Below are 72,089 nucleotides of genomic sequence, written 5' to 3' on the forward strand. Positions count from 1 at the left end.
TTTCACCACATCCCTCTTCATTCCGGGCCACCAATAATTTTTTTTCAGATCATTATACATCTTGGTTGCACCCGGATGAATGGAATATAGGGATTTATGGGCTTCATTAAGTAGTAGCGCCTTCACGCCACAAGTATTTGGAACCCATATTCTTCCGGATCGAGTCTTCAACCCGTTCTTTCCATCTAACAAGTCTTTCATTAAGTAGTAGCGCCTTCACCCCACAAGTATCGGGACATAGTCCGCTTTTCTACTCAGAGCATCCGCCACCACATTTGCCTTTTCGGGGTGGTAGTGTATTTCGCAGTCAAAATCTTTCACTGTTTCCAACCATCGTCTCTGGCGCATATTTAACTCCTTCTGATCGAAGAAGTGTTTAAAGCTTTTGTGATCGGTGAATATTGTGCACTTTACCCCATATAAATAGTGCCTCCATATTTTTAATGCAAATACCACCGCAGCCAATTCAAGATCATGCGTGGGATATTTCTTTTCATGTATTTTCAATTGTCTCGAGGCATAAGCTATAACTTTGCCCCGCTGCATCAAAACACACCGAGCCCCGACAACGAGGCATCTGAATAGACCACTAAGTCCTCGACTCCATCCGACAACGTTAATACCGGAGCTTGTGTTAACTTCTCTTTTAGCGTCTGAAACGCCCTCTCTTGTTCTACACCCCAAATGAACTTCTCCTCCTTCCGGGTTAACTTTGTTAGTGGCGACGCAATCCTGGAGAAATCTTGAATGAATCTCCTATAGTACCCCACAGGGCCTAAGAAGCTTCTAATTTCCGAGGGGTTCTTCGGGGGATTCCATTTTGACACGGCCTCGATCTTTGACGGATCCACCAACACTCCATCGGAACTTATGATGTGGCCGAGAAATTGCACCTCTCGTAACCACAAGGTGCACTTAGAAAATTTCGCATACAACCTTTCTCGTCTAAGTGTCTCTAACACTTCTTGTAAATGGTGTGCATGCTCGGCTTCACTTTTCGAATACACCAAAATATCATCTATAAACACGATGACCAATTTGTCTAACATTGGCTTGCAAACCCGGTTCATGAGATCCATGAAAGCCGTGAGTGCATTTGTCAGCCCAAATGACATCACGAGAAACTCGTAATGTCCGTATCGCGTGCGAAAAGCCGTCTTCGGCACATCTTCCTCTTTGACCTTTAGTTGGTGATACCCCGATCTAAGGTCAATCTTTGAAAACCAATTCGCACCCTGTAATTGGTCGAATAGATCGTCTATTCTCGGAAGCGGGTATCGGTTCTTTACCGTGAGTTTGTTTAACTCCCGGTAATCGATGCACATGCGCATGCTTCCGTCTTTCTTTTTCAGGAACAGTACCGGTGTGCCCCAAGGAGACACACTCGGCCTTATGAATCCTTTGTCAAGCAGGTCTTGAATCTGTGACATCAACTCTTGTAATTCCGACGGCGCGAGTCGGTATGGCGCTTTAGCTATGGGTTTCACGCCCGGAATCAATTCGATTCCGAACTCTACCTCCCGTTCGGACGGCATTCCCGGTAAATCGCCCGGAAATACATCTTCAAAGTTACATACCACAGGTACGTCTCCAATCTTCGGTAGTTCTTTCTCGGGCTCATTTGCGTATATCATAAATGCTTTACATCCATGCCTCATGAGCTTGTGAGCTTTCATCATTGAGCATATTATAGGATTGCCTCCCTTTTCGCCATAAATTGTAATGTGCTTTCCGCTAGGAGATGTTAGCTTTATCTCCTTACGAAAACACACGACCTTCGTGTGGTGCTGAGATAGCCAATCCATCCCAATAACTACTTGAAATTCCCCCATTGACATCGGGATTAGGTCTATTAAGTATTCTCCATCATCAATGCTTAATTTGCAACCTCGACAAATATCATAAACTATAAAGCTTTTGTTGTCCCCTATTTCAACTTCTAAGGGCACAGATAATTTCGTCAATACAAATGAAGGATGTCGAATAATCCATGCGAAATGAAGGATTTATTCGCACCCGTATCAAACAATACACGTGCAGGAATTGAGTTAATTGTGAATATACCTAAGACCACATCGGGTTCTGTCTTTACTTCAGTCGTGGTAAGTTAGAAGGACCTAGCCTTTGCCTTTGGAACTTCCGTTGGAGACTCATTTGTATCTCTCTTCCCAACCAATTCGGGGCATTCAAACTTTTTGTGGCCGGGTTGATAACATTTGTAACAAACGGAAACCTTTCCGGGGCATAGCGATGCAGTGTGCCCCGTCTTCCCACATATCGGACATGGCTTGTCTTTGAAGCGGCACTCACCTTTGTGCCCCTTTCCACATACCTTGTAACTTGGCGACCCGCCTTTAGCATCCACTTTCTTCCCTGATTTAGCAGTTCTAGCTTTCTTTGTAGGGCTTGGATTCACATCCTGTGCCCTCCGCTCACCTCTTTCAACTTGTTTCTCTAACTCGATTTCCCGTTCCCGGGCGATGTTGATGATTTCTGTGAGAGTTTCATACTTGAGGGAGTCATAAACTCCCGGTATTCAGCACTCAGCATGTTGTAATAGTAGTATATCTTCTACTCTTCAGTGGTGACTAACTCGTCACAGAATCTCAGCTTATCCATGAAGATACCTGTGATTTTATCAATTGATTCTCCCTTTTGTCTTAACTGGATAAATTCCTCTTTGATCATGTTGATAACTGCTTTGGGACTATGGTGTTTAAGGAACGACACCTTAAACTCATCCCAAGTCATGACCCTCGCCGCTTCGGCTCCTATTTCCTTCTTTTTATTGTCCCACCAATCCTTGGCTTGGCCCCTCAGTTGACCCGTTCCATAAGCAACAAAGTCGCCTACTTCATAATGGGTCCGTTCAAACACCCCTTCGACGTCGCTTAACCATCTTTGGCATATTACCGGGTCGACCTCCCCGTTATAGATTGGCAGTCTACACGCCATGAATTCTTTGTACGAACACCCCTTGCGTTCTCCCGATTTTTCTTTTATAAGGTTGACACTATCTTCCAACCTTTTGACTCATTCCTCGACAAGTGACAACACCGTGCTTTGAATTTTGTCTATGAACCCAGATAGACTACCTTCAATTGCCTTCCCCACTTCTTCGGCAATAATCTCTTTCATTTGTTTGGTGCTTATCTGCACCGGATCATCATCATTTCTTTCCGACATCTTGAAACTGAAATGTTTACATTAAACGTTAAACATTTCATTTGTAGCATAACTTTATTTGTTTCGGTTTAGCCAAGTTCCTAACTTGCTTTAACCGTTCCCTTTTAGTGCACTTTCCGGGTTTGAGTGAACTTGGTGAGTAACGCGTAAGAACCTGCCCTTGGGAGGGGAACAACAGTTGGAAACGGCTGCTAATACCCCGTAGGCTGAGGAGCAAAAAGAGGAATCCGCCCGAGGAGGGGCTCGCGTCTGATTAGCTAGTTGGTGAGGTAATAGCTTACCAAGGCGATGATCAGTAGCTGGTCCGAGAGGATGATCAGCCACACTGGGACTGAGACACGGCCCAGACTCCTACGGGAGGCAGCAGTGGGGAATTTTCCGCAATGGGCGAAAGCCTGACGGAGCAATGCCGCGTGGAGGTAGAAGGCCCACGGGTCGTGAACTTCTTTTCCTGGAGAAGAAGCAATGACGGTATCTGGGGAATAAGCATCGGCTAACTCTGTGCTAGCAGCCGCGGTAATACAGAGGATGCAAGCGTTATCCGGAATGATTGGGCGTAAAGCGTCTGTAGGTGGCTTTTTATGTCCGCCGTCAAATCCCAGGGCTCAACTCTGGACAGGCGGTGGAAACTACCAAGCTGGAGTACGGTAGGGGCAGAGGGAATTTCCGGTGGAGCGGTTTAACACACTCTTCCCATGCACATCAATTCACATCTCGTTTCTTACACAAGGTATAATCTACTAACATAATCAGTTAATTCCTTACCGGACGATCGATCAAGCTTGAACCGAACACTTTGTTGACAACCTTAAGCTCTGATTACCAACTTGTGACACACATCTAAGTATTACGTGAATATAATAATTCATAAGGTTTTATATAATAGACGTGTAAAATTTAAAACATAAGTTCCAAAGTGATTAAACATTAGTCAACTACCGACTAATTGAAACATTCATAAGTTGTTTAACAAGTTGTTTACATTCCAAAAACATAGTTTATCAAAGTTAGATAACGCGGAAGCTTCATAGAGTGTTCGGTTCTTCAAAACTTGCTTGACCGCCATCCGAAAGGTCCCCATTGTCACCTAGGGTCAAAACCACTAAAAATGTTAGTTTTGACATTGATATAGTACAATTAAACAAGTTCCGGCATTCAAACAGGAAAAATAAAATAAATTTCCAAAACCGATCCCGTCGCTTGTCGCGCTAGGATATTCTCGGTTTGTCGCGTGGCGCGGGTGCCCCCGCGTGTTGCGCCAGCTCACTGTGTCTCCCCTGCATGGCGCGGGGGAGTACGATTTCCAGCAGGTCCATTGCTGAATCCTGCACTTGCTGCCAGCTCCGGAAATTCAAATTTTAACTTCTTTTGACCATAACTTTTGACTCGTAAGTCCGTTTTAGGTGATTCCTTTTCCTATACATCTGTAAATTCATTACCGGCGTGCCCGTTACATTTATCATACCGAAAATTCAATTTACGGACCGAACGACTAAATGTCACTATGCATTTATTCGACCCATTCTAACTTTACCCATTTTTCTACCATTTTACTAATAAGTTTATGGCGCCTTATGCCCATCATTCGGGGCTTAGTACCACTCGCATTTCCATACCAATTCCATGGTTCAATGCTTTTGTGATTGATATCGCCATTGTTATCTAACTAAAACGCTAATGCTACGTTTTACACAATTATCCGACCCGTTGGCTCATCTTGTGGAAAACCTCCAATGTGATGACTACCAAACGGTTCCTTATCAATTCTAACCCTATTAATTGAAGTAGCGATCATGGTCACTAAAATCTTCACAACTTCTATTCTACAATGCGACTACGCAGAATTTAATAACAGTTCAATTAATGTAACAAGTCAAGTTACATACCTTCAAAGTAAGCCCTTCAAACGCAAATCGCCACCTGTTTGCCCACTTGACGCTCCGCCGTCCTTTCCTATAGAGTTCAAGCATAACATGTTTAGAACTCTTTTTAAACCATATATCGCATAATACACCGAAACATCATAATTATGCGTTTCAACTTCGAATTTCAGTTTTTAAGCCTTCTTTGAGGCATTTTCACAAACACTTTATGGGCAGAATTTTCACACCTTTTATATGACAAGTTCTTAGCTTGTCATATAGCCCAAATTTCCATTAATCAATTTTCTAACATAAAGTTTCGCCTCTAAAATTCTGAAATTACTAACTAATCATAGATTACACTAGAACAACCACTATAATCCTAGTGTTTATCAAGTTTCACAAAAACCCACTTATCACCTACAAGGGTGTTCATTGATTTCACTAATATTTCACATGATTTCAACTTGTATTTGTCTAGGGTTTGTCCCTAGACACTATATTGTTCCTAATTCATCCATGAAACAAGCATGCAAGTCATAAAATTCAAATTCATAGATTTACCTAGAAATTCAACTAGAGATTCCTCATCAAATTCACATACCTTATGAATCCCCTTTCGATGGAGATCGCGTATTTGTGTTTGAGACTTGATTTAGAACGAATTTGAGCTGTCAATTTGGTGACTTTTTGGATGAGCTAGGGTTTGTGGGAACCCTTGTCTCGCCCCCTATGCTTGAACGACCAGACACACACTCTTGTGTGTTTGGTGTGTTTTTAATTTGTTTTTAATAAATCAAGTTTCAAGTTTAACACTTTTAGTCCCTCATCTTGCATTCTTTATTTACTTTTAACTCTTAACTACTCATAAGTGATCAGCTAACTAGGTTAGTGCCACTCCTAGTTATTTTATTTTACAAGTTTATTAGCAACATAATTAAAATTTAAGAGTTTTGTATTTTTGGGATGTTACAGTTCGTGGCGATTATCCACACCTGTTTTATAGGCCGCACACCCTCATCGGTCGCATATTCCTTGCTGTGTGGGTTGCGAAGGCCCAGCACCTCTCAAGCCCAAACCAAGCCCAACTCAACCGTTGGCAGGAGAGTACAAACGCACACAATCAGGTGCACGATGTCCACATTCTCGAGATCCTCACAAGGCATCAAACCCTAACTCCCTCTACCTTAGACGGCGACATCTCCTTCTCCCTCGAAGCTCTTTCCTCGTCCTAACACCCTCTCTCGCATACGCTCTCTCGCACACGCTCTCTCGCACACGATCCCTCTCGGTTAGTAAAGCTACCCCTGTCTTGATGTATATTCTTAGTTGATTGTTAATTGTCTATGTTCGAACTCATTAACTGAGGATTTAAATTATGAGGTGTTAATTATGATTTAAGATTCGTTAGAAATTCTATAGTTTATGGTTTGATTTCATGGCTGATGTACATAATCAGTGTTGTTAGATGATAGGGGTTTTTAGATGGTTTGTTGATGATTTCGGACATGATATTTGGGTTAGACGATTTGTGGGATATGATGTGCTTGGGTAGATTTCATGATCACTGATGGTGATCCTACATTGAAAGAAAGCTGGTTTTGATCTGATGTGAATATGTAAAGTAATTCTGGTAAAAATGATTCTAATCGTTAGATAATGATTAGGGACCATGTGAATTATGATAAGTAACTTGATCTTGGGTGCGATGACATGGAACTGATGATTGTGACATAATCTAAATATTAGATTAGGATTCATGAATCCCAACCCTTGTAACTGTTTGATCGATGGTGATAGATGTTGATTGTTACGAGTTGTTAGCAATGAATATGGGAGGTTGTTGATTGTGTAACCGATTAATAAAATTGTATAAATGGAATAAAACTCGTAACTGATTAATCAGACTTGGGGCAAATAAGAATTGTGAATCTTGGTTATGGAAATAACTGATTGATGGGAATAAATTATGGGTAGTTATGGTAGATCCGTGTATCACGGCAAGGTCAACATAATCGCACACCTACACTCAGGCCACACATTCATGTTATGTCGCACACTAGAGTTTTGATCGCACACTTTTGTCCGATCGCACACCAATGTGGGCTGTGGGATGATGTGGTCTGGGCCAGTCATGAATCACACAAATACGACACGTCGCACCCTTGCACAATTGAATCCCAGTCGCACACTTAAGGCCTAGTCGCACAACTGAGTCTCACTCGCACACTTCATTGGGCCGTACCCCAACTATTGGGCCTGCATGTTCATGAGTCGCACAAGTTTAACTCAATCGCACACTTCTATGATGAATAATAATAGACTGCTTGGTGTTTATTGAAATATGGATTGTAGTATGAACTTGTATGAGAACCGAATAACTGCTAATGTGATCTTGTGATGATAATTGGTTATTACGTTGCATGATAAACTGATATGACTCGTGTGGTATGTGTGTTATGTGTACGCTATTTGTGTAATGTGGATGTGGAATACGTGATTTATGTGCATACAAACTGATTGTCTTTGGTAACCACCGTAGGGTTTGGTTGACCAACTTGGAATGGGTAATGTAACGTAACATACCGAGCAATCTAAGGTGAGTTCACTGCTCTTTTTCAAGCATGCGTCCCAGGGAGGGACATCTAGTAAGTATTACTGGGAGGAATATTGGGTAACGGGTTTGACTGGAATGTTAAATCGGAATGTTGGATAACACACTCACTCCTATCACCTTAAGTCCCATCTTCTACCGAAATGGTTGCCAGGGAGGCAACGGGGTTATTAGTTGATAGCGCTATTAGGTTTGGCACCCTCACACCGTACCGGGGAGGATGGGCGTGAACTAATTACCTTAAATCATGACCAATGCTTTGATAGGGGCATTGGGGACGGGCGAACAAACTGAAGCCATCTTGTACGGTATCGAGTTATTATCAACATTGTTTTTGGAATTGCTTTTGAACGAAACTAAACTTTTGACAGAAAAACATATAACACGATTTTCGGTAAACAAAACTTTGAACTCGCCAGCGTTATGCTGATACACTTTTCTGTATGCTTGCAGGCCTATAGGTACATATCATTGGAACTTGCTGTATGGGATGCTGGAGTGGTCATGGGTCGAGATACATGGAATCACGAGACAAATCTAATGGCTTTCCTACACTTGGATTATGAAAAACATAACTAATGATTTGTGCTTCCGCTGAACGTGTTGAGTTTAATAAATATTTTGTAACACTTTATTTTAATGAATGAAAGTTTTTATTTGAAATATTATTATGAGTTCAATGTGATTGGTGGCTGGATCCTGGTACGTCACACGCCTAGCGGGGTTTCCGCATGTGGTATTTTTGGGGTGTGACACTATCCCTCATGTTTTCCACCCGTGTACCCAACTGGGTACCCTGCTTATGGGTATCAATATCCACAATCTCAACCCCAGCAACAACCTCAACCTCCACCTCAACAACCACAGCCACAAGAAATCTTACAAAGGTTGGAAGAAGTTGAACATTGGGTGGAAGAACGTAAAAGAAAGACCCATAAGTTCCTTAAGGGTCTTGCAAACTTCATAAAGGGGAAAAAGAAAGATCATTGAAGACCCCTACTTTTGTTTTATAATTTGTATTTCAATTAATTCCTTGCGTGGACATTTATTTTAAGTATCAGTCCCTGCAAGGACTTGTCTTTCATTTAGTCCCTGCGTGGACAGTTTATTTATTTAAAGACCCGTTTTGGGCAGTTTGTGTAATTCTTAGCACTTTTAATGAGAAAATTTCTTTAGAACTATATTTGTTGTTATACATGTATATGCATTATATCACTTATCACACTATCATTTCAATTTATAATTGACCTGCCAATAAATTTCAAAAGACCGTCTTAATGGTATAACCTAGCCTATATGTTAATATAGATATGGCAGTGATGGTAAAACCCTCTTAACATGCTAAATCCTTGTTAACATCTAAGAACATGTTAACACTCCTGACAAATGTGGTTCAAGAAAATCACACTAGTCATCTTAATACTTGGATTCTTCCAAATTTCCTTATATAGCCTAAATGATCAAATGAATCATGGGGGATATCATCAAATAAGATGATCATATCAAAGCATCCTCTTGTGATGTTATTGTTTCTCCTTCGGGCCAAACTTTACCAAATTCATAATAGCGACAGTTGTAGTCCATAACTCTCCGTAAAAAAGGTGAAGAACTGTGTTCAAACCTTAATGCCTTTGATCCAATACGATCATGGCCTATAATTTAAAAACCGTCCTTGTGACAAGGCCTTTTGTGCCACTTTAATGCTCTTAATGGTTTATAACCTAAGCTAACTATAACGAAAAGTTCAAAGAAATATTTTCAAAACGGATTAACCAATTAACCAATATGGTCTATTCTTACCATGGTTAATGAATCACCGAATATGATGGTTCAATATAAGACCACTAAATAAGCTGTTGTCATTTGATACATAGCATACAAGCTCCGTCATGGCTGGCTCGGATGAAGCTCATAGTCACCCTACTGAAGGGAATAATAACACTAGATTGAACGTAACGGGTGCTGATTTGCAAGATATGATAGAAACCGCTGTAACTAAAGTTGTTGGCAGAGTATTCAGAGAGTCAAGTGCTACTCGCACCAAGACTCATTCAGTGGCTCATTCCGTCCCCTTCCAAAATGCATGCATCTAAGAAGGACGAATCTCAACATTCGTCAAATCAGAACAGTCAACCATCCAAGAAGATAGTGTTTGACCAGGAACCACATTCCAAAGCTTGTTCTTACAAGTACTTTATCTCTTGCAAACCAAGAGACTTCACTGGTGAAAAAGGAGCCATCAACTATATGAAGTGTCTAGACGAGATGGAGATAGTTGTTGACATTAGTGGGTGTGCCAAGGAGGATGTTGTTAAGTTTGTATCCCAGTCTTTTGAAGGTGATGCCCTAGTTTGGTGGAGGGCACTGATACAGGCATCAGGGAAAATTCCACTTTACAATCTTTCGTGGGATAAATTTGTGGAACTGATGAAAGTAACTTTCTGCCCGCAACACGAAGTAGAGAAAGTTGAAACTGACTTCCTAACTCTAGTTATGAAGAACTTAGATTGTCAAGCTTATGTTACTAGCTTCAACTCCATGTCTAGACTGGTACCTTATTTGGTAACTCCAGAACCCAAGCGTATTGTACGCTCTATTGGTGGTTTGGCTCCCGAGGTAAAAGGGAATGTGAAGGCTTCAAAGCCCGCCACTTATAGGTCAGCAGTGGATCAGTCTCTATCCCTGACACTGGATATTGTCAGGAATAAGTCTGTAAAGATTACAGAAGAAGAAAAGAGAAAGAGGGAGAATGATAGCTCCCAATGTTCTGATAAGAAAAAGAAAGGAAACTCTGGGTTTAAGAAATATACCAATCAATCGGGTGAAAAGCCCATGTGCAAGACCTGCATGAGAAACCATTTCGGGAAATGCACTATTGATCCGCAAGCTAAACCCTATGGAATCTGCAAGAAGAAGGATCATAAAACTGTTGAATCTGCCTATTAAAACTCTAGACATAAAATATGAGGTAGAATTGGCTGATGGTACTTTAGAAACTGCTTCAACAATTCTAGATGGATGTTTCATATCCATTAGGAACCATTCTTTTCCGTTGTCCTTGTTGCCAATGAAATTGGCGGGGTTTGATATAGTTATAGGCATGGATTGGTTGTCGTTTAACCACACTCAAATTGCCTGTGATAAGAAGCAAGTTATGATCAAAACCCCTTCTGGTGAATCAATCACTATCCAAGGTGATACGCACTATGGATTGCCTGATCAAGTGACTATGCTAAAGGCATCCAAGTGTTTGAAGAACGGTTGTGTCATTTACATGGCACAAGTAACAGTAGACATGCCGAAGCCCAAGATAGAAGATATTCCTGTTGTTACAAAATACCCAGATGTTTTTTCTGAAGAACTATCTAGTCTACCTCCCGAGAGGCAAGTAGAGTTCAGAATTGATATTATACCAGGAGCAGCACCAGTTGCACGAGCTCCTTACCACTTAGCGCCAACCGAAATGAAAGAATTAAGAACACAGTTAGATGAACTATTGGAGAAAGGCTATATTTAACCAAGCTCGTCACCTTGGGGAGCACCCATTCTGTTTGTAAAGAAGAAAGATGGGTCAATATGTTTGTGCATTGATTATCGTGAGCTAAACAAAGTAACAATCAAGAATCGTTATCCATTGCCCGGGATCGACGATCTGTTTGATCAACTACAGGGGGCAAGTTTCTTCTCAAAGATCGACTTAAGATCGGGATATCATCAATTAAAGGTCCGAACTGAAGACGTACACAAGACCGCGTTTAGAACAAGGTATGGCCACTATGAGTTCTTGTGATGCCTTTCGGGCTCACTAACGCACCAGCAGCATTCATGGACCTCATGAATCGAGTCTGCAAGCCGTATCTGGATAAGTTTGTCATTGTCTTTATCGATGACATACTTATTTATTCAAAAAGTCAAGCCGATCACGAGAAACATCTCTGATGCATCCTCAAACTTCTACAACAGGAAAAGCTCTACGCGAAATTCTCCAAATGCGAATTCTGGCTTCGCAAAGTCCAATTCTTTGGACATGTGGTAAGTGAGCGTGGCATCTAGGTGGATCCCGCTAAAATAGAAGCAATCATGAATTGGGAAGCACCTAAGACCCCTATTGAAATCCACAGCTTCTTAGGGTTGGCAGGATATTACAGAAGATTCATCGAAAACTTTTCAAGGATAGCTGCACCTCTAACTACTTTAACCTGCAAGAATGTGAAATTTGATTGGGGTGCTAAACAACAAGAGTCTTTCGAGATTCTCAAGAAGAAGTTGAGCAATGCTCCTGTATTGACATTGCCTGAAGGAATAGAAGAGTTCGTTGTCTATTGTGATGCTTCGCATACAGGCATGGGATGTGTGCTTATGCAAAGAGGCAAGGTGATTGCCTATGCATCACAACAACTAAAGGTGCATGAAAAGAATTACACCACATGATTTGGAATTGGGTGCCGTTGTATTTGCACTTAAGTTATGGAGATATTACTTGTATGGAACTAAATGTGTGATATATTCTGATCACAAAAGTCTCCAACACTTGTTTAGCCAAAAAGATCTCAACATGAGACAACGCCATTGGATGGAAACATTGAATGATTACGATTGTGAAATTCGCTACCATCCTGGAAAAGCGAATGTGGTCGCTGATGCTTTAAGCAGGAAAGAAAGAGTCAAACCTATACAGATCAACGCTAAGAGTATTGAACTAAAGAACAGTCTAAACGAGAAGTTGTTGACAACATAGAAAGAAGCTATAATGGAAGATAACTTTCCAGAAGAAAGATTAAGTCCAACTTTTGATCAGTTGTCACCTGGGAATGATGGAATCCTCAGATTAAATGGTCGGATCTGGGTTCCAATTCATGGAGAACTTAGAGATATAATCCTCCAAGAAGCTCATAATTCCAAATATTCAGTTCACCCGGGGAGTAACAAAATGTATCAAGATTTGAAGGTAAACTATTGGTAGATGGTTTTGAAGAAATCCATAGCTGCACACATAGCTAAATGTTTGACGTGCTATCAGGTTAAAGCCGAACATAAAAAGCCGTCAGGTTTACTGCAACAACCAGAACTTCCCACATGGAAGTGGGAGATGGTAACTATGGATTTCATTACCAAGTTACCTAAGAAAAGACATGGAAATGATACAATATGGGTCATAGTTGATAGACTGACTAAGTCGGCTCACTTCTTACCCATAAAGGAGACTCATAGCTCCGATAAACTAGCCCAATTGTATGTGGACGAGATTGTATCTCTCCACGGAGTGCCAGAATCTATTATATCTGACATGGATACTAGATTCACTTCTCATTTTTGGAAAATTTTCCAACAATCCTTAGGCACTCGTTTGAATTTCAGTACTACTTATCATCCTCAGACGGATGGACAAAGCGAGTGTACGATTCAAACACTTGAAGACATGCTTCGGGCATGTGTCATTGATTTAGGTGGAAGTTGGGATGATCATCTTCCCTTGATTAAGTTCTCATACAACAACAGTTACCATACGAGCATTCAGGCTGCCTTTTGAGGCCTTATATGGAAGAAAATGCAGAACGCCTGTTTATTGGGCAGAAGTTGGGGAAACCCAGCTATCAGGACCTGAGATAGTCCTTGAGACGACTGACAAGAGTGTTCAGATCCGTGATCGTCTAAAGGCTGCCAGAGAGAGACAGGATAGTTACGCAGATAAAAGGCGCAAACCTCTAAAGTTCGAGGTAGGAGATAAAATGTTACTCAAAGTGTCACCCTGGAAAGGAGTGATGCGATTTGGTAAAAAGGGCAAGCTAAGCCCAAGATACATCGGACCATTCGAGATCATCGAATGTGTCGGGAGTATGGCCTATAAGCTGAACTTACCTGAAGAGCTGAGTGGAATTCACAATGTGTTCCACATCTGCAACTTAAAGAAATGTATAGCTGATGAATCGCTAGCAATGTCTCATAAAGACGTGCAGATAGATGAAAGCCTGAGGTTTGTCGAGAAACCTATATCGATCGAGGATCGACAGGTTAAAAAGCTTCGAAGGAAGCATGCGCCGATTGTGAAGGTGAAATGGGATGCCCGTAGAGGCCCAGAATATACGTGGGAAGTTGAATCCACTATGCGACAGAAGTACCCTAATTTATTTCAGCAAATCTCGAGGTCGAGATTTCTTTTAAGGGGGTGAGGATGTAACACCTCGCAAAATCAAACCCAATAGTAAGAAGACACGTGTCATAAACCCTAGACGGGTAATAAGTTGACTTTGAAGGGTTAAAGATGTCAAACAATGAAAAGATGTATACAGAGGGACTAAAAGTGTCAACATGCTAATTTATGCCTCTGAGTGACCTTTTATCAAACCTGGGGCTTTATAATGTTAAAACATGCTCTCAAGAATGATTGATATTGAATATAAAAGTTGAGGGGCCAAATATGTAAAGTTTAAAAATTTTAGTTTTCTGATCAATGGCTTACGGACCGTAAAAGGTCTAGGCTTACGGTCCGTAAGGACGGTATCTGGGCGAAACAATTCAAAAGCGGTTACGGACCGTATGGGGCATATGCTTACGGTCCGTAAAGACTAGTACTGGGTATAAAAATTGCTTGCATGCCACACAAAAATCCAAAACAATTCAGAATCGATACCAGGGGCTGTTAGCTGTTTTGGGACATGTCTACAGACACTTGTTAAGCTCTCATAACACTCCCGGACACCAGGTTGCAACACAAGACCTCATCTTGCACTATAAATAGGTTAATTGCCTCATTCTTCCTTGCTCACTTCAAAATCATCTTCTCTACTCTCTAGCTTGGTTTCTCTGAGGTTCGTGGTCAAAAGGAAGCTCTCCATAGTTGAAGTTTCAAGCTAGGACCCTTTGGAAGTGTCCTTAGCCTTCTTAATTCGGTTTTTATGCATTTAAAAGCCGAAAGTCAAAGTTGCCGCAATTCGGCTTTGACTTTCGGTTTAGACCTAAACGATCCAGCCAGTGTTCGAGGCGAATATGGCTACGTGATCGTAATTAGGTAGGTGTTAATCCTCAAAAGGGAAACTCCAAATTACCACGTTTACTTAGTTAATTGTCGCGTCAAAGTAATGAGCATAAAAAGTCAAACGGGTCAGTTTTTAAATAAATTCAAAAATCTGATAATGAAGAGATTATAAAATATGTTTTATCACTTTAATAACTTGGTAAACATTATTAGAACATGTCTAAACATATTCAACCCGACAATTCTAAGATTAGGCTCGGTTCGCAACTGAAAGTCGCAAAAGCTTGACTTTTTCTTTGACTTTCAGTTCTGACCCGAATTAGCTTAGTTTTTTTATGCATTAAGGTTCCTTCGTGACCATATTATGTAGTAGTATAACCCTCTGAGGTTATATTACTTGGACACTTAGTAATCTGAGTTTATTTACTTGATTCCGTTATTATGCTTAATGTTGACTAAAATGCCCTTTTTGTCAAAAAGGAGATTTTTAACATAAACAACCATGCAAATGAATTACATTCTGATTAGTAATGTTATTTAACATATTATGACATTTATCTTCTGGTCACAAACTGAGATTATACAATAAATCGTAAAACATGATTTAAAAAGGACTAAAATACCCTTGTGCATGCAAATAAAGTTTAAACATAAGTTTGATATAAAAATTCATTACTCACTGTTATGATATCATATTTAGGACTAATTGGGATTCCAAGTTAGATTACTTACTGAGTTTATGCATGAGTTTCGTATCTATTATCTATTATATATAATAAATGAAAGTTATTTGGGCCACGTGTCAGTAAATTATGGCATCACTTTTTCATTTTCCCGCCCAAACTTTCCTCTTCTCTTTTTGTGTACGCTTCTTTTTTCAAAACCCTAAGTTTTTCCCTTTTGGCTTCTCTTCTCTGTCTTATCCCTTTTGATACAATCCCGAATCTTCCTCTCCTCCTGGTGCACTCCTTCTCTTATCCCTCCCTTCTGATACAATCCTTCATCGAAAAATACTAGCCGTTCCGTCAGATCGGTGGTGATGGTGTGGTCCTTTTGACAGTTGCAACCTTTCCTATGTATCCATTGTTGTTTCCTCTTCATTTAAAACTGGTCTTTGCAGTTATATATGTAACAAGCCCGATTCATATTTTTCTGAGTATTGATCACAGTGTGGATTGTTTCTTCTTTTTTAGCTTCAATCATTCATTCACCAATGGCGAATCACGATATTATCTTTACTCGTGCTCCAGGTTATTGATCTTTTTTTTGACTGATTGTTTGAATACCTAATTTTTTGTTTGATTGCATTATCATCGATGTAATTTACGTGGATTTAGGTTAGGTTATGGACTTATTTCTGGTTTAACTTCGCTGATTTTGTTCTCTTTTGTGTGCGAATTACGATTCAGATACCTAATTTTGTGTTTAGTTGAATCAAATTGCATAAATATTGATTTAATCAATGTTTAGATGAACTAAGATTAGGTTATTATTTTTTAACTTAACTGATTTGTGTTTGGTTAAAGAGCATTGTGTAATTATCAATGTAATCAGCGTTTTGTTTTTAGACTGTTAGTTTTTTTTACTGATTTGGCTATATTTGGTACAAATGGGTAGGTTTGATCGGTTATGCAAGTTTGTGGTTCTGGTTCTCAGTAAGTTATTACTGCTCTTTTTTCAATGATTTAGCGATATAACTTAGGCATTCTTATGCGTTAGGATAAATTAAGATTTGTTCTACAATTGGATGCGATGCGGAACTCAACGCTTATTAAGATTTTTGAGGCTAACAAGTGCGCAAATAGAATGACTTTTTGCTTAATAAACGACAACACCTTGAATATAATTTTATTATTTAGGGAATTAAGTTTGGAATTTTCATATTTTTATTCTCATCAATTGTTGTAATTTGTGACTATTACTTGGCATTAATTAAATACGTGCCTTTTTTGGTTAGGATTTCAACACTTGGTCCGTTAAGAAACAATCCAGATTTTGTGTGAAAGCTTCTTCTTTGCTGCTTCACTAAGCAGACAATGGTGTGCTAGAATGAGGTTCAAAATGGCCTTTGAAATAGAGGATTCATCACGTTTAAGCTGGTTCATGGGAACTGTATCTTCTGTTGAAGTTGCTGATCCTTTTCAGTGGCCTAATTCTCCATGGCGGCTTCTACAGGTAACTCTCCTATGCATCATTGCATTCTGTTAGCATTTCAATATTATGTGATCGATATATCAATTTAGCTATGTTGATATATAACATGCCAACACATCAATGATTCATAAAATGGAAGATTATTTCTTGATACTTTTGACCATGATGTAGGTTAGTTGGCATGAACCAGCTTTATTACAAAATATAAAGAGAGCAAGCCCATGGCTGGTTGAAGTGGTGTCAAGTATGCCACTCATTCATCTCTCACTCCTCTCTCCACAAAGAAAGAAGCTACGATTCACACACATTTGATGGCGATGGCAATGGCAATGATAATGATGTATCATGCTTGCTTACTAATCAACTCATTCAGGCATTCATAAGTAAAGATGTCGTGATTGTCACCTGTACATTGAATATATGTTCTATTTTCATTTTTTAATTTTCGCTATCCTGATATATATTTTATTTTTTGTTCCAGGGATGGATCACTATTATCTCTCGAATTAGCTCTTTATGATGATTTACAGCGAGTCCTAGCCAAACATGAAGAACTTGCAGGAACTCATGTACTTTCATCTTAAAGGTCGAAGCCTGAAAACTCAAATCCTGAAACGAGACGCACATTTGTGCCTGTTGCTACCCTCTTGGTTCAACCGACACCAAACAAGTCGGTTAATCAAATTACTTAAGTTATTTCAAATATGTAAAGTAACTTCCACTAAAAGATGAAACAGATGAATCTTATCATTCATCATCTTTTTTAGGAAATTTGATTGGTCTGCTCTTAGATAGGTGAACTTTTAGTTTTTTCTTACTCCAATTTTGTGATTTATATGTTTGTTGTGGTGGATGATTTGATGAATAATTTGATTTGATGATTTGATGAATAATTTAATTTGATTTATATGGATGTGCAGGATGACAAGGAAATTGCCATGAAGAAGCTTTCAGAGACTTTAAAATAGGGGAATAGATACTTTACAAATGAAGGTAAATTATTAGCTTGCATATAACATCGTAATTTATTGAGTTTGTTGGGGTATTGCATGTTTCCGGTGAAGGTTTTGGTGTATGAATGTGCTGTTAATGAGAGCCTCGATAAGCTTCTTTTCAGTATGTACTCTTTCATTTTGTTTCTCTAAATATTAGAAAGTATTTTAACTTTAACTTTTTATTGTGCTTAGACACGAATATATTCCATAATCGTTGGTTTCGTTTGCCTCGATAAGCTTCTTTTGGTTTAAAAAACTGCAGTTTTTGATGTTTTGATCGCTAAAAAAACTTGCAAAATTGTAGGGTTTTTTTTGCAGAAAAAACACACAATTTTTTGATGTTTTCATGCTGAAAAAACATGCAGTTTTGGGGGTTTAAGTGCTGGAAAAAGCTGCTAGTTTTTGGGCATTTTTTTGTCAAAATAAACTGCAGTTTTTTGATGTTTTGTGCAAAAAAACCCAGCAGTTTTGGAGGGTTTGTTTGGTGAAAAAAGCTGCTGTTTTTTTTTATGTTTTCGGGCTGAAAAAACGCTCAGTGTTGGGGGTTTGTTTGTTGAAAAAAGCTGGTATTTTTTGGGCATTTTTTCGTCAAAAATAACTGCAGTTTTTTGAGGTTTTTGTGCAGAAAAAACCAGCAGTTTTGTGGGGTTTGTTTGCTGAAAAAAGCTCCTATTTTTTGGGCTTCTTTTCATAAAAAAACACTGTAGTTTTTTGTTCTGTGTTTGAGTCTTCTTTGGATGTGTAGGAAGCTTTTTTTATTTTTCAAACTTAGCAGCTTTAATTGAATACAAAATGTATAGTATTGTGCTTTTTAATTAGTATTAATGTAGTATATTCTATGATGATAATTTGACTTTATATCTGATGCAATTTTAGTTTTTTTTTAAGCTAGAAACTATGGTAGAAGGTGGTGGTGGTTGCCGCAAATCTGCTCTATTCATCACTAAGTCATCATTTATAATCGAAGGTATGTTGTAAAGTTCATTCCTTCTTTGATCTTTATTGTTAATATAATCAAATTGTGTTAACTTTTATTTCTTTTCGACATCGTTGAAGGGTGATTATGACTATGACACAAACTACATGGAAATACACTCTGTTTACTCAAGTGAAAATAGTTAGGTATTGATTTTTTAGCCATTTTTTATGTCTACTCTTCTGTTGTATTTCTAAACAGATACGGAGACACGTGGCAAAACACAAAAACTGTAAGCAGGAAATGTTGGGAAGTTTTGGAGACCCATCGAAGAACCTTTTTCTTATTTGCACAACTGAAGGAATCAAGTGGGATAAAGGCGCCTCTTTTGTAATTAATATTAAACAATATGCAGCCAGTAAACAATGCTAGTCTTTTGCAACAACTCAGGTATGATTTCCAATTTTTGTTTGGGTAAAATAAAGGGTAATTGGTGATTATGGTCTAGGATTTTTGTATTTGATTGACAGTGATGACTGTTAGGTTTTGAATGTTGTTGGACTTGATCTCAAGCAAGTATGAATATAAATATATAATGGGTTAGCTTAACTGTCGATTTGCTGATTGTTGACTTCTTTGAGTTGGGACGTAAGTTCATTGTATGTTGTTTGTAATTGGATCAGTCCTAACCCATTTTCATATTAGGTATTTACGTTACGCATGCTAAATGATTGACTTTGTTCTTATACATTTGTTTATGTTGCAGGTTTTACATCCTGTTTATTCTAGGTAAAGTGCATCTCTTCCTTCTATATATGCTTTTGAAATCACGGGTTGATTTATTGGGTCTGCAAGTATACATAAATGGTTCAGAAAATTTATAAAAATGCAGTTCATTCACATATTTTATAAGTTTTGGTAGCATACCAAATATTATTCTAATGCTAGATATAGGCCTGGCAATAAAAACCCATTTGGGTATTTTGGGTCATTTAAAAATGAGGATGGGTTAGGATGGGTATTACGCTAGGTAAATGATGAATCTATGAAAATAATGAGTACTATTTGATCTGATATTTTGATAGCATGAAAGCTTCATAGATGTTTACTTTAGTTTTTGCTTGATCTTTTGTTGCGTCAGTTTCCTGTTTAGTTCAGTTTGTTTTTTAATAGTCGTTTGATCTGATCCCCCCACTATCGGCTTTTGGAGCTAAATTTTTTTGCTTAGGCCATGAATGATGAATCTATGAAAATAATGAGCACTATTTTCATCAATATTTACGCTACCTCGAATGATTTTGGTACAGAACGTGAGTTTATTTGGTTATTTATATTGGTCAACATTTGTCAACAAACGATGTGTAGCCAAACCAGTTAGATATTGTTAACACTTAGATATTGTTAGTTTGTTATTAAAGATCGTTTTTTCGCTTTTTGTTACAGGTGTATATTATAAGGTGCAGTGGTTATAAAGAGGGCGAAAACAGTGATGCTTCTGATGCTTGAGTTTAAGCGCAAATTGATCGAATTATTAAGATATTTATTAGGTAATCCTCAACGCTTTATATACTTTGTTTTATCTTGGATTTGCATTTCAGTAACCGAATAATAAACCAAATAGCAATATGTTTGACTTTGACCTTTTATATAGAAGCTTACTTCCTCTGCATGTCATGTTTGACTTTGACCTTTTATATAGAAGCTTACTTCCTCTGCATGTCATGTTTGACTTTGACCTTTTATATAGAAGCTTACTTCCTCTGCATGTTATAATCGCACATGTATTTCCATGTTTCATAAACTGGTATTAACGAGAAATAATCATATTCAAATCAATTGACATAGGGTTGAAATCAGTTTTGGTCGGTTAAAACAGGTTGTGTCATAAATCGGTTTCAAGAACAAGATGATCATGCTAGAATCAGTTTGAGCCAAATCAAACTGATATAAAGGTGTTTTTTTTTTGTTTTTTTATTTTTTTTTAATTTTTTGATTTTTTTAATTTATTTATGTTTTTAGCATATTATGCCCAAATCCATATTGACAAAAATCTATCTTGACCTAAACCCATGCTAACCCATCCTAACCCATACCCATCTTAACCCGTACCCAAACTTATCCAACCCACCCATTTGGCCACCCCTATGCCTAGATAACATAGTATAATTGACTCAATAAGAAAATTTTAAAAACCCGCATGTTCTATCAAATTTAAGGGTGGAAAGTTGTAACCTGGTGATGTTTGGTAGAAGAAAGTTGAATCATTTGGACATTATTATTATATTTATAAGCTACTGATAATTCCTTTTTTCATTGTCTCTTCTTCTCTTATGGATTAATCTATTGTGCTCTCTTGTGTTTAATATATATGAAAATATGTGGGGTGATGTCCTTGGCTGTTGTCTGTTGGTGAGATACCATTTACCATCAACTACATTAAACTCGATAAATTAATAAAATACAAACTGTTTTGAAACATAAAAAAAAAAACTATGTATCAAATCTTAATTCGGATAGTATCAGGTAAGAATAGTTAGGTAAATGTGAATAACTGCTGCATATCCTTGCATATTAATGATTTTGTAATATGGTTATTCTAATATTGATTTTTGTTCTACAGGAAAGGGGATTATTGTAGATATATGGCAGAATTTAAGTCTGGTAATGACAAGAAAGAGGTTGCAGATCTTTCAATGAAAGCGTATGAGGTATAGGCATTTACTTTTTACGGGAATTGCAACCCATTTCCCTTTAAAGCGAGATACTTTTATTATACTCATTTGACCAGTTAGAGCTAAAACATAGACGACATCAACCCATTCAAAAGTAAATGTTGGTCATTTCTCAATTATTTGAGGTTATGTCAAGTCTTTACGGGTTAGACAATATTCTAAATTCAGCCGAAAGGTTTGCTCAACTTAAATTGATTCGTAGCAACATTGTTTTTGAATATTAGTTAACATACGCTTAACTGCTTATTGTTCTTAGGGCATGTCACCTAGCCAAACAGGCATTTGATGAAGAGATTTCCGAGCTTGATACTATGAATGAGGAGTCATACAAAGACAGTACATTACTTATGCAACTGCTAAGGGATAATCTCACCTTGTAGCCTCTGATATTTCCGAGGAAGGAGGTAAGCATTCGGTTATGTGATTTGCGTAACCATTAGTTATGCAACTTTGACTCAATTTTTCCGTTTTACAGATGATTCACACAAGCAAGATGGAGCTACTAAAACTGGTGGCGAGATCGAGAATGCAGAGGTAGTGAACGTGTAATTATGTATTAATCATAAGTAGTTTTTAATACAAGTAATTTTCTCGAGCCAGGGAAGCAATCCCGGGTGATAACCTAGTTATATTAATAAATGACGATTATGCCCTTTTCACACATAAATTGGGTTTTAAATAAGAATAACATGCAAGAACCTTTTGGTACTGATATGATATGATAAATAAATTATTTTGACCATACAAAGCTGGTCATAACCTCAGAATTTCCTAAACATCAAAATAATTGTCATTTATCGATTTTTACGACATTAAGGTGCATAGTATGGTTTTAAACCATACTTAGCACCCAAGACTTATTACGTACTCATTTTATAAACCATTTTTAATATTTTATAGTAGGTATAAGTCATGAACTCAGAATCCCAAATAAGTCCTTAAAACTATGTGTGAAATGACCAAAATGCCCATACGGTGCATAGTTTGACCATAAATGGTAAACCACACATATATATAATATGCTACTGTTAGTGTAACATAAATTAAAAATTTTTACATAAGGTTTATGACCAGAACCTTAGTTTGCATGTAAACCTCTTTTATAAATCATAAAATGACCGAAATGCCCTTATGAGGCTTAATTTGATTTTAAAATCTTTTTGGACATATTTGTTGATATCCTACTGATATCATAACATATATTAAGCCTAATAACTTATGGAACTTGTACATGACTCATCCAGTTACCTGTTTATGCTTATACGCGTTCAGTGCAGTTTATGTAACTAGTTTGCATAAATTATCCGAAACAGGTTAAACCTTATCATTTTAACTTCAAAATCCAGAATTTATTCAGTTTACCCATATAATACAAGTCTCCATACTTATCGAGTCTAAATTACATTCCAATCCGGTCATCGCTTAATCTAGCGTTTCGTACCGTAAATCGTCCTTTAAACTAACCGGTCTAAATCTATGACTTAAATAAGACCCGTTAGTAATATAATAGGTTAATAAAACCTTCGTTCCAGATTAGGAAGCCCCGGTAAAAGCTACCTTCACGAGTCTATTTGCATTATACAGTTGAGTAGATAGATCTTGCATTTAGAAGCTCAGGTAAATACTTTTAACTTATTTTCCCTTATACGGGCTTGGGATACGGTAAAATATTCCCGCTTGGTCGGGTATGAAATCCTTTAATCAAATTGTGATTAATAAATACATAACCCGTTTTAATCCGTTTTGTTTGATAACTTAAACATTGGGGGTTAATGCAACCGTGTCTTGGATATCCTCGGCTCATTTAATTGCAAATGACCACAACTTAAGCACGAGGTGTAGGCATACACCTGACAGTTGCGTATGTAAAAAGATATACCCACATTGTTGGGGATAACTCCTTGTGGGTTTATATTAGTGGTGTGTTGGTTAATCATGTCTCGGTTTCTATATCGGGCCCTAAATGTATGACAAACATGTAAATATGTATACAAGATTATTATATAATTGTCCCAAGTTATAAAATATTTTTTGTGTCTTGTGCCTGTGAACCAATGTTCATGAATATTTTCAAAAGATTCGGTTAATTGTATTTACCAGTGAAAACTGACGTATTTTCAAAAGACTAAGTGGTAAGTACTACACATACTAGGCTGGGAACTTTTGGGCATTAAATAAAGGATCTTGCAAGTCCGTAATGCTTTAAGTCTGTTGAACATATTTTGTATTATATTTTTAGATCCGCCTGTGGATCCTTTCTTTCAAACCGTCTGTATATTCTTTTATTTCGTACTTTGAACTTCGGTTTGTAATAGTAATTTCTACCAAGCCTTCCGCTGTGCTATAAAATGTGTATAATTGACTATGATTATATCAACTACGTCACGATACTCCCCACCGGGCCCATCGGTTTGTGGTTAAAATTTCGGGGTGTGACATACAAGTTTTTGTAACTCTTTGAAAACACAGACTTCTTGAAGTACGTTTGATAATAAAAATGCCCGTAAGGCTCACTAATTCATAAAATGTATAAACGCGTGTATGCTAGCCCAAGAAACATGTAAAAGAGGGATTAGAGCTCACCTTATCTTTAGCTATAGTGTTTATCCGTCCAAAGCACTCGTACATCCATAAAGCATCCCAACGGTAACAAACCTGCATCCTACAAATTATCACGATTAATCCTTTCTTCTCATTGTCATCAACCCATCTACTTAAGATCATTGAGCTACAAGCTTAGGCTTAAACCATCCTATTCTATACAACTAACGCGCCCATTCGTGTATAAATACCCCAAAATATAACGCTGCCGAAAAAACATCCCCTAACGTCGTCCATGACAGTTTTGCCATATCCCAAAACATTGCCCAACAATAATTAAAAGGTTCCAAGAAGTCATATTTTGTGTATGCGATGTTCTGAACCTATACGCGCAACATTCTAGAGTGCTAGTGAGAGTAGAAAGTAGATGTGGTCATAACTCGACCGTACGAACTTCGATACAAGTGATCCACATATCCACGTGTTCATCTTGACATATGGTCCTCAAAAATTATCAGCGATGTCTGTCGCCGTTGCTGCTAGAAAATCAAACAACCTCCAAATTCGCTCTTTTTTCACATGCCAACATGCGTGTAGCCTAAAACCGATCCAAATGAACTCAGTTTTAGATGATCAACCTATCCATGTGTTCTTCTCGCGGATCCCCACCAGTGTCGTTCGCAGTCGCGAAAATCGCAAAACAGCTGTCGACTTCCAGTTTTGCGTGCTTGTCTTCGCCTATCTTGAAAGCCTATCAAACGAGCTCTGCTCTGGACCCATAATACATCCACACAACCATGTCGCCATGCTCTTCACCCTGTACCATTGTGTAAGGTCCGCTTTTCCATAATGATAAATTACTTACAAAAATAATTTTTCAGACATCAAAATACCCACTTTGATACATAATAAAAATTTTACAAAAATTGGGCATGACCCGTTCGTAAAACGAACATGCTCCCTGTTTTTAACATAATAGACAACATCCGTCTACGACCCTATTAGCATTAAACTACCCCAAACAAAGACAACAAGTTTTCAAGTGTATGACTTCTAACAAGATTAAACAAAATAACAAGACATTGTTAGGATCTGAGGCTGTCATGATTCGTGTTTGTTTGCATAAAATGATGAAGTGCAGCGGAAATGAGTTGCAAACAAAGTAAACACAAACAAAGGAAAGTATAGATTGATAAACAATTGCTTTTCATTGATTCAAATGATTTACAAAGAAGCAAAAGATTACAGTAAAAGCTTACAATCTAAACTCCCCCTCAGCCTGATACACCAGAGTTGGTTGCACAAGATGAAAGGATGAATTGAAGAGAAGAACTCACTCAAAACGATCAAGTGTAACAGTACAGAGTACTGTCATACTTATAGGCAAACAAAACTACTGATATACTTCAGCTGACGTCACCATGATAGTGACATCTAACGACCTAACAAACTACAAATACTGTCCTATACAAACTACTGTTATGTAACATCTGATATTCACTAACATACAAAACATAAGGAAACTACTGCTTCACGTTCCACTGTTGTAGCCTTAGCACAGATGTTGAGTCTTCAATGCTTTCTTCAAAGGTGATCAGTCTTTGAGAGGGCAGTGCTTGAGTCTTCAGCAACACATAGGAAACAGCAGTAGATAGAGCAACAGAGTTTGTCTTCAACAGTTGTTAGGTAATCATCAGAGTTTGGTTTATCAGTTGTTGTAGTTGAGCAGCACTTAAGATTATCAGTTGTTAGATAACCACTGTCAAGGGGAGAGATTAGAGTAAACTGCTGCTTATTAAGAGTCCATTGATGGGATCCGATTTTGGCTTTACATTATCTGTTCCTCTGTTAGGGTTCAATCCCAACAATCTCCCCCTGGAACAGATAATGCCAAAACCCTTCCTTATTCAGGACCTTTATTTTTCATTAGAAGTTCCTTTGCTTTTCTTTTAAATTCTTCCTCAAAATCCTTGGAACTTATATCATCCTCATCCCTGCACAGTGTAAGCTCAAGGAGATCCTGTAGATCTTCAGCACTTAGGCCTAGTGCCTGATTCCTTGATATATGCTTCACATCACCATTGAATCTGAGCAAAGTCAATACGTGGGTCTTTTGATCAGACATCCACTTTAGTATTTTTGAACTCAATGGGTTTCTTGGGAGAGCTTTATTATCTGATGAACTTGAAGTGATTGGCCTGAAAAAGTGAAGAGCAGCATCATGAGCTTCAGACACTCGTATGAATGCTTGGTCAATAATCTTGTTGGCTTCAGCTATGTCTGCTTCAACTTCTTTGTCAATCAGCTCACTCTTTGTGAGATTTGCTGATGACTTTTGGCTTACTACTTTGACCTTTTTAGCAAGGGTTTGTAGTTTTGCCAATCTTTCTTTATCTGAAGCTATTTTCTTCATAGCTTCTTCAATCTGTTCAGCTTCTTTGTCCTTTTCTACTCCAGCAGATAGCATTTCCTTCTTTTCTTTACTCAGCTTTGTGACAAAATCTTCTGCTGTGCTGATCTGTGTTTCGAAAAGTTTGACTTGCTCTTGAAGCTTTTTGTAGTCAGACCTTTTAGGAGAGTTAGAGGCTTTCATCCTCTGCTTTTCAAGTCTTTCATAAGCTTCATCAGTTTGTTGCCTAGACCATTTTGATATGGCTTCAGCAGTGCCTATCTTAGCATCCACCAACTCCCTTTTCTTCCTTTTATACTCAGCAGTGAGATCAGTAATGAGTCTTTTGTACTTACTCCAGTTTTGGAGTAGTTTTCTTCTTTAAAGGATCATTTTTGATTCTTTGGATCCTTTCAGCCTCATGCTTCAAAGCTACTAAAGGCCATTCTTTAAACTGGGATTCTTCAGCAGAATAGAATTTTTCTTTCATGATGAAGGCTAGAAGTTGTTCTCTCAATCTCTTCTTTTGATCAGCCTTTTCTTTGTCTAGCTCTTATGCATATTCTTCCATCTGCTTAACCTTTGCAAGGTAGAACTCCAGTCTATTCGCAATGCCTTCTTTGCTTAGCCTTTCATTCTCACTGTCAACCTTGGCTTTAACTTTAGCTTGCCTTGCCTTTATTCTGAGATAATCATTTATATCTTCTGGAGCTATATAGCCTATGAGTGAGGAGAATTTTCTTTTTGAGGGATCTGTTTCTGTATAAAACTGTCTCATCTCATTTTTGATGGCATCAAGCTCTAGTGGATATTTTTCAGCATTTGGATCATGTATCCCTTCATCGGCAGTAATTGGCTTTCTTTTTCTTTTTAGGAGCTGTGGTTGTGATATGGGAAGAGATATAGGAAGAATTAGGGCAGTTGTGGATGTCTGACTAACAGTGGTTGAACCAACTGGTGTCTCAACTGCTGTTGTCATTACAATTACTGATGTATCAGTAGTTGTCTTCTGCTTTTGAGCAGGGGATGGAGAATGGGAAATGATATTTGAAGGTGGTGATGGTGGTGGTGACTCATCATCAGGAATGAAAACCCTTCTTCTTTTTGAAGAGGAGACTGATGATGTTTTGGGTGGATCAGTGGTTTGAGATTGGATGGCAGTGGATTGTGATTGACTAACAGTGGTTGAAACAACTGGTGCTTCAATCACTGTTGTCACTACAGCAGATGTTGTAACATCTGCTGTCTTCTGCTTTATGGCAGGAGGCAGTGGTGGTGTGGCTTTAGATGATGGTGGTGGTGGAACAGTAGTTGTGATGGTGTGTGATGAGGTGGTGTGTGTTGAAGGTGTGTGTGTTGATGAGATGGCAGCTGTTTGGCTACTGACAGCAGTTTTTGAAACTACTGTAGTATCAGCTGTTGAAGTTTGTGAGGTTTTGGGTTTCTCTGGTTCAATGTACACCCCATCTTCTATACCTTTCTTTTTCAACCTGGTTTTCTCCCCCTTTTTGGCATTATCTGCCAGGGGTGTGTCCATGAAGAAAATGGCAGAAGGAGCTTTCTCACTTTGAGCATTCTGTTGTATGCTGGCCTTTATAGCCTTGATGTCTGCTTGAGTGTCTTTGAACCGAGATTCCACCATGTTGGTCAGCATTTTACTTGATTTGCGTGCTGTTTAGCAGCCAATTGTTGCTGATGTTCAAGCAGTGGTTGGAGAATATTCCATAGCTCATTTGCAGCAAATGCTTGTGGAGCAGGTGCTTGAGCAGGAGGGGCAGAAGATTGGGCTATTTGAGCTTCTAACAGCTGCTGCACCATATCTTTTATTTCTACAACTAAAGATTCCAGGTTTTCAACTCTGGCCGTCAATTCATTATATCTTGAATCATCACCTGAATTAACAGGATCATCTGAATCCCCACCAGCAGTGGTTGTATCAATGTTTGACTTAGGAAGTGAATCCCAAAAATCATCCAATGATGCCCCTTGTTCTTGGTACTGGGGACTTCTTTCTTCAGCAACCGATAAACCTTTGATGGTACCAGTGGTTATATTTAACTCGGTGGTGGTTACCGATGTTGCCATGGAAGAAATTGCCTTCAAGGGAGTCTTAGTTATGAAACAACTGTCCAACTGAAGATCTGTTGATCCATCAGTTGTAGTTGCTGCTCCACTTGAACTACCACCAAGAGTTACTCGTAACTCAAGGGGTGTAACCTCCTCAACTGTTGCTGGGATAGCAGAGGTATGCACATCAGACCCAGTCACTTGTGGAGGTATACTCTCAGTAATAGGTGATTGAGAGGAACTGGTTTGTGTCTGTGCCATATCAACTGCATGCAACAGGGGCATTATTGATTGTGGTAATATTATTGGTGAGGGTGTGGGGGTAGAAAGAGACATGTCCTTGGGATCAGGACTGTGGAAGATAGATCCGAGTGGACCTAGAGCTTCATATTGTGGTGTCCCTGTGCTTACAACTTGATCCTTTTGTGAGGATGCAAGAGGAGTTTGAGGCTGGGGTTGAGATCTTTCTACCAACTGCTGTGAGGAAGTAGCAGCAGTGGTTTCCGGTGACTTTTGTGTTGTCACTGGCAGTTGCTCTGGGATCTCATCTTCCAGAGTTGCCTTTGTTTTGGGTTTGGTGGGTTTTCTGGATGGTTTTCTTTTGGTCTTTTTGGTGGCAGGTGTTGGTTTCAAAGCAGTGGGTGTGCTACTTTGATCACCTGGAGCAGTGGGCTCAGCAGTGGTTGCTACAGGGTCAGTGGCAGTTTCTAAAACCTGCTCTGCCTCTTTTGTTTTTAATTTTATTGGTGCCATCATTCTTGAAAAAGTTTCTTTTGTTAAAAAGTTTATTTTGAATGAGACACCTTGTTTGGGCAGTTCTGCATCTTTCTCTACAAATGTTTGTTCAAAATAATAGCTTAGAAATCTCGGAAAGAGCAGAAAAGCCTTATTATCAACGTTCTTTACCAAATCATCAAATATTACCTGGGAGTAGTTAAAGTTTTTATCGTTTAAAATTGCATACCCCAAGCATTGAATTTTTGTTGGTATCTCATTGAAGGACGTTGTTTTATTTGAAACACACATGAGCAGTGTGTGAAATAAAAATCTGGGTGTAGAAGGGAAGTAACCCTTTGGTAGGGTATCTACCTTTGGTTGTTCTGCATAACCCCTGTTCATGAAATCCTTTACCAACTCGTCTTTTGTAAAAGAGGTTTTTCCATTTAAATCATCGAGTTTAAAGGTTTCAGAGATGGATTTCGGAGAAATTTTTACCTCCTTACCCTGTATCGAGGAGTTAATGGCGGCGATGATGTCTCCTTGTTTTTCAAGGGTGGCATTTTTCCAGAACTCTCTCTGGGTATCAAGGTAAATATGAGCGTCTGCTGTTATCAAAGTTTTGTACTGTGATGCAGAAAGGATGTCAAGGATGGAATCGAAGGTGTGGTTATCGGTGGGTTTTGTGAGTATACCCACATAATTGTGTGGAGCTTTGTAGCGTGTATCCATGGTTTCAGCGGCCATTTCAGTGGCTTCTGCTGTTTTGGATGAAGATGATGAAGATTTTGTTTTTGATTTCGATTTTGGCTTCGTCATTTTTGATGATGAATATCGAAGAAGATTTTTGGAGTTATGAAAGGGAAACTTTTTTGTGAAGAGAAATTTTGGAATTCAATTCGACAGTAAAACCCTGTTTGGATTTAATCAGGGTTTTATTTAGGGAAAAAGTGATTGCTGATGTGGCAGCGGTTATTTTGATCTGAAGGCTAAAAACTGACCACGTGTCAAACATCTGATGGAATGGTAAATGATGGAGGACAGTTGTTTTGACAACTACTGATGGAGCAAGTATCAGTAGTTACAACGGTAATAAAATGAAACAGTGGATGCATCAGTGGATGAAACAATGATTTTAACATCAGTGTTTTTGAAGAACAGAGGTTGACACTTTAGCAATGGACAGACTTTAGAAAGCAGATGTTAAAACACAACAGCATTTTAGAAACAACAGTGGATAAAACAAATGAAGATCATATGTTTAACAACTGTTTGTGCAGCAGTGTTTTAACTTTTGACAAATATTTTAGCATCTGTTTGTTTAGATGTAGATATTGATTTTTGACTATGTGAGAACACAATATCTTATCTATCATCTGTTGTTTACAGAAATGCTATTCTTAACAGGATACATTTTAGATGTATCATATCAAGATTAAATTGTCAGCAGTGATTCTCAGAAATTTTGTTCAAGGTTTTGCCAACTGTCTATTATTTTAGACAGTGGTTTAGCATCCCAGATGATGAAATCTTGCTCTACTTAGAACAACTCATTTTATGTCTAATTACTAGAACATGAGTGTATAGAAGATGGGGTGTACATTGAACCAGAGAAACCCAAAACCTCACAAACTTCAACAGCTGATACTACAGTAGTTTCAAAAACTGCTGTCAGTAGCCAAACAGCTGCCATCTCATCAACACACACACCTTCAACACACACCACCTCATCACACACCATCATAACTACTGTTCCACCACCACTATCATCTAAAGCCACACCACCACTGCCTCCTGCCATAAAGCAGAAGACAGCAGATGTTACAACATCTGCTGTAGTGACAACAGTGATTGAAGCACCAGTTGTTTCAACCACTGTTAGTCAATCACAATCCACTGCCATCCAATCTCAAACCACTGATCCACCCAAAACATCATCAGTCTCCTCTTCAAAAAGAAGAAGGGTTTTCATTCCTGATGATGAGTCACCACCACCATCACCACCTTCAAATATCATTTCCCATTCTCCATCCCCTGCTCAAAAGCAGAAGACAATTACTGATACATCAGTAATTGTAATGACAACAGCAGTTGAGACACCAGTTGTTTCAACCACTGTTAGTCAGACATCCACAACTGCCCTAATTCTTCCTATATCTCTTCCCATATCACAACCACAGCTCCTAAAAAGAAAAAGAAAGCCAATTACTGCCGATGAAGGGATACATGATCCAAATGCTGAAAAATATCCACTAGAGCTTGATGCCATCAAAAATGAGATGAGACAGTTTTATACAGAAACAGATCCCTCAAAAAGAAAATTCTCCTCACTCATAGGCTATATAGCTCCAGAAGATATAAATGATTATCTCAGAATAAAGGCAAGGCAAGCAAAAGTTAAAGCCAAGGTTGACAGTGAGAAAGAAAGGCTAAGCGAAGAAGGCATTGCGAATAGACTGGAGTTCTACCTTGCAAAGGTTAAGCAGATGGAAGGATATGCACAAGAGCTAGACAAAGAAAAGGCTGATCAAAAGAAGAGATTGAGAGAACAACTTCTAGCCTTCATCATGAAAGAAAAATTCTATTCTGCTGAAGAATCCCAGTTTAAAGAATGGCCTTTAGTAGCTTTGAAGCATGAGGCTGAAAGGATCCAAAGAATCAAAAATGATCCTTCAAAGAAGAAAACTGCTCCAAAACTGGAGTAAGTACAAAAGACTCATTACTGATCTCACTGCTGAGTATAAAAGGAAGAAAAGGGAGTTGGTGGATGCTAAGATAGGCACTGCTGAAGCCATATCAAAATGGTCTAGGCAACAAACTGATGAAGCTTATGAAAGACTTGAAAAGCAGAGGATGAAAGCCTCTAACTCTCCTAAAAGGTCTGACTACAAAAAGCTTCAAGAGCAAGTCAAACTTTTCGAAACACAGATCAGCACAGCAGAAGATTTTGTCACAAAGCTGAGTAAAGAAAAGAAGGAAATGCTATCTGCTGGAGTAGAAAAGGACAAAGAAGCTGAACAGATTGAAGAAGCTATGAAGAAAATAGCTTCAGATAAAGAAAGATTGGCAAAACTACAAACCCTTGCTAAAAAGGTCAAAGTAGTAAGCCAAAAGTCATCAGCAAATCTCACAAAGAGTGAGCTGATTGACAAAGAAGTTGAAGCAGACATAGCTGAAGCCAACAAGATTATTGACCAAGCATTCATACGAGTGTCTGAAGCTCATGATGCTGCTCTTCACTTTTTCAGGCCAATCACTTCAAGTTCATCAGATAATAAAGCTCTCCCAAGAAACCCATTGAGTTCAAAAAAACTAAAGTGGATGTCTGATCAAAAGACCCACGTATTGACTTTGCTCAGATTCAATGGTGATGTGAAGCATATATCAAGGAATCAGGCACTAGGCCTAAGTGCTGAAGATCTACAGGATCTCCTTGAGCTTACACTGTGCAGGGATGAGGATGATACAAGTTCCAAGGATTTTGAGGAAGAATTTAAAAGAAAAGCAAAGGAACTTCTGATGAAAAATAAAGGTCCTGAATAAGGAAGGGTTTTGGCATTATCTGTTCCAGGGGGAGATTGTTGGGATTGAACCCTAACAGAGGAACAGATAATGTAAAGCCAAAACCGGATCCCATCAATGGACTCTTAATAAGCAGCAGTTTACTCTAATCTCTCCCCTTGACAGTGGTTATTTAACAACTGATAATCTTAAGTGCTGCTCAACTACAACAACTGATAAACCAAACTCTGATGATTACCTAACAACTGCTGAAGACAAACTCTGTTGCTCTATCTACTGCTGTTTCCTAAGTGCTGCTGAAGACTCAAGCACTGCCCTCTCAAAGACTGATCACCTTTGAAGAAAGCATTGAAGACTCAACATCTGTGCTAAGGCTACAACAGTGGAATGTGAAGCAGTAGTTTCCTTATGTTTTGTATGTTAGTGAATATCAGATGTTACATAACAGTAGTTTGTATAGGACAGTATTTGTAGTTTGTTAGGTCGTTAGATGTCACTATCATGGTGACGTCAGCTGAAGTATATCAGTAGTTTGGTTTGCCTATAAGTATGACAGTACTCTGTACTGTTACACTTGATCGTTTTGAGTGAGTTCTTCTCCTCAATTCATCCTTTCATCTTGTGCAACCAACTCTGGTGTATCAGGCTGAGGGGGAGTTTAGATTGTAAGCTTTTACTGTAATCTTTTGCTTCTTTGTAAATCATTTGACTCAATGAAAAGCAATTGTTTATCAATCTATACTTTCCTTTGTTTGTGTTTACTTTGTTTGCAACTCATTTCCGCTGCACTTCATCATTTTATGCAAACAAACACGAATCATGACAGCCTCAGATCCTAACAGACATGGACCCAAAAAGTAAGCATATAAACTAGCGGAAGCGCTTGGTAAAATAAGGCATGGACACGTGCTCGCTCCAAATCTCCAGATCGCCTAAAGTGGAGTTTTACCTACATTAACAACCAAATTTTTAAAGATTAGTTATCACACTTGTTAAATCATAATTCTTTCCTTTTAGTTCCACCCATACAAGAACTTTCATCCTTTTTACGCATTCGACTACCCAAGTAATTGGGTTTTGGCATAAACACTCTCATTGAGAGTTAAGCATACACGTTCGACCCGCTTTATTGGGTTATTTGCTTTCAACGTAACTCTTCATTCTATCCGCATAACGGATTCAGCTTTCAACATTCATTATAGCATTCGAAACCACCCGTTCAAACGGATGGCATTCATCTCTACTTGACACGATTCAATTTAAATCGGTCAAAATGTATAGCTTAACACAACTTTCGTTAGCATAACCAAATCCACAAAGGATTTGCTATTAACTTGCTATTTACCATGATTGTCTTACAAGAATGGTTTTACGTCAAATTAAGTAAAAAGAAAATTTAACAAAGATTTGTATGCAACGGAACATACCTCGGTCTTGTGATCCTTCCGATTTCTTAGAATTTGAACTTTCTTCCTTCACGCCTATAACAACACATTCAATCCTTCGTTTAGAACCCACATTCCATTCCATTATGTTCCAATTTACACACAATTATCCTATCAAGCATTTCATCGAACATCTAGTGTGCGTCACATTAATAAAGCATAATGTACAACATTTAAAGCATAACTCCCTACTTCATCCTATGTGCCATCAATAATCACTCTAGTTCTAACAATTCCTTTAGCCTACATAAATTTAACTAGCATTCAGATATTGCAATTAAAATTACATATCAAAACCACACATAATCATAATCTCTATAATCCTCCTACTCATAGCATAACTTCACAAGATGGGTTTTGTAAGATTCCTTTCAATTATACTAGAATCAAGCATGATTTCTATTCTAGGGAGTAACCCTAACATCTAATTAACACAAATCATTCCACGAATTTAAGATTGGGTCGAAACCCTTTCTCTAAAATTCGCCAAATTCAGAAATTCGACTTACCACTCCACTAGAAATGATTGGATGATTAAAACTTTAGAACATGCAGTGAGTAATCTTTGATTTCTCCTTGTCAATTGGTGAATTTTTTCAAGAACAAGGGTAAACCCTTGTTCCCTGCTCCTGATCGAACCCAAAACACGCACAGGGTGTGGGTTTTGTGATTTGAACATAATTAAACCCTTCTTAATTATAATTTACATATTACCCCCTTAAGACTTGTTAAATTTTGATTTGAAAACCTCCCATGATTTAATTTATCCATTTTTCATTTATTCTAGTATTAAAATAAATTTTGGGGTGTTATAAGTCTACCCCCCTTAAAAGAGGTTTCGTCCCCGAAACCTGGACATACAACAATTTAAAACGTGTAGATACCAAAAAGAAATGGATAGTGCTCCCTCATCTCGTCTTCCGCTTCCCACGTGAGTTCTGACCCTTTTCGGTGCCGCCATTGTACCAACACTTGCCGAACAGCTTTGTTGCGGAGATTCTTCACCTTGAAGTCTTTAATGGCTATGGGTCTTTCGACATAGTTCAACCCCTCGTCCAGCTCGATGTCATCGAGAGGTACTAATGCTGTGTCATCCGCAAGACACTTTCTCAATTGCGACACGTGGAAGGTATTGTGAATCCCGTCTAGAGCAGGCGGTAGTTCTAATCGATATGCAACCCTTCCGTCCCGAGCCAAGACTTTAAACGGTCCGATGTAACGAGGACCTAACTTACCCCGTTTGCGAAAACGGATTATACCTTTCCATGGGGACACTTTCAGTAGAACAAAATCTCCGACTTGGAATTCAATAGGACGCCTTCTCTTGTCCGCATAAGCTTTTTGCCGATCTTGGGCTGCTTTCAATCTAGATCTAACCAATTCAATATTTTCATTTGTTACTGCTATTAAATCACTTGGCGCAATCTCTCTTTGCGCTACTTCACCCCAACATACGAGGGTTCTACATTTTCTCCCGTATAGTAGTTCGTAAGGTGCCATTGAATACCACTATGGTAACTATTATTATAAGAAAATTCAACTAATGGTAAATGGTCATCCCAACTTCCCCCGAAATCTAAGGCACATACCCTCAGCATATCAACAAGTGTTTGAATGGTTCTTTCTGACTGGCCGTCAGTTTGAGGGTGGTAGGCGGTACTTATGTGTAACTTCGTACCCACACTCTCGTGAAACTTTTGCCAGTAACGAGAAGTAAATCTAGTGTCCCGATCCAAGACAATTGACACGGGCACCCCGTGACGAGATATGATCTCATTCATATAAATTTCTGTTAATCTCTCGGAAGAGTAAGCTTCTTTTATGGGCAGGAAGTAGGCGCTTTTTGTAAGTCGGTCTACGATTACCCATATTGTATCATGCCCTTTCTTTGTTTTAGGAAGCTTGGTTATCAAATTCATCGTTAGTTCCTCCCACTTCCATACCGGTATCTCCAAGGGTTGTAATTTCCCGTATGGCTTTTGATGTTCTGCTTTCACTTGGGAGCATGTTAAGCATTTCGCGACGTATTTGACTATATCACGCTTCATGCCCGGCCACCAATAATCGGTTTTCAAGTCCCGATACATCTTTGTAGCCCCGGGGTGGACCGAATATCGTGATTTATGTGCCTCGTCGAGTAGAGCGGCCTTGACTTCGCAGAATCGTGGTATCCAAATTCGGCCGAATCGCGTCTTATGTCCGGTCGAATTTTCTTCTAGTTTATCGATTACACCTTTTAATCGTTCTCTCTTCAGGTCTTCCGCTCCGAGCGACTTTACTTGAGATTCACGTATCGTCTCGAGTAATCGTGGCGTAACTATCATCTTCATGGATTTTACCCGAAGGGGAGACGGATACTCTTTTCGGCTTAACGCATCGGCTACCACATTTGCTTTTCCTGGGTGATATAGAATATCACAATCATAATCTTTGATAAGTTCCAACCATCTCCGCTGCCTCATATTTAGGTCTTTCTGTTCAAAGAAGTATTTAGGCTTTTGTGATCCGAATAAATTGTGCATCTCGTGCCATACAAATAATGTCTCCAAATCTTTAAAGCAAATACTACCGCTGCTAATTCTAGATCGTGGGTTGGGTAGTTCACTTCATGCGGCTTCAATTGTCGTGTAGCATAAGCGATAACCCTTCCCCTTTGCATTAAAACGCAGCCTGAGCCCTGATGTGAAGCGTCAGAATAGACCACCAGGTCTTCAGTCCCATCCGGTAATGTCAAGACCGGGGGACGTGATAGTTTCTCCTTTAACAGTTGAAAGGCCTCGTCCTGTTCTTTACCCCACACAAACTTCTCTTTCTTCCTCGTCAGTTTTGTTAATGGTAAGGCTATCTTTGAAAAATCCTGTATGAAACGTCTGTAGTATCCCGCGAGGCCCAGAAAACTTCTTATTTCAGTCGGGTTCTTTGGAGAAACCCACTTCATTACGGCATCAATTTTTGACGGATCTACCAAGACGCTCTCCGAGTTGATTACATGCCCCAGAAACTGCACTTCTCTGAGCCAAAAGGCGCATTTTGAAAATTTCGCGTAGAGTTTCTCCTTGCGGAGAACTTCGAGTACTTCACGCAAGTGCTTTACATGCTCAGCTTTGCTTCGCGAATAGACTAAGATATCATCTATAAACACGATTACTGATTTGTCTAACATGGGTCGGCACACTCGGTTCATAAGATCCATAAACGCAGCCGGCGCATTCGTCAATCCAAACGACATGACCAAGAATTCGTAATGCCCATAACGGGTTCTAAACGCGGTCTTTGGAATATCTCCTTCCCGTACCCTAACTTGATGGTACCCCGAACGTAGGTCTATCTTCGAGAACCAACTCGCCCCTTGTAATTGATCAAAAAGATTATCAATTCTAGGTAAAGGGTAGCGGTTCTTTATGGTTAGCTTATTTAATTCTCTATAGTCAACACACATGCGCATCGGCCCGTCTTTCTTTTTAACAAATAGGACAGGTGCTCCCCAAGGCGACACACTTGGGCGTATGAAGCCCTTATCTAGAAGATCTTGTAATTGTGTCATTAATTCCCGCATCTCAGTGGGAGCCAACCTATAGGGAGCCTTCGCCACCGGTTTCGCACCCGGATTCAATTCGATACGAAATTCTACTTCTCGCTCGGGAGGGAGTCCCGGCAATTCTTCCGGAAATACATCTGGAAATTCGTTCACAATTTCGACGTCTTCAAACTTCAGGGAGCCTTGTTAAGTATCTACCACGTAAGCCAAGTATGCCCTACTCCCATTAAGTACACACTTAATGGCTTGAACGAGAGTACATAACTTCGCCTCCACTTTTCTTTCGCCTTGTATGTTTAATCGCCTTCCACTTGGAGATTGGAGAAGTATAGTTTTGGTTTCACAATTTATCTCCGCGTGGTTTTTAGACATCCAATCCATACCCACTATTACTTTAAATTCCCCCAGGATCATATGTATGAGATCGATAGCAAACTCCTCATCTTCAATGGTTAATTTACAATTCTTACATATTTCGTGCAACAAATAATTTTTACTATCTGCTATTTCTACTTCTAAGGGCATCGACATTCGTTCAATCTTAAAGGAAGGATGTTGTACGATTTCACTAGAGATAAACGACATAGTGGCTCCGGTATCAAACAAGACATAAACCGGTATGGAGTTTATTAGAAAGATACCTGAGACCACATTCGGCTGGGATTTGGCTTCTTCAGATGTGATTTGAAACATTCTCCCCTTCGCCCTAGAACCCTCTTGCTTCTTATCTTCTTTCCTTGACTCTTGCTGAAGCTTCGGGCATTCCGATTTGATATGCCCCCTTTCAAAACAATTGAAACAAGTCTTCGGGTTGTTCGGGCATTGATGAGACGAATGCCCCTCCTTACCGCATTTGTAGCACCCCTTTTTGCCCAACAAACACTCTCCGGTATGGAGCTTCCCACAAGTCTTGCATGGAGTAATTCCACCTTTTGACTTACCCTTCCTTCCTTGATCCTGAAACTTCCCTTTTTTAGATGGACTAGAACTTACACCCCTTTCACTTGGTCTCTTTTCACCTCGCTCTTCTTGCCTTTTAATTTCAATCTCTCTATCCCGTGCTAAATTAATGAGCTCATCGAGGGTTTCACATTTTGAGGGAGTTATGAACTCTCTAATTTCCGCCTTTAACACGCCATAGAAGCGATTTATCTTCATTCTTTCGGTTGTTACCAAATCCCCACAGAACTTCATCTTATCCATGAAAGCATTTGATATTTCGTTTACTGACTCATTTTTCTGCCGGAGGCGTAAGAAATCCTCCTGAATCTTGTCGATAGCCGACTGAGGACAATGATATCTCATGAAGGGCTCTTTGAACTCTTGCCAAGTCATAATTTGAAGTCTATCTTCGCCTATTTCCTTACTGTGCGCATCCCACCAATCTTTCGCTTGATGGGTTAGTTGACCGGTAGCGAACATCACTTGATCTTCCTTGTCGCACCGACTTCGTATAAATACCGCCTCAATATTCGAAATCCATCTTTGACATTCGATTGGATCGATTTTACCGTCATACGTTGTTGGATGGCATGCCACAAAATCTTTATATGTGCATCTTCGTTCCTTGCCTTTACTTTTGGACCCCTCAATTAGTTCTTTCAATTCCTCGATCTTACTGGTCATCATAGCATCCACGACTCCCAAAACTCGGCTTTCTACTTCTTGAGCTAATCGGGGAAGATTAGCTTGCATAACCCCTTCCGCTACTTCTGTGACTCTGCTCTCAAATACTTCTTGTCTAACCATATCATCGTTATCATCCTCATTGACGTTTCTTGCATCAGCCATCTACACATTGTCATACTCATATTCAACACAAATAACAAGCTTTCATTACATCATAGTTCATTAATCCATGTTTACTTCATCCGCATTCCCATATTTTAGACTTTACTCGCTTTTTAAATTTTCATTATTCGTTTATATCATTCGACTCGTCACCTTCGACTCCTCCGAGTCCATCCCTTCATAATTACTATTTGTGGTTCCCCACATCTATGAAGCCTGATATGGACTTCTCGTAACAATTTAATATGCTTTCAAATAATACGGAAACTTAGAATGTGAAAAACAAAACAAATCAGCGAACTGAACCTACGCTAGTCGTCGGCGACGACAGCGAAGCCCGTCGGCGACGACTTTTAAAAACGTGCGTTGGGTGAAAAACCCCGTAGGCAGGAACTTAGGCCGTCGGCCAAGTGAGGGCGTCGGCGACGGACGGGTAGGGCGTCGGCGACGGCTTTCCCTTGATCATTTCGCTGTAATTTCATTTTTTTATGTTTTAATCCATTTCCAGGTCTGTTACCAGCTGCTCGGGTTCCGGAACTTCTTATTTTACTTTCCTTGTCATCCATAATCTACTTGATTCTTTAAACTTATACCATAATACGCTATTCATGCTCATACCAATCAAATACTTAAAAACCTTACCTCATAGGCGATCCTTAAGCGAGCACACTTTTGCACGAGCCTTCGGTTTGAGTTCAAGCACTATTACTCTTGCTCGAATCCCTCAAACCTAGGCTCTGATACCAACTTGTAAGGTCCGCTTTTTCCATAATGATAAATTACTTACAAAAATAATTTTTCAGACATCAAAATACCCACTTTGATACATAATAAAAATTTTACAAAAATTGGGCATGACCCGTTCGTAAAACGAACATGCTCCCTGTTTTTAACATAATAGACAACATCCGTCTACGACCCTATTAGCATTAAACTACCCCAAACAAAGATAACAAGTTTTCAAGTGTATGACTTCTAACAAGATTAAACAAAATAACAAGACATGGACCCAAAAAGTAAGCATATAAACTAGCGGAAGCGCTTGGTAAAATAAGGCATGGACACGTGCTCGCTCTAAATCTCCAGATCGCCTAAAGTGGAGTTTTACCTACATTAACAACCAAATTTTTAAAGATTAGTTATCACACTTGTTAAATCATAATTCTTTCCTTTTAGTTCCATCCATACAAGAACTTTTATCCTTTTTACGCATTCGACTACCCAAGTAATTGGGTTTTGGCATAAACACTCTCATTGAGAGTTAAGCATACACGTTCGACCCGTTTTATTGGGTTATTTGCTTTCAACATAACTCTTCATTCTATCCGCATAACGGATTCAGCTTTCAACATTCATTATAGCATTCGAAACCACCTGTTCAAACGGATGGCATCCATCTCTACTTGACACGATTCAATTTAAATCGGTCAAAATGTATAGCTTAACACAACTTTCGTTAGCATAACCAAATCCACAAAGGATTTGCTATTAACTTGCTATTTACCATGATTGTCTTACAAGAATGGTTTTACGTCAAATTAAGTAAAAAGAAAATTTAACAAAGATTTGTATGCAACGGAACATACCTCGGTCTTGTGATCCTTCCGGTTTCTTAGAATTTGAACTTTCTTCCTTCACGCCTATAACAACACATTCAATCCTTCGTTTAGAACCCACATTCCATTCCATTATGTTCCAAGTTACACACAATTATCCTATCAAGCATTTCATCGAACATCTAGTGTGCGTCACATTAATAAAGCATAATGTACAACATTTAAAGCATAACTCACTACTTCATCCTATGTGCCATCAATAATCACTCTAGTTCTAACAATTCCTTTAGCCTACATAAATTTAACTAGCATTCAGATATTGCAATTAAAATTACATATCAAAACCACACATAATCATAATCTCTATAATCCTCCTACTCATAGCATAACTTCACAAGATGGGTTTTGTAAGATTCCTTTCAATAAACTAGAATCAAGCATGATTTCTATTCTAGGGAGTAACTCTAACATCTAATTAACACAAATCATTCCACGAATTTAAGATTGGGTCGAAACCCTTTCTCTAAAATTCGCCAAATTTAGAAATTTGACTTACCACTCCACTAGAAATGCTTGGATGATTGAAACTTTAGAACATGCAGTGAGTAATCTTTGATTTCTCCTTGTCAATTGGTGAATTTTTGCAAGAACAAGGGTAAACCCTTGTTTCCCTGCTCCTGATCGAACCCAGAACACGCACAGGGTGTGGGTTTGTGATTTGAACATAATTAAACCCTTCTTAATTATAATTTACATATTACCCCCTTAAGACTTGTTAAATTTTGATTTGAAAACCTCCCATGATTTAATTTATCCATTTTCCATTTATTCTAGTATTAAAATAAATTTTGGGGTGTTACACATCGCCGCCACAAGGGAGCTAAACAGCTCGCTAGAATCGGGTGAAACTCGTCGGATTCCTTGTTTTTTGTTGTATCTTATCATCACCATGACCAAACTTTTTATCCATGGGTTGCAACGCGGCTTGTTGCCCGTTTACCTACCGTTTTATTGTAATTCGTTGTTTTTGTCAATGATATTATAAATTATAAATTAGGAAGATTTTGATGTTTCATGAAATGTACTCCATGCATAGGGAGTTTTTCAAAAAAAAATTCTAATCTTTCACTTCTAACCCAATGGTTTCCATTTTTTTCATATTAAGTTTTTTGTTGTTTTTTTTTTTTTTGCTTTTAACACAAAACTTTTTATTTTTTTGCAATTTAACCCCAACACATTTTTATTTTCAACTTTGATCCACGTATTTTTCATCTTTTACAAATTTTTTGTTTTACGTTTCGTTCTAATTTTACGAGTAAACACGTCGTAACGTACGTGTGGGTTTAGAAGTTTTTTTTACTATTTTTTCCCATTTGACAAGACCGTCACAACGCGCTTATGTTCCCTGTTTGACAGGTTCATCGCAACGCGCGTGGTCTTAGATCGACTTAGTTACTCTTTTCTATTTTTACATTTCAGTCTAATTTTTTTTGCATTAACATGTCGCAACTGACATACGTGGTTCAACGATTTTACGTATGCTTTTCGTTCGGTGTTATTTTTTCCTTTTTATTTATTTTGTTTTTACGAGTTTTTTCGGTGTTGTTGGTCGCTTATAGTTGTGTAGCATTAGTGCTACTTGGCACGGTCTATGCCCCCGCCGCAACACGGGGGCCCTTAATACTAGTTAAAAAAGAATAACCAGAAAAAGGGAACGTCAAGTCCTTACCGAAAACACAACGAATGGGAACTCAAGCTCCTCTCCCCCTCTCTTCTTGCGTGCAGCTGGAAAATGACCGGGGGAGTCAGCCATCATAAATCCTATTAGGATTCTCCGTAATCCCCAAGTTTCACCAACTATACACTAGGGCCCATGGACTTTTTATTTCACAACTTTTTACCAAAGCTACTCGTGGACCTGCATTTTATTCTCACTTTATCCGCAAAACTAATATAACAACATACTCTGGATGTTCGTGATGTTACAAAGCTTTTCGTTTTTCTAAGTTGACTTGTGTTAAAAGTTTTTAACACGTGTGTTGGAAAAAGTAACTGGTTAGACCAAATTGTTTCAAGCTTAATTATTTTCTAAATAATTATTTCTAATACACTTGTTAGAAAATTTAAACCTTTTTTAAACTTATTATTTTACAATAATATTCTTTTCTAACATGATCCTTAAAAAAAAGTACATGAAACGTCTAAAGCCTTTGGTTAAAACAATAAACCACATATAACATGTGTGTTAGACTTTTAATTAGTTTTTCTTTTATTTTCACATAATATTCCGATATGCCCATTGGTGGCATGCACCATTACCTTTTCAGGATTATGGTTTCCTTATAGTTCTTAGTATTACTGGTTGCAACTTGTTTCCTTATAGTTCTTAGTATTACTGATTGCAACTTGTGATTGTTTATGTGACACGAACCAGCCCACACCAAAGATGTAAACACAAGTCAAAAGACATTCAAGCGTCGAAGAAAAATCGACCTCGGTAGAATCTCTCTCCGAAATCCCGAGTGACAAAATTTTGCTTAACCAACTTCTAACACACCATTATCCATAAATAGTAAATATGTTTGATTTTAGAATTTGTTATTTTTTATTTATTTATTTATTTATTTATTTTTTTTTGTAAAAAAGGCTAGAGCAACTAGGGTGTAAACAAGCCTAGAGGCTAGAGAGCTACTTGTTATCGGCTCGATTAAAAGTTCGAACGAGCCGAGCTTTAACGAGCTCGAGCTCAAGTCTGTAATAGAGATCATTTAGTTATCGAGCCCGAGCTCGAGCCTGAGATTAAACAAAATTTTACTTTTTTATATATAGGGCATGTTTGGGTAAGCTTTTTGAAAAGTCATAAGCTCTAAAATGATGTTTGGCAAAGAGGGTGTATGTGGGGGGGAAAAGCCAATAAGTCAATAAGTCACAAAATCCTGACTTTTCCAAGAAGCCAATAAGTCAATAAGTTGTTTCAATAAGCTTACCCAAACATGCCCATAGTATAATAATCTATACTATATTATAATGCATGATGGAGGGGTATTTTAAGATACCCAAAAAAATAAGAACTTTCCCTCCTTTATTTATAGAAAGACCCCACGAGGGTAGTTTGGTCTTTTAAATATTATCTATTTTTTAGCATGTAAACTTATTACACTTAAAGTCCTGAGGTTTTAACAAAATTATAGACAATTAGTTATAATTCACCCCTCCACAACAAATAATTTTCTTACTTATTCTTAACATATCTTATAAACTATAATGTTTTAAAAAAAAAAAAAAATCCAAAGGCACCATGACAACCTACTCATTTTTGTCGACGTTTCTATAGTTGTATTATTCAGTATTGACATGCGGATTAAAAGGTACAAGTAGATAATACCTTATTGTACACGTGATTAAAGCCCAACGTACTTGATCATTATCATATAATGTTTAATAGCTAAACCGAACTAAATAATTAATCTATCATATATTGTTTATCTATACTGTATATTGAATGGATACAAATATAATTTCACCAGATTAGTTAAATACAAGTTTTAAACCACAAGTTACAAGCCTTTGAAGCATACATGGATTTTTTGGCGGCCAAATCTGTTCCACTTCTCTAGCATCCATATTTTGAACTCCCACTCCCCATATCAAACCCCTATTATCATGCATTATTCTTTTCATTTGTAGAGAGAGAACGAAATACTAGAGAGGGAGAAAATCGGAGGGTTCCAACCACCGGCGGTTGCAATGGTGGAAGGGTATTTAGAGTGACGAAACGTGGATAGGTCGGTACAATCACAAACCCTGACGGCGGCGCTAGGATTTCGCCATGTTTAATGGGGTTTGTAACTGGTGGAAGGACAAGTACCACAATGCAAAATGTCACCCCCGCCGCATCGCGCAGGCACCATGCTTGTGATGATAACATTAGCGAGCCGAGCTCAAGCCGAGCTTTGACTCGTTTAAGCGATATTGAAGCAAACTCGAGCTGAGCTATTAGATTGTTTGAGGTTGTTCTCAAAATAGCTCGAGCCAAGCTCAAGCTTTGGGTTTAACTCGCGAGCCGAGCTCGAGCTCAAATAAGTAGGCTCAAACTGAGCCGAGCTCAAGCTCGAGCTTCATAAAAACATGACGAGCCGAGCTTGAGCCTAGTGGGGCTCGGGTTCGGCCCGGCTTGTTTACACCCCTAATAGCAGCGACTTGTCGTTTCTATTAAGAAAAAATATTTTAATAAATGTTTTTTAGCAAATATATATTAGTTTTATTTTTCATTTAAATTTTAACACAAACTTGTGTCGTGTCTGCAAACTTTTCAAAAGGGACGAAACACAAAGGGACGATTTTTGTTGTCTATAAGGACAAAGATATAGAAAAAATTTAATAGAGTCGACATGTTGTCTCTATAGAGAAAACAGTCTATAGAGACGCATTTCATCCATGTCATGTACTCTCTAAAAGTTGTTTTTCTTCTAGTGAACATACAAAACAATTATGCACTAAAAGAGCAAATATTATCACGATTGTTACACTTCTCTTGCAAAAAGTTCATCCTTAACTTGTAACAGCCATTAGTTAGCACATTGGATTATTGCGACCCCCCGGACCTCCGTAGAGGAACACGGGTTCAGGGACATGTCTTGTCAATAGATATGCGTCGTAGCAGCTCCACTCATCGGAGCTAACGAACATCGTTTCAGGATCTGGTTGCCTTGGTGGATTCGAATTTGCTTCTATCAGCATCCCTGTGATTGTTCCAGAGCGTCTAAATACGTGGTCAGAAAACTGTCCATTGCCCATGGCGGTTTCTGTGTGTGGATGGGTTCCCACCTTCTGGCTGTAGACTTCACCTCCCCACCGGACTGAGGTGGCTTGATATTTCATTAACTGAAAAATGTCGCCAGGCCAGTACCCAACTTCCTTGTCGTTGAATTTAAACCACCAGTTATTTGTGTTTGGATCCTACATAATGTACAAAGTTATACCAAAATGTAAGCTAGGGTTTAAGTTTTAAGCAAAACAATATGGAGTTTGCTTGCCACACCAAGGAACTCCAAAAAAATATTGTCATAACTTGCATGAGTTCTATGTGTATCTCAGGGGTGCACGGGCTACCCCTTAATTTTCTCAGCGTAGTGCAAGATACCTCTGAGGCTCTGAATGTACGGTAACTATAAAAAAATATTCGTTTTATTAATGTATAGTAAAATAAAATTTTGGGATACCCCTGGATTTTTCTTCTACATCAGTTGTTGTTTGCATAGTGGCAAATTGCTACAAGTACTTCCAAAAAAGTTCAACGGATACACTTTTACTCACCTTGGAGATTTGAATTGAGATTTCAGCTCCATAATATGGATCAAGATCTCCTCCCAAAAGGATCTCGTGAGATGTCTGAACGAACCCAGGACATGTGAGATCAAAGCAGCCTGTATTTCTCATGCCATCAACCTGTAACGTGTGGATTTGTTAAACTCGATAGAAGTCGTCAATACAACATTGTGAAACTTTGATGGATTATACAGAATACCCAACATGAAAAATATATGACTTACACTCCAGTATGCAAATAAGCGGGTTTTAGCATCGTTGTAAACAAACGGGTTTACCTGAGATCATCAAATAATGTATTTCATATGAATATTGTGACACCAAGTACTAATTATAAAATGAGTAAGAAACACTTACTGCCCATCCGGCTTGTGCAGTCTCAAAGGCTGTTAAAGGGCCATTCCTAAGCATAACTTGAGAACTACTATAGTCACCGACCGATTCAACATAGGGTTTCCATACTTTTATGTTGCCTTTAGCTCCCGAGTAACTGTATATTTCGGTTAGAGCCACTGAAAACTATAGATACAAGTTAGAAAAAGACTGAGACATAATCATATGTATGAGATTACTCAAAAATTAAGATGAAAGTGGTGGGATACCGAGTGACTTGGGGTTACAATGACCTTCCTGGGATGGCTATAGCTATTAGTTTGATGATTGTTTGAGGATCTACGAATTGGGATTGTTCCGTTTGGGCAACTTCCATACTGCAACCATACTTGTGATGGCAACTTGGAAGAACTAGAGTTTTGCATAGTCCTTGGTGTATGCTCGGTTGGATCAAGATGGCTGGACTTCATCTGAAACATAGATATCATGTATTCATAGTTGTTAACCCATGCTTTATATTTACTCTTCCAATCAACAGATACATATGTATTCATATGAAGGTTAGAATGGTCAACGTTTTATAGATATAACATCAAATCACATAAAAACACATATATACAATGTTTTGATTACTGCCTCAGTTCATTTGCTGAACTAGCCGTCTTACTCACTGGTTTGTTGGTTGGATCGGTTTAAACACTGGTTGAAATAAATTAATAAGTGAATATCTAAACATAAAAATATATAACAAATATAAAATAAAATATGCTTTATTTTGTGTGAGTTTGTAATATTAACAGTTAATTGCCAAGATTGTCCTTTATCTTTATACCATTTCTCAAGCGTTGTCATTTATGTTTAAAATTGATGAGTTTTATACTTTATATTTTTAAAATCCTGCACGTTATGTCCTTTAGGCCTAACCTAGTTAATTTTTTCAGTTAAAAATCTGATCATGTGCTGGCACATGAGGGTAACTTTGTCCTTTCACCTTTAGGGGACTAATTATATAAATAAATAACTTAAATAAAAAAAATTCATTTATCTCCCTGTATACTTCATCTTTCTCCCTCTACACTTTAACCAGACCACCACCACAATCTCCTTCACCACCACCACCTTTTTCAACCATAAACACCACCACCATAACCTCCTTCCACCACCGTCACCACCACCACTACATCATCCTTCCACCACCGCCGCATGTTTCTACCATAACCACCAACCCACCACGACTTCAACGGCACCATCGCTACCCATCCTCCTCCACTACCACCACCAAAATTTCTTCCAACCACAAACCTCCAAATTTTCAGATTCAAATCACAACAATTTAGGGATTAGTTAAAAAAACCCATCTCGCAAATCCCCTAGAACTAGGTTAAATCTAAAAGTACCGATTAGATATTTAAAGAATCGTTGCTGATGATTAACGAACTGATGTTGATCAGTTCTATTATGTCTCACCGAACAACTATTAATGATTAAAGTACTGATGTTGAACATATTCTAGGGTTTATAGGTTTCGAGTTTCATATGGTGGTGTTTTGTTTCCGAGTAAGGTGATCTGCATTTGCTTTGATGGTGGTTGGTGGGGAAATGGTGGGCGGCTGTTGGTGGTGGTTTTTGATGGTTGATAGAGGCGATTGTTGGTGGTGTTGGATACGGGTAGATAGAGATGTAGAGAAAGAGGGTAGATAGAGAGGGATGTAGGCATTTGTTTATGGGGCAATGGTGGGCGGCAGTTGATGGTTGATGGAGGCGGTTATTGTTAGTGGTGGAGGAGGTGAAGAGGGGTAGAGAGAGAGGTTAGAAACAATATATATATATATATATATATATATATATATATATATATATATATATATATATATATATATATATATATATGGTAGGGTTCTAGAATGAACACTAGGTTAAGAGTGAACCGTGTGAACTAATCTGGGCCATTGGATTACATCATCTGGAGATTTTTAAACAATGGCAAGATTGTAATTATAATGTTGTAACTCCCCTTTAAAATAAATGACAGAAGGGTATTTGTGTCTTTTGTAAATTGCATTTATTAAACAATATAATCAAAATACCTGAAATTTCGCTAATTTCCGTATATACAAGATACATAGTTGTTAGTGTATACACATGTGTACAGTCTCGCTAGTATCAGTTTATACAATATACACAGCTATTAGTTTATACACATGTGTATAGTCTCGCTAACTATCAGTTTATACAAGATACACAGCTATTAGTTCATACACATGTGTACAGTCTTTTATACGTCTGTGTATTATATTCAGAAATTGTTACATATGTGCATATTAACAACATATAGTATATTAGGCATGCACACGAGTAGATTCATATAAAAATTATGAAATAAATGAAAATGAAACATATCACATGTGTGCAAAAATAAATAACTTCATCACATATTCAAACAAAAATATTAATGCCCAAAAATAATTACAATTTCAATCTCAGATAAATTTTTTAATGTTTATTGAAAATTATAAAAAGTTAAAAACAATGTATTATGATGTCTATATATACGGATAATAAAAGAAAAACAATATTCAAGTTAAAACTAAAACAAAATCTACGGATAAAGAAATAATGGAGAAATAATTAAAAATTAGAGAGAGAGAGAGAGAGAGAGAGAGAGAGAGAGAAAGAGAGTTAAGAGATGAGAAAATTAGGAGATTTTAATTAAACATACTTGGGTAATGTCAATCTTACCCTTTTAATCTAAAAAATGATTAAGTGTCAAGATTAGTTCACTCAGTTCACTCTCAAGAAGTTGTTCACTCTTGATCCTAATCCTATATATATATATATATATATATATATATATATATATATATATATATATATATAGAGGAGAGTTCAAATGAGAAGAATTTTTTTTAAGAAAAAGAAAGAAGAATTTTTAACCAATAAGAATGTTTTATTTTGTTTCATTAATATTTATATTTAATATTATTGTAAGGGTATATTGGTAAACTTAAATAGATCATTAATTAGTAGTCTTCATATTTAATTAACTACATTAAATTTGTAACCTATTTTAAATATATATATATATATGTATATATATATATTGAAAAAATAATACTTTAGAATGTAGAATAAGTTACGAGATGTGTAGGATAAATTACGAGTTGTGTATAATAAATTTCGATATGTGAAGGATACATTTCAATATGTATAGGATAAATTTCAAAATGTGTAGAATAAATTTTGATATGTGAAGGCAAATTTTTTTATTGTAGAGAATGATAGTATTTATGACTAATTAATTAGTCAAATATAATAATAAATAAGAATGAAAAAAGTATCCGATATTTTACAATTTTAGCCTTTGTTCTTTTTCTTCTCAATTAATTTTTCTTCTTAAATAAACCTCCCCCTATATATGTGTATATATATATATATATATTAAAACATTTTTATTTTTGTTTTATTTGTTAAAACATTTTTATTAAATGGGTAAAAGACTACAGTACTCTTTTGTAATTTGATTTAACCCAAAAAAATAACTGGATTAGGCCTAAAGGAAATAACGTGCAAAATTTTAAAACATAAAAAATAAAACTCATCAATTTTAAACACAAAGAATATCATCCAAAAAAATATAAACATAAAGGACAATCTTTGCAATTCACTCAATCATTAATAAAGCATCAAATCTTTAATAACAAAGGTGGTGTAAATAGATCATTAAGTGGTATTTAATTTTTTAAGGTAAAAAACAACAAAAAAATAATAATTGAAATCTGATCTGACTACTAGCTGGATGGTTTAAATACACATTACGTAACACACCATTTATGTGTCCGGTTTTTTGTTCGATAAACCAGTCCTTTAAAATACTATGTATATTAGTTTCATTTGAACTTATGTCTTTTGAAAATCAGTGTTTTCTACGAGTTGAATAAACTCATGTATTACACAGGTCAAATAAAATGTAATCAGTTAATATATACAGTCTTTAAGATAATTATTTAAAAATGAACTTTGACGTGACAATTATAAATTATGCTAAGTTATTTTAAAACATTTTGTTTTCAACTGGGTATTTATTTTTTTAATGTAATTGATAAATCTTAATTCAATTTAAGTGTACTTAGTCCTTTAAATATATTTTTACCATTAATTTAAGTTGCAATTATAAATATAAATCCATATAAAATATTAAGAACTAAAACTTGGATTTACCAACTAACTTCTTTATTCTATAACATATTGTTTTGATTTACTACCTAACTTTTTAGGGTGTGGGGTTATGGTTGAGACATGATTTGTCACCTAAGAACATGAATGGAAGGCTACACTCTACCATAGTTTGCATGGATTAAACCATGACAACTATGGTCCTCCTTTCCATTTTTCAACAAATCATTTCATTTTTCTTTAGACAAAGATAAATTAAAATAAATAAGAGGGTAGTGGTTTGGGATATGACCACACCCTTTGGATAGTGGTTTTGGATAGTGGATTAGATGTGGGTTACATGGCACTAACATGAAGAGTCATGAGGGTCATGATCATACCATATAGCCTAACATATTGTATTTTTACCATTTAAACCATCCAACCAATTGTATATTAAATAAATAAATCACTCATAATAAAAACAGTTATTATTATTCTTTCTATATTTAATATTTTAACCAATATAATTCTGAACTTGATGATATTTGAAAACTTAATTGAAGCTTTCAAGTAAAATATAATTAGTTTATTTAGTTATTTGAAGACTTAAAAAATAGTTATTTGAAACTTAAATAACTATCCATAATTAAATAATGTGTAATCTACATTTTAATTAAATTTATATTAAGTAATTAAAAATATTTTCTTTTAATATCATTATTTAATAGATAAGATAGAAGAGGTAGAATTAACTTTTGTGTCGGCCCGGCTTGGGTCGGCGTTTTCTGTGTTAATGAAAGTTACTTTTAAAAAAAAATAAATAAATACTAAAATACTATTTGAATTGTCTAGTGGGTAAAGTGTGAATAACACCTGAATGGTATGATTTTTCAGAAGCGGATGATCGAAAGCCGGTTGTTTGTATATGTCAACGCAGTCGACTATATCTCCATCTTTAACCTATATAAACATTTTATTTGACAATTAACAAAATAATTTAAAGGGTAGATACAAACAAACTGGTATGCTAGAAAACACAAACAAGGTGATAAGAAAACACTAAAAGCATATAATCAGAATAACCCAAAAAACAGAAAAAATAAATAATTAAACAAAATAAAAGAGTACAAGAACCCATACCCGAATTGTTTTTATTACATGTCTTTTGGGGATGTTTGTTTTCTTTGACGTGACAAGTGATGTTAACATCAATAGAAAAACGATTATAAGCTTGAATTGCATGTTTCAAATGGATGTGAATTAACACGAAAAATGGTGCCAATTATTTATATTCAAACAATGTAACTAGATTTTCGTAACATGAATAAGATTATGTAATATACTTTCATAGGGCAATTAACCTTTTCAACCACCATGTTAATTATCGTTATAGTAAACTAGAATTGATTTTAAGATACTTTGAGCATACTAAATTTTATGTACTTGCTTATCGATTAAAACGGAAGCCAGTTGAAAACATCCATAAAATAAAGTATAGAAACATGTTATATTTGACATAACTCATGAAACGCAAAGTAACTCGAATTTATACCGCCTAATGGTAACGTATTATATTTGACATGATTCATTTCCAAACAAACTTTATGTGAAAACATATACCAACTAAAAACGTTCATAAAAATAAGCACGAGAACATACTATATTTGATATGACATTTTCGAAAAAAAAAGTTATGTCAAAACGTAAATTAACTTAAATTTATACCGACTGGTACATAACCATCAAAACGTAAACTAACTGAAAGCGTCCATAAAAATAAACACAAAAGCGTGTTATATTTAACATACCATCTATAAAAACATATTATATTTAACCACACTTGTTTCGAACAAAATATACGTCAAAATGTAGACCAATTGAAAACGTTCATAAAAGTAAGCACGAAAACGTGTTACATTTGATAGGAATCACTTTCGAAAAAATTACGTTAGAAAATAAACCAACATAAATTTATACCGACACGAACATAAAAATAAACATATAAAACTCGAAGGGGTTAAAATTAAATTTTACAAAACTTTAAAAAAGTTGAGAGCATATAACCATCAATGTTGAAAATTGAAGAGGTAAAGTTCACAAAAAGACAAAAATATAAAACAAATAAAGATAAAAAAAAGTATTAAGTTCCTGTAGCTAATCTCATGCTCTATTATATATATCTACTCGGCGCTTTTTTGATTTTTTTTTTTTTGCCCAAAACCCTTAACAACATGCATATAACATGTGTAAATTTTTCAAAACAAAAAAACATCGGGAGCTTTGAGTTTCCCGGGTTTTCTAAATTAAAGTGGGTTTTCTATACATCCTTCCCCTATATATATAATGTAAGTATCTATAGAAAACCCACTTTAATTTAGAAAACCCGGGAAACTCAAAGCTCCCGATGTTTTTTTTTTTCTTGAAAAAAATTACACATGATATATACATGTTTCTAAGGGTTTTGGGAAAAAAAATCAAAAAAAGCGCAGAGTAGATTTTTAAAAAAAAAAATAAACAAGTTTTGGTGTAACACATGTTACAAATATGTCAGATGAATGTAACATGTGTTACACCAAAACTTGTTTATTTTTTTAAAAAATATCTACTCGACGCTTTTTTGATTTTTTTTTTTGCCCAAAACCCTTAAAAACATGTATATAACATGTGTAACTTTTTTCAAAACAAAAAAACATCGGGAACTTTGAGTTTCCCGGGTTTTCTAAATTAAAGTGGGTTTTCTATACATCCTTTCCCTATATATAGATATATATATATATAGGGAGCCGCTAAAATAGAAACCACCTCCAGTTGTAAGAACCGTGAAAACCACTCTCCACCAATCAGATTACAACAACAAAAAGGGTGTTTTGGTCATTTACTCCCAAATGTCTAATCTTTCTCTCCCTTCATTAATGGTACCAGAGATTCTCTCCTCTCTCCTCTTTCTTCTCTTTCATCTTTCTTCTTAAAAATTCAAAATCATATTCATTATTTGAGAGACACAACCTGCAAAACCCCAACACCCCTCGTTCCCTTGTTTCTAGCCACAACCACCACCCACACCCCTCTTCAGTGGCGGTGGACCGACCACCACTTTGGGCGGCTGTGGGCGGTGCACCACCGTTGACCGCTGCCGAGCACCCCATCGGAACCACTACCTTTTAAAATATCAGATCTTTGTATCTCTCCTCACTTTTTGAAAACTCATCCCTGATGAAGAAATTCTTCATCATCTTCATCAAAGTATAGGGAGACGGATAGATCAGAGAGAGAGAGACAGAAGGAGAGAGGTCGAAGATGATGATGCAACGGAGGTGTATCGCCGGCAGTTCAAGGCGGCGCCGCCGCTCACGGCGGCGGTGGTGGAAGAGATGGCGGTGGTGCTCGATTCGAGTGCCAGTTCAGGTAATGGTCAGTCCATCTCAATTTTGGTGCTCAGTTTTGAGTTTGGTTCAGGTTTATACCAAATCTTAAACCCTAAATCAGTTGGATTTGTGGTTTCAACATCTTTATTTTCTATTCAAAATTGTTAGATTGTATTAAAGTTTTTTTTTGAAATGATATTAAAATCTCTTAGGTTGCTAACTGTCAAAACTACTAGCTGAATCGCTCTTTTTGGTTGGTTGGTTTGAATATAACTAAGGGGTGTCAGTGCTCTAATGGTTGTTTGTTTTCCTTTTCCGCTCTTAAATTGTAATCGCTTAGTGAGTAGGTTGTCTGAATCTTGAATTATCTGTGAAAAGGGCATATCAGGGAAAAAAGTTGTAGTTCATGTAGTTTTGGATTAAAGTTGGGCAGGTTTAGGGTCCGTAAGAAATTAATATGTAGTGAAAACAATGTAGGCTGTTTTGAATGTTTATTTTTTGATTGGCAGGCTCTTATTGATGTTCCTGACATGGTGAGAGGTCAAATGAACTTTAAGAGGCTCACTCTCACAGACATCAAAATCGCCATCAAAAGAGTTCCAAACAAGAAAACTCTTATTGCTACTATGGAGGCTGCTGGTATTATTATTAGTGAAATGGTTGGTACTAGTGAAGCTATGCTTGCTGCTGTTTTGATGACCGAGTTTTATTTTGTTTGCAGATGTCAAGAGCAAGTGGGAAAACAGCTCATGGGGAAGAAAACTCATTGTTCAAAAGAAGAGAGCCTCACATAATGATTTTGACCGGTTCGGGTCAGCCGTGGGTCGAGTTTCGGGTCAGTGGGTGCGAGTTTGGTTCAACCTGGTTCGGAAGCTTCAGGTCGGCGGCTCAGTCAAACCGGGTCAGATTCAGAGTTGTTCGGGTCAAGCTTCGGCTCCGTCTCGGTTCGGGTCTTGCGGTTCGGTAGCGAGTTATTATTAGGTTAGTTTAGAATTTATTTAGTTAACGCGCACCGAGCTCGAACCGATACATTAGTTACTTGTTACGTTTGGCATTTTGATAGAAATTTTATATATTGTGTTTATATTGTTGAGTTTTGAAAAGATAATGACAACTTGAGTAGTCGGCTTACTCCAAAAACAGAGGAAACTCTGTCCGTTTTCCGTAAAAAACGTAAAACGTAAATAGTTTAACATAAAACGTAAAACGTAAAAACGTAAAACATAAAAAGTTTAACGTAAAACGTAAAAAGTTTAATGTAAAACGTAAAACGTAAAAAGTTTAACGTAAAACGTAAAAATTTTAACGTAAAACGTAAAAACGTAAAAAGTTTAACGTAAAACGTAAAAACGTAAAAAAGTTTTTGTAAAAAAAAAAAAGTTAAACCGTAAACTTTTTAACGTAAACCGTAAACTTTTTAACGTAAAAAAGTTTTTCGTAAAACGTAAAAAGTTTTTCGTAAAAATGTAAAAACGTAAACCGTAAAAAACGTAAAAAGTTTTTCGTAAAAACGCAAAACGTAAAAACGTAAACCGTAAACTTTTTAACGTAAAAAGTTTTACGTAAAAACGTAAAAAGTTTTACGTAAAAACGTAAAAAAGTTTAACGTAAAACGTAAAAACGTAAAAAAGTTTTTGTAAAAAAAAAAAGTTAAACCGTAAACTTTTTAACTAAACCGTAAACTTTTTAACGTAAAAAAGTTTTTCGTAAAACGTAAAAAGTTTTTCGTAAAACGTAAAAAGTTTTTCGTAAAAACGTAAAAACGTAAACCGAAAAAACGTAAAAAGTTTTTCGTAAAAACGTAAAATGTAAAACGTAAAAACGTAAACCGTAAACTTTTTAACGTAAAACGTAAAAAGTTTTACGTAAAACGTAAGACGTAAAAAGTTTTACGTAAAACGTAAAAAGTTTAACGTAAAACGTAAAAATTTTAACATAAAACATAAAAACTTTTACGTAAAACGTAAAAAGTTTAAATTTTTAACGTAAAATGTAAAAATTTTTACGTAAAACGTAAAAAGTTTTATGTAAAACGTAAAACGTAAAAAGTTTTTCGTAAAACGTAAAAAGTTTTACGTAAAACGTAAAAATTTTACGTAAAACGTAAAAAGTTTAAATTTTTAACGCAAAACGTAAAAAGTGTACAAAAATGGCGCGTTAAAAAAATGAAAAGAACGGCGCGTTTAAAACGGCGTGTAAAAAAACGGCGCGTTTTAAAAAAACGACGCTTGAAAAAACGGCGCGTAAAAACGCGTAAAAAATGGCGCGTTAAAAAACTTCGGAAAAACGGCGCGTTAAAAAACTTCAAAAAAACGGCGCATTAAAAAACTTCGAAAAAACGGCGCGTTAAAACGGCGTGTAAAAAGCGTGTAAAAAATTTGGCGCGTTAAAAAACGTGAAAAAAACGGCGCGTTTAAAAAACGACGCTTGAAAAAAACGGCGCGTAAAAACACGTAAAAAACGGCGCGTTAAAAAACTTCGGAAAAACGGGCGTAAAAAACGTGTTAAAAACAGCGCGTTAAAAAAACGCCGATTGAGAAAAACGACGCCTTAAAAAAACGGCGCGTAAAAAACGGCGCGTAAAAAACGGCGCGTTAAAAAAACGCCGATTGAGAAAAACGACGCCTTAAAAAACGGCGCGTAAAAAACGGCGCGTTAAAAAAACGGCGATTGAGAAAAACGACGCCTTAAAAAACGGCGCGTTAAAACGGCGCGTAAAAACGGCGCGTGAAAAACGGCGCGTAAAAAACGGCGCGTAAAAACAGCGTTAAAAAACGGCGCGTTAAAAAACGGCGCGTGAAAAACGGCGCGTTAAAACGGCGCGTTACGCTTGAAAACGACGCGTAAAAAAACGGCGCGTAAAAAGCGGCGTTAAAAACGGCGCGTCAAAAAACGTAAAACTTAAATTGTAAAAAGTATAAGAATCTTTTAAAAAAAATCTGAATTTAAAAATGTTTTTAATAAAGAAATTATGTTTAAAAAATAAAAGTAATAAAAAGTAATTAATGAATAGGACAAAAAAGTTAATTTAAAATTAATATATATAAAAAGACAAAATAGAGTCATTTTACTTAAATACCCTTTTGAATTATAATATTAAAAACATAATAAGACAAAAAGCTTTTAATATTAATATTAACTACTTTTAATCACATCCATCCATCTAGTTGATCTAAGGGTCATAAAGTGGTTCTCATGGTTCTTACAACTAGAGGTGGTTTTCATTTTAGCGATCCCCTATATATATATATAATGTAAGTATCTATAGAAAACCCACTTTAATTTAGAAAACCCGGGAAACTCAAACCTCCCGACGTTTTTTTTTGTTTTGAAAAATTTTACACATGTTATATACATGTTTTTAAGGGTTTTGGGCAAAAAAAATCAAAAAAGCGCCAAGTAGATATTTAAAAAAAAATAAACAAGTTTTGGTGTAACAAATGTTACAAATATGTCAGATGAATGTAACATGTGTTACACCAAAACTTGTTTATTTTTTTAAAAAATATCTACTCGGCGCTTTTTGATTTTTGATTTTTTTTTTTTGCCCAAAACCCTTAAAAACATGCATATAACATGTGTAAATTTTTTTAAAACAAAAAAACATCGGGAGCTTTGAGTTTCCCGGGTTTTCTAAATTAAATTGGGTTTTCTATACATCCTTCCCCTATAAGTATCTATAGAAAACCCACTTTAATTTAGAAAACCCGGGAAACTCAAAGCTCCCGATGTTTTTTTTTGTTTTGAAAAATTTTACACATGTTATATACATGTTTTTAAGGGTTTTGGGCAAAAAAAAATCAAAAAAGCGCCGAGTAGATATTTTAAAAAAAAAAATAAACAAGTTTTGGTGTAACAAATGTTTCAAATATGTCAGATGAATGTAACATGTGTTACACCAAAACTTGTTTATTTTTTTAAAAAATATCTACTCGGCGCTTTTTTGATTTTTTTTTCCCAAAACCCTTAAAAACATGCATATAACATGTGTAATTTTTTTCAAAACAAAAAAACATCGGGAGCTTTGAGTTTCCCGGGTTTTCTAAATTAAAGTGGGTTTTCTATACATCTTTCCCCTATATATATATATATATATATATATATATATATATATATATATATATATATATATATATATATAGTGGAGGGTTCAAATGAGAAGAATTTTTTTGTAAGAAGAAAAAAGAAGAAGTTCCAACCAATAAGAATGGTTCATTTTACTTCATTTAATATTTGCATTTAATTTTAATATAAGGGTATGTTGGTAAACTTACAAAAATCATTAATTTGTATTCTTCACCTTTAATAACTAACTAAATTAAATTTGTAACTCCTTTTAAAAATATATACTTTTTCCAAATTAAAAAACAACTTAATTTAAAGTGTAGAATAAAATACTAGTTGTGTAGGATAAATTACGAGTTGTGTAGGATATATTTCGAGGTGTGTAGGATAAATTTCGACTGTGTAGGATAAAATTCTATAATGTGTATGGTATATGTAGGAAAATTTTGATAAGTGTAGGTTTTGTAGATTATATGTAGGATAATTAATGATTAGTTGAATAATTAATTAAAGAGAGAAAAATTAATGATATGAGTTATAAATGAAATAGTATTTTACTAATATGCCCTTTCTTCTTTTTCTTCTCATATTAAATTTCTTCTCAAATGAACCTTCTCCTATATATATATATATATGTGTGTATATATATATATACATAAAAACTTCAAACACACCATACTAGAATTATAAATATAAAACACAACAAGATAATCAAAATAAAACACATTAATGTTAGTCATTCGATAATCAAAGCCTTATCATCCAAAACACAACACAAAACCCACAAATATGGCATTTAGTAATCTTCGCTTTGTTATTTGGGGGGTTTTGAGTATATTTTATGACTGACATTATGGTGTTTTACGACTTTTTACACTTTGTAGGAAAAATAGACTTTGTAGCCAACTTCCACCCTATATATATATATATATATACTACTTATATAAGGATATAGGAAGGATAGAAATGGTCATTTGCCATTGTACAACCATTTAAAGCCTAATGTACAACCTTTAAAGCATGGATGTGTTGAAAACTTCTTTTGGGCGGCCAATCCTTTTTTTCGAAAATTTTTGAATCCCCGCTCATCCCCACTTCCCAATACTCTTCCTGTCTTTTCAAAATCAAATCTCAGAGCCATTCTCTCTCAAGAAACCCTACAAACTTCACGGCACCAAGAAGACCACAAGGTGAAAAACAATGATCCAAGTTGATTTGAGATCATGAAACGATTTTAGATCTCTATTAATCCTCTCTTATTTTCATCTCATCTCAGGTCTAGATCTCTCATTTTCATCTCATCTCAAGTCTAGATCTCTCATTGTGATATTAGTGTGTTTTGATTTTTTCTGATGTGGGTTGGAACAGAGAATGATTAAGAACAGAGAATCTGGTGCTAGGTCAAGAGAGCGGAGGCATTAATTATCTTCATCAGCATAATCTTCACCGTGATTTCGAAGTCTTCAAATTTTTGTTTTTTGTAAGTCTGAATCATGTATATATATGCATACATAGTGATACGTATATATGTTGTTGATTTCTTTCATGATTTCAAGATGTGGGTTAGAATGGAGCGATCAGAGCTTCAATTCTTCTCAAAAGATACTAAAAGAATAAAGTAAGAACAAATACATTTGGTTGATAAAGCCCAAATTCGTAGACAGTAGTGACAATGAAGGCAAATGGGAAGTCCGGTGAAGACCAGACCCAACTGGAAGAACAATGTTGGTACTGTTGTGGGTGAAGACCAGTTCCGGTTGTGAAACCAACTTTTCGGCGACCAAGATCCGACAACAATCTTTCTTGTGAGATGAATCAGGTTAAATTTATACCTTCGTTCGATTTTCTCAGCAAATCAATACCTATTAAGACCCGATCCTTATCTTTGTGTTTTATTTTTCTAATTAATGTAGTAGAAAACGTAGGCAATATTGGACACGTGCAATTATAAACTTGATCTAGATGTTTGATTTATGTGAAGGATGTAAAGTTTTGGGATCAAAATAACATGAGTTAAATTATGTAAATGAAGTCTCTGTGTGTCTGTTAATTTTGTTTGCACAAACAGAAATACAACTATAATTGTTACTAATGTACACATCTGTTAACATTACTGGCAGTCAGAAGAATTCCAAGTCAAGACTCCACCTTTTTTTCTAAACATCGTTTTTACACATTTGTACATGTTTTACTCATGTGGTATATATAATCTCAGGTTGTAATGAATACAAATGGTTATAATCTTGCAGTTGGTATTTGACCCTTGGGATGTACAGTTCTTGAAATGGCGACATCAAAACCTCCTTGGGGCCAATACGAAGGGGTATGATGTCTCTTTTAAAAAACAATTCTGATTCTTGTGGTTTATAAGTGCTTAAAACAATTCTTATTGACATCTAATGTATCGTAATACATTATATCTATTAACAGTATTTTGTCACCTTTTCACCCGTTTCGCCCACTTGGCACGTTTCCTTATTGAGTTGTTTTCCCTTTCGCTTATTAGTTTTATGTACTCAACAACTTAACTTGTTTGGTTCTCAGGAACAGTTTAAATTTCATTTTTATATTGGTGTTACTTGTTTCTTGGATTTATGTAATAAATTGTGTTTTCTTTACCGCAGGAAGCCATCGCTTTTGCAGGTAACCCTAGGCGAGTGTAAACCAGGAAGCGGTCGCTTCTGTGATTTTTTGGTTAGGCGACAAAGCTACAAAGCGCACGCTTTGTTAACCATAATATCGAAACATAAGAAGAATATAAAAAAAGTATAAAAAATTGTGCGCCTTGGGTACAAAAAACGGTGAGCTTTTGCGTTCGGCGCTTTGCGCCTCGGTTTAAGACCTTGTCGCTTTTGTGCGCTTCTCACTTTTTAAAACCAAGGTGTATAGGAAAATGATATAATCTTCACCATAAAAGTTTAAATCCTCTATTTATTCATATTGCTGTTGCTTTTTATGTGACATTTTTTTATGAATGTTAATGCAGTGATAGAATATGATGGCCAGATGACTACTTCTCATGACTTAGCAACATTACGCGTCTCATCACTATCGGCGCCGGTAATAATTTATGTAGCATTTCTAATATGTCCTCATTTTTTCGAATTGAACTGCTGGTCCTTGGATGGTGCTCAGAGTTTATTGGAGTGCGTGTGGAGATGCTCGGTTTGTGGTCAAGATTTATAAGCGTTCATCAAGCGGATCAAACTATCTACCCAAACACGAGGGGAGGTATAAACACCCACACCCGGACTATTTAATTAATTGATTTTGTGTATATTATAATAATTAACAATGCAGTTTTTATTATAGTTATGATATTAAAAATAAATAAAAATGTGTCCGTTCACCCATTTCAGTGTTTTGACTCATTGTCGAACAGCCTGACCCGTTCATTGTGTTTCCATGTTTGTATAGGGCGGCTTTCATGTGTGGAATATAATCCAGCTTGGAGCTTTCATGTGTGGAATAGCCTGATCTGATTATTACTGCTTGGAAGATCTTGAGCTTGGTAAGTTGTGTAGTAATAGTTAGAACGGATGGTAAATCATTACTGTTTGGATTAATGTAGGTGTTTTTGCTTACTGTTTGGGATAAACAACACATCCAAACGGGCCACAGTAGGCTAAATTAAAAAAAAAAAAAAACATGTAAGAGTTAACAGGTTAAATTGGTTCAGCTCAGCTGACCTTTTGTTTTTCGTTTTATCTTTTATCAAAAGTGTAGTATTAAAGATGAGACTACAAGAGCTACATTGTTTAATAACAATTTTTACAATTTATGAATATACCAGTGTGTAGTGATTCTTGGGTTATTTAGTTGCATTGCATTTTTTATGAACGTACCGTGTTATTTCAACTTCGTACCATAGAAAATATGAAAGCATGAGTCGGTTGGCATGAGATTTTAATAGATAGTTATAGAAGATTAAGAACGATATTTTGTTGCATTGCTTTTTTTTATGAATGTACCGAGTGTTTCTGTCTGCAACGGTTTTTTTTCATATGCCTGCATTTCACTAATTTTTTTAAGTACCTGAGGTTTAAGTGTTTTCTTTTTCGGATTTGTATATTTAAAATTATTGTGGAGACCTGAGAGTTTCCAATCGTAGAAGACATCAATACAACAGTTGATGATATTATTATTAATTTTGCATAGTACATAATCTCTATAATCTAGGCTGACTCATTTTGCTCTTTTTGATTATTAATTTAATATATATGTAGTGGTTTTCATATTCCTTATGGATAATAATAGTAATCTATCAATTTAAGTATTTGCCTTCTCTCTTAGTGATGAAAGTACTAAAATCCTACTCTGATAAATAACTGCTTTCTGTAGACCATACTTTGATTCTCCCTTCCTTTTGATGATTTTAACCTAGCCTGATGATGTCTATCTATACTTTTGCTGAATAGTTGCCTTGGTTTTTTTAGTTTGACCCAGGGATTTTGATCCTATATTTGATGAATGGGGCGAATATAAAGGGTAATGTTTGCATGGATATGAGAAGTAATTAGGAGAATTGATTAATGGTATGAAGTATGCGATGATTAATGGTACGAAGTATGCGGTCAAAGGTGCTGGGAAGATTGGGCTTTAAAGTTGTTGCTGTGAAGACCAAGAATTGGGCTTGGCATATTATGGCTGCTACTATTGGAATAGATTGGAGATTGAAGATGAGGCTGCTACGGTGCTACCTGTTAGTTTCTTTTTTATTGTTTTTGAGTATTACGTTTATTATTGTTTTAGTTATGTGGTTTTGTAGTTTCATTAAAATCGAGTTATGATTATCCTCTTGGGTATATTTTGTTGTATTGCTAGACTGATGCGAGTGTCATACCAGTATTGTAACAAATATTGTTACAAATCGAAAACGATAGAGACGTACTATGCATTATATCCCAAAAAATTGTTAAATTAATCGAAAATGAGTAATGCAATACTAAAATTGGATTTTGAAGTCAAATGATGACTTTCCAACTTCCACCCTCATATGAATTCTCAATCATTTATCATGTATGATGATTGATTAAATTGTAAAGTTGAAAATAGGATGTTATGCTTACGCTAAAATCTTGTGTTATACTTGTGCATTCTTTTGGTAACTAGGTGACTTTTCCCGCGTGATGCGGTGGGAATTCGGTCGGTATCTCTTTTGTTCATTATGTAAGGGAATTCGGTCGGTATCGATTCGGTTCATTACAGTAATGGTATGATACTCACACTTGGTTGAAACTTATGATATGTCCAAAAAATGTGTTTTACATTGGAAACCATAAATATGATTACCGTGCCAGTACTCAAATAATTATATTGGTATCGATTTCGGTACAACTTGATTCATCATGGTACTATTTTGAAAAATAAACTCTTTTTAACAAAGTTTTTACGGAAGCCATGTGAAAAAAATTATTAAACATAGTTGGTATTCATTTTTATAAAAAAGGTATAATGAATCGCGACTTATCAAACAAAAATCAATTAAATAAACTAAATGGTTTCAAAGCATATAGATCTTAAACTATATCTGATAATATACTGATACCGGTATGGTCATTGTTCGATTGGTATCGCTGTATTGGCTTTGTGACACCAACCGCTCTAACAACGACACTTGATATAGCCTACGACACAATCTAAAGACTCTATTTCGAACTTCGAACATAATCCAGTTTTTAATAAAATTTACACAGGAACTTCAAGAAAAGCAGTCAAATACAACTACTTATTTAGTTTTTATAAAGAACAAACGCAAGTATAAAATCAAATTAGTAAAAAAAATAAACATATTAAATGTATATATCATATATAAAATGGTTTTATTTATAACAAAAACTAATACAATAATAAAATGATAATTATAATATAGATAATAACTATATTAAAATATCTATATGAGTACTATTCATGGACACTTACTATTAATATAGATAATAGAATTATCTTTTTTGATAATATAGTTTCAGTGCAGCTGCCATGATGCTTTTCTTGCAATAAAGCCCATATTTGACAAATATTAGTCAGTTGTGATCGCAGCTGGAACTCTAAGGGGCTATTTGTCAACATCTGAACCAATAAGTGCTGAATGAATAAGAGGTCTGAATGGGTAAGAGGCTTTGAACCAGTAAGTGCTGAATTAGTAAAGTGTTGTTTGGTTGCACCTCTGAATGACCGTGTAAAATGACATTTTTACCCCTCTATTCATACAATCGCTTTTCAAATAATAACATTATTATACTTTCATAACTTCATACAAATAACAATCTGTTCATAACTTCATATTATAGATCAGTTCACATCAATTCACATATACACATATATTCACTTCATTTTTACCCCTCTCTGCTCCTCCCCTCTCCTCCACACATATTCACACTAGGTTAAAAAAATGTAAAATTTGAAAACAGAACTTAAAGAAAAAGGCAAAAGGTTCATGATTAGTTACATGTGGAGGAGAACAGAGGCTGTAGAAAAGAGATGGAAGCTGTGGAGGGTCGGCGATGGAGGGCGGCGGAGTTGATGGCGGCGGAGTTGTGGAGGAGCGGAGGAGATGATGGCGTCTGTGGAGGAGAAATATGGTGTCTCTGTGCTGCTTCAGCTGAGGAGGAGAAGAGGAGGGCGGTGGCGATCTGGAGTTTCGATTGTGGAGGCGGGTGGCGGGGCTATGGTGGTTAGGATGTGTAGGAGCGCGGATCTGGAGTCCAATTGACCTCTTTCCACAACTTCTTAACTAAAAATTTAGTGGTTAGTCGCCGCTTTACTATGTTGTTTGTTAACAAGGGATTGTGTATGCCCCATGGTTCTCTCACGGGGAAGGAAAAATAATTAGATTTTGAAGTACCTTAATCGAAAATTTAGATTTTAGTTATGACCCAGTTGAACTAAACCTTCTCATGCACACCATTAGAATTACTAACAAGTGTTGTGTTTTCCGTTGCATCGCGAATTTGGTTTTGGTTATGGCTCAAAACCGAACCGCCCCGTACATAGCACTAAAATCACCAACCGAAGTGATATGTTTCCCGCCGCATCGCGTGGGTAAAGGACTTGTATATATATATATATATATAGAGTGGGGATCCTACGGAAAGTGTGTTTTTCCTAAAAAGTGTAAAAAGTCATAAAACACAATAATTTCAGGCATAAAACACACCTAAAACTCACAAATAATAGAATGAATATTACTAAAACACTATATTCAAACTCTAATAGTCCATAAAAACTTCAAACACACCATCGTAGAACTATGAATATAAAACACACAATGCTAAACAACATAAAACACAATAATATTTGTCATTCCACAATCAGAGCCTTAACATCTAAAACACAACACAAAACCCATATACATGATGTTTTAGTAATCTTCATCATATTATTTGTGGGTTTTTTGTGTGTTTTATGGTTGACATTATGGTGTTTTATGACTTTTTACACTTTTTAGGAAATTTGGACTTTCTGGCCAACTCCTATCCTATATATATATATATATATATATATATATATATAGGGGGCCGCTAAAATGAAAACCACCTCATTGCGAGAAACGCAAGAACCACTCTCCACCAATCAGATAATGATAACGAAAAGGGTAATATAGTCATTTAATCAAAACCATTAAATCATCTCCCTCTGCTTTTTAAAGTCTCTTTTTAATCAAAACCATCAAATCATCTCTCTCTCATCTTTAAAGTCTCTTTGTAAAAAAAGTTTTTATAAAAAAAAGTTTAATACCATAAAAAAGTTTTCGTAAAAAAACGTGTGTAAAAAAGTTTTTGTAAAAAAGGTGTTAAAACCGTAAAAAAGTTTTCGTATAAATTTTTGTTCTTTGTTAAAAAGTTTTTGGAAAAAATAATTTGTAAAAAAGTTTTTTGTAAAAAAAAAGTTTAAAACCATAAAAAAATTCAAAAACGTTTGTGTAAAAATACGGCGCGTAAATACGGGGTGTAAAAAATGGCGCGTAAAAACTGGGCGTAAAAAACGGCTCGTAAAAAACCGGGTGATAAAACGACGCGTAAATACGGGGCGTAAAAATGGCGCATTAAAACGGGGCGTAACACCGGGCGTAAAAAAAGGCACGTAAAAAACCGGGCGTAAAAACGGCACACAAAAAACGGAGCGTAAAAAAACGGCGCGTAAATACGAATCTTGAAAAACAGCGCATAAAAAACGGGGCGTAAAAAACGGCGCGTAAACGAGGCGTAAATACGGCGCGTAAAAAACACGGGCATAAAAACTACGCGTAAAAACGTGGCGTAAAAAACTGGGCGAAAAAACGACGCGTAAAAAACGGGGCGTAAAAAACGGCTTGTGAAAACGTTTTTTGTAAAAAAATCTTGAATAAAATTGTTTTTTTTTTGTAAAAAATCATATTTTAAAATTTTTTTTAATTAAAAAATATGATTTAATAAAAAAACAATTAATTTAATAAGAAAAAAAGTAATAAAAAACAATAAATACAATAAAGACAAAACAAACAAATTTACTAAACTACCCTTTTAACATTAAAATATTAAAAACATAATAAGAAAAAAGAAATTTAATATTGTTTTTATTACTTTTAATCTCATTCATCCATCTCCCAAGATCAATGGTTGAAAAGTGGTTCTCTTAAATGAGGGTGGTTTTCATTTTAGCGGCCCATATATATGTATATATATATATATATATATATATATATATATATATAGGGGAAGGTTCATTTGAGAAGAAAATTTTATTGAGAAGAAAAAGAATAAAAAGGTACAATTGTAAAACATTAAATATATTTTTTCTCATCTCATTTATTAGTATATTTGACTAAGTAATTAGTCATTAAGACTATAATCCTCCACACTAAATATTTTTGCCTAGACACATCAAAAGTTATCCTACACATTTCGAAATTTATCCTACACATATTGAAATTTATCCTACACAACTCGTAATTTATCCTACACGCCTCGTATTTATCCTACACTATAAATGAATTTTTACTTTTATTTTTTATGAAAAATATATATCTTAAAAATAAGTTATAAATTTAATATTAAAGATGAAACTACCAATTAATGATGTATGTAAGTTTACTAACATACCCTTATAGTTACATTAAATACAAATATTTAATGAATTCTAATGAAGCATTCCTATTGGTTGAAATGTCTTCTTTTTTCTTCTTACAAAGAATTTCTTCTCATTTGAACCCTCCACTATATATATATATATATATATATATATATATAGGTAAAGGATCCTGTAAAAAGTCCATCTTTTGTAAGAAGTGTAAGAAATAATCTTGGAATGACAAGTGTCTCTCCTCTTAATTAATTCAAAAGGGTAGATTAGTAATTGTACATTTATGTCATTTAATAGATTTACAATATAACTGAAAAAATATTGGCGATGAGAATTTTTAGGGATTGATCGTTTCATCTCCATCTCCGATTCAGATCATCTTCTCCGACCATCTTGAATCATAGTCAATTTATCCAGTTATTTTAAAACACCACGCCATGAATCTGATTATACAATGTCTCCATATAAAACACCATGACTTGAATCATAGATGTTTAAAACACCACACCATGAACAATGTCTACAGATAAAACACCATGACTTGAATCATAGTCATGGTGTTTTAAAATCTGGGAATGTTTTTATATTGATAAAACACCACGCCATGAACAATGTCTCCTGATAAAACACCATGACTTGAATCATAGATGTTTTAAAACACCACGCCATGAACAATGTCTCCAGATAAAACACCATGACTTGAATCATAGTCATGGTGTTTTAAAATCTGGGAATGTTTTCTATTGATAAAACACTACACCATGAACAATGTCTCCAGATAAAACACCATGACTTGAATCATAAGCGTTTAAAACACCACGACGTGAACAATGTCTCCAGATAAAACACCATGACCTGAATCATAGTCAATTTATCCAGTTGTTTTAAAACACCACGCCATGAATCTGATTATAGATCTATTTATGATAAAGTATGAAGAAATTCGTTGATTTTTTGGAGATTGATGATGGTTACCATATAATTCGCTGATCTTTAGGAAGTTGATGGGGGTTTTGAAACGGTTACCATATTTGAAACGTTGGAAAAGTCACTATTGCCCTTCAATTTTTACATAAGGTCCTTCTAATTAAAACACAATTTACATTTTATACCCTATTGATCTCAACCATTAGATCAAATATCCAATGGTTTAAAACACTTCTTACCCTTCTTACATTTTAGACACTTTTTACCATATCCCTACCATATATATATATATATATATATATATATATATAAAGGAAGGTTCATTTGAAAAGAAAATTTAATTGAGAAGAAAAAGAACAAAGGGTACTTTTGTAAAACATTAAATAATTTTTTCACTTATCTCATTTATTATCATCTTTAACGAATTAATTAGTCATAAAGACTATCATCTTCTACACTAACTTTTTTTTGCCTACACACATCAAAAGTTATCCTACATATTTCGAAATTTATCCTACACAACTCGTAATTTATCTTATACACCTTGTAATTTATCCTACACTTTAAATTATTTTACTTTATTTTTTTGAAAAAATATATATTTTGAAGATAAGTTACAAAAAAATTTAATGTAGTTAACTATTAATGAGGAAGACTACAAGTTAATGATCTATGCAGATTTACCAATGTACCCTTATAGTAATATTAAATACTTATATTAAATGAAGTAAAATAAAGCATTCTTATTGGTTGAAATTTCTTCTTTTTTATTGTTACAAAAAATTTCTACTAATTTGAACTTTCCACTATATATATAGGGGATGGATCATGAGAAAACTAGTTTAAATGAGAAAACCAAAAAACTAACTAAAAAAGCCAAAAAAAAAACATACCAAAAAAAAATTAAATTTTTATAAAAAAATCGCAGCTTTTTTTGAATGAAAAAAATTTTCAAAAAAAATAAATAAAATAAAAAAGTTTTTTGTTGTATTGCACATGTGCACTATTACGGATATAGTGCACATGTGTAGTACATATATAATGCACATGTGCAGTACAACAAAAATTTTTTTTTTGAAAATTTTTTTATATATAAAAACTAGCGATTTTTTTATAGTAAAAAAAATTGGTATGTTTTATAGCTTTTTTTAGATTTTTTTAGTTAGTTTTCTAGTTTTCTCATTTATATGTAGTTTTCTCATGATCCTCTCCCTATATATAGGGAAAGTGTACAATACAATAGTTCTAATCCTACATTACGTACGTGATGCCCACAGCCCTATACGTGTCCCTGATTCATTTTCTTAGATAAGGGTATATCAGACATTCCGTTCAATCATCAGAGGGCAAATTAGACAATTTCTTCAACAAGCAAGCAGATCATGAGTTCGTTACACAACTATCTCTGTATTTTTAGGGTTTTTTATTGATTGTTTGATTGATTCTTATCATATCAGAGCGTTACGTTTGAAGAAACATAAACACATGTGAGTTCATGAACAATAACATGCAAATTAAAATAATAACATGTGATTAGACGTTGTGCACATTAAATTATAATATACACATGTGATTTCATAACATATAACATGCACATTAAAAAAATAACATGTGATTATGATTAATGTAACATGCGAATTCCCAAAAAAAAATTGTAACATGCGATTTAAAATATGCACATTTAAATAACATGCGAAATACAAAAAATGAATTCAAATCATAATTCACATGCGAATTTGATTAAATTAATCAAATTCCAAAAATATAATTTGTAACATGCGAATTAAAATTAAATAACATGCTAAATACAAAACACGAATTCAAATTATAAGTCACATGCGAATTTGAATAAATTAATCAAATTCCAAAAACATAATTTATAATATGCGAATTAAAATTGAATAACATGCGAAATCATAATTTGTAATTAGGATAGCCAGGCCTGCCACCCATATGACAATCATAGCCACCAGGGTAATCATATCCAAACTTTGCATCAGAGCAATAAATAACATTATAAAATACAAACAAAGATTTTGGAAAAAAGAATCTTTGCTACAATCTATTTTAACAAAAAGTTGCTACATGAACAAAAGTATGACATGTATATATTTTTTAACGATCGGCAGTCCTCCTGTTGTTGTTTGAAATCGCATCGGAATAATCAAGCGGAGGTTGGGGAAAGAATGCAAGGCTTTTTATTTTGGTTTAGGATATGATTTTGAAGTATCTTCACTGATTTACAGGGTTTATGATTTCGCAATGACGATTTTAATCTTGGCGCTATGATTTATATAAATATATATATATATATATATATATATTAATTTGATTAATTTAATCATATCAATTAATTAGACCCGCGAATAAATGATGGATGATCCTACGGTTGGGATAATTGCGTACAATATGTAGGATTAGGGCTATTGTACGATAACCGGCTCTCTCTCTCTCTCTATATATATATATATATATATATATATATATATATAGGGATGAGTTATATGGAAAACTCTATCTTTTTAAGAAAACTCTGCAAAGTCAATATCATCCATTGATTATCTTTCATCTAACTTGATTAATGGCTCTCTTAATTTGGGAAAGAATTAGATTTAAAAGAAATGTTATAATACACATTAGTTCAACTGGAAGGGCAATTTGGGTAGTGAAAAAGGTGTTTTTTGTGCTTTTGAACATTGAAAGTGACTTTCCAGAACCATCAAATCATCATATCACTTTCTCTTTCTCTTACCTCTTCCTCTTTCCTATTTCTTCACCCCAATCTTGAAGATAAAGAATGAACACTCTTCAAAATCAGGAGAAATAAACAACAACAACCACCAGCAACCACCTCCTCCGACGAAACTCACCGGGCTTCTTCTCCGGCCCTCTCTCTCCTCAATTTTCAACTCATCTAACAACCATAGCCACGCCAATCTCTCTCCTCTCCGTCTAATTCTACAAAAAGCTTCAACCTTTAGAAGCAAATGAAGGGTCTGAATGTCTCTATAATTTGTTGTTTTAGAGAGAAAACGATGGCACGATGAATGTTTTTAGAGAGAGAGAGTTGATGTTTTAGATAGAGAAACAATAATGTTTATTTTTTAGAGAGAGAGAGAGTGTTGAATGTTCAAGTGTGTGTGAGAGAAGAAGGTTTGAAGACCTTCTTCGTGTTCATCGGACAGTTCTAGATCTGGTAAGTGTTCTTGAAATATCATTTCACAATTGATTTTTTGTTGAAATGGTTGTTAATATGTTTTTGTGGGCTGAAAGTGTTCTAGTAATGGTTCATGTTCATGTATTTTAAATAAATCCAAAACTTTAGGATGAGATTTTGAACGAGTTTTTTTGTTGGTTTGGTTGCTTGTTTGGGGCTTTTGATCTTAACAATAATTGTTTTTTTGTTGGTTTGGTTGCTGGTTTGGGCTTTTGATCTGAACAATAAGTGTTTTTTTGTTAGGTTGCTTGATTTACAGAGACAGACCCATAACATGTGTTAAGCACCTGTTAGAATGATATATAACGTGTGTTGATTTACAGAAACAGATCCATAAAAGATATTCAATTGACAAGCTGGATGGATGTAGGCGACGTTAATGCGGGGACATTGAATAAGTCGCATCCTTTGGGAAAGAACTCTTCGTTCATTTATAACATGTGTTAGTGGTTCATGCTGTAACAGAACACCATGATGTAACCTGACATGTGTTCATGTATAACATGTGTTAAGCCCCTGTTAGAATGATATATAACGTGTGTTAATCTTTTGTTCATATGAAATGGGTCATTTGTTTTGCACATTTTGGAATGTATAACATGTGTTAAGCCCCTGTTATAATCTTTTTGTAACCTGAC

General features: G+C 35.9%; 3 protein-coding genes and 2 long non-coding RNA genes across 35 annotated transcripts; 3 read left to right on the forward strand and 2 right to left on the reverse strand.

Annotated features, from left to right (window-relative positions):
• Positions 1-10,729: 10,729 nt before the first annotated feature.
• Positions 10,730-11,179, forward strand: LOC110881900. The gene has a single exon (XM_022130040.1). The coding sequence runs from the start codon at positions 10,730-10,732 to the stop codon at positions 11,177-11,179; it is 450 nt and encodes a 149-aa protein (XP_021985732.1).
• Positions 11,180-15,512: 4,333 nt separating this feature from the next.
• Positions 15,513-23,710, forward strand: LOC110885265. 31 transcript variants are annotated; one of them, XR_004868968.1, is made up of 13 exons: positions 15,513-15,888; positions 16,596-16,813; positions 16,964-17,175; positions 17,274-17,587; positions 17,713-17,785; positions 17,857-17,908; positions 18,664-18,754; positions 18,844-19,153; positions 19,470-19,492; positions 20,147-20,250; positions 21,324-21,411; positions 21,692-21,839; positions 21,911-22,117. It is a non-coding gene; the product is annotated as an uncharacterized LOC110885265 (long non-coding RNA). The 31 variants fall into 31 exon arrangements; XR_004868964.1 differs by having other exon boundaries at positions 18,676-18,754; XR_004868969.1 differs by having other exon boundaries at positions 18,680-18,754.
• Positions 23,711-40,269: 16,559 nt separating this feature from the next.
• LOC118482835 lies at positions 40,270-41,669 on the reverse strand. The gene is made up of 3 exons (XR_004868984.1): positions 41,558-41,669; positions 41,032-41,085; positions 40,270-40,553 (listed from the first exon to the last, which is right to left on the reverse strand). It is a non-coding gene; the product is annotated as an uncharacterized LOC118482835 (long non-coding RNA).
• A 3,904-nt stretch (positions 41,670-45,573) lies between these two features.
• Positions 45,574-52,193, reverse strand: LOC110881899. The gene is made up of 7 exons (XM_022130039.1): positions 52,179-52,193; positions 51,646-51,777; positions 46,956-47,132; positions 46,687-46,848; positions 46,554-46,607; positions 46,318-46,449; positions 45,574-45,960 (listed from the first exon to the last, which is right to left on the reverse strand). Exons 1-7 carry the CDS (start codon positions 52,191-52,193, stop codon positions 45,574-45,576), a joined length of 1,059 nt encoding a protein of 352 aa, XP_021985731.1.
• Positions 52,194-54,694: 2,501 nt separating this feature from the next.
• LOC110882012 (60S ribosomal protein L14-2-like) lies at positions 54,695-55,226 on the forward strand. Its single transcript, XM_022130122.2, has 2 exons — positions 54,695-54,821; positions 54,904-55,226. The coding sequence occupies exons 1-2, from the start codon at positions 54,713-54,715 to the stop codon at positions 55,161-55,163; spliced, it is 369 nt and encodes a 122-aa protein (XP_021985814.1). The 5' UTR covers positions 54,695-54,712; the 3' UTR covers positions 55,164-55,226.
• The last annotated feature ends 16,863 nt before the right edge of the window (positions 55,227-72,089 follow it).

This window comes from Helianthus annuus, chromosome 10, assembly GCF_002127325.2.
Source record: "Helianthus annuus cultivar XRQ/B chromosome 10, HanXRQr2.0-SUNRISE, whole genome shotgun sequence".
Taxonomy (NCBI): Eukaryota; Viridiplantae; Streptophyta; class Magnoliopsida; order Asterales; family Asteraceae; genus Helianthus; species Helianthus annuus.

What these genes read in the sequence shown, in the direction of transcription:
- LOC110881900 (XM_022130040.1), top strand. Translation starts at nt 10,730, where the DNA reads ATGAAATTGGCGGGGTTTGATATAGTTATAGGCATGGATTGGTTGTCG.
- LOC110881899 (XM_022130039.1), bottom strand. An exon ending in CTGCACAAGCCGGATGGGCA is followed by an intron (nt 46,608 to 46,686) that starts GTAAGTGTTTCT and finishes TGATGATCTCAG; the next exon opens with GTAAACCCGTTTGTTTACAA. An exon ending in TCTCAATTCAAATCTCCAAG is followed by an intron (nt 45,961 to 46,317) that starts GTGAGTAAAAGT and finishes TACATTATGTAG; the next exon opens with GATCCAAACACAAATAACTG.
- LOC110882012 (XM_022130122.2), top strand. Translation starts at nt 54,713, where the DNA reads ATGGTGAGAGGTCAAATGAACTTTAAGAGGCTCACTCTCACAGACATC. An exon ending in TGCTACTATGGAGGCTGCTG is followed by an intron (nt 54,822 to 54,903) that starts GTATTATTATTA and finishes TTTTGTTTGCAG; the next exon opens with ATGTCAAGAGCAAGTGGGAA.